Source organism: Cricetulus griseus, chromosome 3, assembly GCF_003668045.3.
Source record: "Cricetulus griseus strain 17A/GY chromosome 3, alternate assembly CriGri-PICRH-1.0, whole genome shotgun sequence".
NCBI lineage: Eukaryota > Metazoa > Chordata > Mammalia > Rodentia > Cricetidae > Cricetulus > Cricetulus griseus.
The window spans coordinates 114039066-114111154 of record NC_048596.1 but is presented as its reverse complement, the minus strand read 5'-3'; the positions used below and the strand labels follow the sequence as shown (position 1 = coordinate 114111154).

Sequence of the window (72089 nt, the reverse complement as noted above, 5' to 3'; positions counted from 1 at the left end):
TGTTTATGTCTCTCTTAATTTTTCCTTTTTAAAAAAATGTGGTATGTATTTTGTTGAAATAAAACATCACACTCCCCTCTCCTTTTGCTCCCTTCATCCTCTCCTGGGTACCCTCCTTACAACTGCTCTTATGCTCCCTCACTCTCAAGTTGATAGCCTCTTTTTCTTTTACTATTGTTGTTTCATATTATTGTTGTTTGTGTGTATATGTTTTCAGAACTTTCCACCCTGCATTTGACAACCAAAATGAAGGTTCATTCCTGGGAGAGGCTAATTCTCTTTCTCCTAGGAGCCATTAGTTGACTGTTACGGGATTCCCGCCTGGGTCCAGTCGCCTCTTCAGCCCCCAAATAACACATGGAGACTCTATTAGTTACAATACTGTTGGCCAATGCCTAGGGCTTCTTGTTGGCTAACTCAGTCTTAAGTATTAACCCATAATCCATATATATATGGATTGCCAGACTCATGTGTTCTCTCCTCCCAGGATCACATGGCAACTCCTACTACATTTCCCAGAATCCTCCTTATCTCCTAGTCCCAACTATCTTGCTTCCCTATTGGCCAACAGTGTTTTATTCATCAACCAATAAGAGAGACATATTTACAGAATGACATCTCCCGTCAGTTGTCTCTAGTTCTTTGTCTAGGGCTAGGATTCTAAGAAAATCTCCCTCTTCCGCATTAGCACATCTATAGCTGTTATCACTGTTCTTTCTTATATATGCAGCCATTTCTAGCTGGGCCCTGACTGCTGAAGATACCACACATTCAGGAATAAGAATCATATGATTGGAACTAGATCTAACCTTCCTGCAGTCGAGTTTCCACGGTACCAGAAAATCTTGTGCAAGCTATAAAGAGGAGGAGGCGACCAAGCAGTCTTACTCTTCTGCTTCATCAATGAACACGAACACAATTCCATTATATCCATGCCATCTTTCTTTCTCCATTCATCTGTTGATTGGCATCTAGGCTGAATCTATATCTTGGATATTGTGAATAGTGCAGCAATAAAGTAGATGTGTAAGCATCTCCACAGTAGGCTGACTTAGAGTCACTTGGGTATGTGCTCAGAGCTGTACAGTTGAGTCACGTTGTTAGTCATTTTTTTTTAATCCTTCATACTGATTTCCATAGTGGCTGACTCAGTTTACATACCCATCAGCAATGAATGATATTCTTCTCCCCACAGTCCCACTAGCTTTTGTTGTCATTTGTTTTCTTGATAAAAACCATTCTGACAGTGAGATGGAATTTCTTTGTGATTTCAGTTTTCATTTCCCAGATGGCTAAATATGCTCAAGATTTTTTTGAAATATTTAATAGATGCTTATACATTTTGTTTTTGAGAACAATCTGTTCAATTCGCTTGCCCACTTTTTGATCAAATTATTTGGGGGAGTTTAATCTATAGAGTTCTTTATGTATTTTAGATATTATCTTTTGTCAGATGAATTGCTTACAAAGGCTTCCTCTAATTTGATACATTCTTTGCTCTGCTGTTTCTTTTGCTGTGCAGAAGCTTTTTAATTTCATGCAATCCTACTTGTCAATCTTTAATATTATTTCCAGGACCATCTTGTATATATTTTCCTGTAGTCTCTAATTCATTTATTCATCAAGAAGCCCCAGTATTCTTTTGGAGAGTGGTATAATTAAAAACTGGGGTCTGGAGCTACAGAGATGGCTTAGAAGTAAGGGCTTTTTGGTGCTCTTTCAAAGGACCCAAGTTTGGATTTCAGCACCCATGTAGGAGGCTCACAACTGCCTATATGTCAGCTACAGTGGGTCCTCTCTGTCCTTCCTGGACACCCATACACAAGTGGCATACACACATGTATACAAATAAAAATTATACAGATAGGTATATATTATAGGAAATGTGTGAGAGTGAGAGAGAGATAAAGAGAGAGAGGGGAGGGAGATGATAAATAAAAGACCCAGATACAAATATTGGGGTTCAAGCTTCAAGCTGAAGATCAGAGAGGCAAAGCAGCCAAGCCAGTAGGTCTTACCTCTATCCAGCTGAAATGGCAATCCTGTCTGCATGAATCCTTCAGAGGTGAAGAGCTCTGAATTCCTATCTCCTCCTCTTTTTATTCTTTTTTCTGTCCAGCCATATTCTCCTGTCTCCACCTCCCTAGTGCTGAGATTAAAGTCAGGTGCTGAGATTGCCTTTGTGTGAATTGTTTCTTTTAGAACTGGATCAATTTTGTGTGGCTCTGAATTAACAGAGATCAGTCTACCTCCTAATCCTGAGTCCTGGGATTAAAGGTGTGTGACTGGCTTCTATGGCTAACTAATATGGCTGCTTTGTGATTTTGATCTCCAGTGGCTTTCATAAATCATAAACAATATATCACTGTGCATTTGGGGGGGCAGATATCTTTGAGACAGAATTTCTCTGTGTAGACCTGGCTGTCTTGGAAGTTGTTATTTAAACCAGGCTGGCCTGGAACTCAGAGATTCACTTGCCCCTCCCAAATGCTGGGATTAAAGGTGTATACCACCACCACCCAGCTAAAAATTAGGTATTTTTTAAAGCCAAAAGCTGAGTACTAAATGGTACTTGTAGCTCCTTGTCATTATTTCTACTTCTTTCTAGTTGACAATGCAAAAAGTACATGTCCACCAATTCCTGTGGAGGGTTGGTTGATTCCAGAGCCATGAGAATACAAAAGCCCACTGTCTTCAAATCCCTTCCATAAAATAGTATACTGTTTTTTGTGCTATGCACTTCCACCTTTATTCTGTCAATCATCTCTAAATTATAATGCAAATGCTATGCAAATATTATTCTCTATTGTTTGGGCATACTGAGAAAAAGTCTGTACATATTCAGTATAAACATGAGGTTTTCAATTTTTTTTTTTGATTTATGGTTGTCTGAAGTCATGGTTGTAAAAATCCCAAAATACATAGGTCAAATGTCTATGCGTATGCTAACTGGTATGTGTATGTCTGTGTGCATATCTATAAGCTACATATGAGTTCATACTGATATCTCGAATTCTAATTGCCCACAGATATTTCTCGTATCTTTTCTCTGCTCCTTAACTCACAATGGTATCCTGGTTCTCGTGTCCATCATACATTACTACTGCTTCATGGTTTTGTAATGAAGTACTCAATTTTACACTGAAAAATACTGTGGTTATTCAAAAAACCTTGTATGCCCCACTAAAGAGAAGTTATAATGTGTTCTAAAAAGTTCATAAACAATTTAAATACTTATCACTAGTAAAAGCTGCAATGGAACACAATGAAACTAGCTAATGAATTAAACAAGTCCAATTCTCATTCGCCCATTCTAGTCATTTTCTTCTCTCTGCTTGGATGAAATCATGACTCTCAAACCTCTTTTCTCCTAGCCTGTGAAGATTTTCCTTTTTTATTTTCATGGGTGTTTTGTTGTATCTGTTACAATTTTCAAAATCAGTGTTTTCATTTAATTTTTAATCATTTTAAAAATATTTTTAATTTCCTTTAAATTACTATAGTCCATCAAAATGTTACTGCTTTAAGATCATCTACTAAGACAGTATCTACACATGGCAGCATGTACCCATTTTAAGTGTGTAATTTAAAATTTTTGGTCAAATATTCACACACATGAAATTACCTCCACAGTCAAAATTAAGGACAATTCTTTCACCCCAAGGATGTCCCAGTGTCAAGGACCTCTTTGCTATCAAGAATTGCTCTTTCCTAACTACTGTCACCAAAAGTTGGTTTCAGCACAATAATTAAGAATGCAAATCATGGGCTGGAGAGATGGCTCTGTGGTTAAGAGCCCTGACTATTCTTCCAGGGAACCCAGGTTCTATTTCCAGCCTCCACATGGAGGTATCTGATTCCATCCAGCTGTCACATGCCTGTGTGCACACACTGGCACACATACCAACATGTACAACTGCATGATCACACACATGATTGCTTTAAATGTAAACTATAACAAATAAGAATGTCAAATAAACAACTAAGTAGTGATGTGGGAAAATACAAAACCTTTTTATGTGAGTGACAGCGGGTGTAAGCTTACTTGTGCCCTCTGGGGATGCTTCTGTAACACTGATGATTTCATCACTAGACTGCAACGCCATTTTAAAATTACAGCTTCTAAAAACACATGTCAGAGCATTATTTACGTATTTATTTCTAACCCATCCAAATTATACATGGGCAACTGACAAACGATGAGGACTTTTTATTTCACATTTTACTGTGAAATGGTGGTGCATGCCTTTAATCCCATTTAATCCCAACACTCAGGAGGCAGAGGCAAGTGGATCTCTATGAGTTCTAGGCTAGCGTGGTCTACAGAGTGAGTTCCAGGAGACCCAAGGCTACACACACACACACACACACACACACACACACACACACACACACACTGTCTCAAAAAAAAAAACTATTTATAAGAGGCTCTTGGCTTTAAACAGTTGGTGGAATTAAATACTCACTACTCTGTGTGGCATGACAGTCAACAGTGTAGGTCCAATGTGTGCTGTCTTTCCAAGAGAAAACACAGCATTCCCCACCTACATGCTGAGGCAGTTTGAGGACTGGACATGGCAGGCAGTTGAGTACAGTGATTCTCAAACTACAGTGTGGTCAAGCATCCTCTTCCAGGCATGTGTGTAAACGTTATCCCTGACAATGTGGCTACTGAAGGTATGGTCCAAAGAGCAGAATCCTAGAAACAGAGCAAAATGATTCTAAAACAAGTGGTCACTACCCTCACCTTGAGGAATAGAACCTGGAGTTCTTTTATTTATTTTACTTCTTAAATACATTACTAACACTTAGTTGTTTATTTATGCAAGTGTTTTACCTTCATGTGTGTGTGTGTGTGTGTGTGTGTGTGTGTGTGTGTGTGTGTGTGTGTGTGTGCATTACATATGTTTCTGGTGTCCACAGAGGTCAAAAGCTTCATCAGATGCCCTGGAACTGGAGTTTATAAACTGTTGTGGGCCACCATGTGGGTACTGGGAATCGAACCCAGGACATCTCCTGGAGCAACAATTGCTCTTAACAGCTGAGACACCTCTCCAGACCCAACCCCAAAGTGCGGTTAAAGACCTTTTTAAATCAGGGATCTCAGTCCTGGTTTTTCCTTAAACTGTAACTACTTTTTCTGATGCATTATGAAAGTAGGTCAAAGTGCTTTTAACAGGTGCTTCCTCTGTGGCCGAGACGATGAAGAATCACTGCCCAACTGTGAGTATCCCGTATCCCAGGCCACTAGTGTACCTGGAAAGAAAAAGTTGACACATAGAGATTGCTCAGTCCTCTCAATTCCATCATGCCAGAGTGAGAGGGACAATAGAGCAAAAACAGAGAGAGAAGCATTTTTTTTGCTCAGGGTACCAACTAAGACAGAGGAACCTCCTTTGGATTACCCTGCACAAAGTTCAAAGGGGAGGAAATGAACCCCAGCAGATGGTGAGCTAGCTGTTGTTTTGTATACTCATTCCCTTCAGGAGTGCCTGGCCTCCAGCCCAGGAAGTCATGGCCACTCCTGAATAACATGCTCAGAGAGGGTGTGCCCATTCTCATCTGTACTGAATAGAAGCCATTTCACATCTATTATTAGTGCCAGGAAATGACCCACAAAGAATATGTCACAAAGAACTACAGGAACTCTCTAACAGGAGGGATCCTTCAAAAGAGAAAGCAAATTGGTCGATTCAGCATTGTGAAGAGTTTGCTATTTGCCACAAGTGAAGCCTGGCAATTAAGATGTAGATGTTGTCTAGACATCTACAATAGACAGAAAGGATCAAGAATAACCACAATAATGATCTTTAGATAGCCCAGTGAAAAATTCTCCTTGGAGCCAATATGCTTGATGAACAATAAGAAGAAGATGAAGATGACACAAAATATTGTGAACAATAATCTCAGTACCCTGAAATTGCACTACTTTTATTAGTTCTGTCTTTTAAACCATATTATTTTTACTTTAATTTTAAAAAACCCCAAGTAATACAACCTCATATGTTGTGTATGCACCTATTCCTGTGTGGGAAGGTGTGGGTGTGTACTTTGGAGACCACAGATTAATCTCTGATGTTTCATCCACTGTCTCCCTTGTCTTTAAGACAGGGTCTGTTACTGACCTGGCACTCACCAAGTATACTAGGCTGGCTAGCTGACCTGCCAACCCAAGGTTCTGCTCATCTCTACCAACCCTGGTTACAAGAGCATACATAACCATGTCTGGCTTTTTAAACATAGGTTCTAGGGATCCAACTCAAATCCTCATGCTCTCTTAGCAAAGATTTCACTGATGAGGCCATCTCCCTAGCCCAACATGTATGTAATTTTATAAAAATCAAATAGAGGCTTACAAACAAAAGGCTACAGTCCTTTGACCTTCTTTACCATCCATCAGGATAGCTGACACAAAGACAAATTCTCTTTTTTTATGGAATGCTGTGAGTGTCCTGTCAGTGGCCTATCACGGCTGCAATCCAGTGGTGGCAGAGAAGAGTGGACTGTAAGAAGCCTCTGTATTCATAATTAACATCTCCCCAGCCCTTTTCTCTTCTTCTCTGTGGTAGACTGAACAATGGTCCACAAAATACTCAAGTCTTGCCCTAAAGCCCATACAAGTTTTCTAGGGTAAACATGGCTTTCTAGACCTGATTAAATAGATGAGCTTGTGATGAGGAAATGTTCCTGGATAATCTGGGTAGACTTTTACGAGAGTAGAGGGGAGAATAAGGAAAGCAAATGGAGACCTAAGCAAGTTGCTCCCTCACTGGCTTTGGAGACAGGAGAAGGGGGGTGGTGGATACAGTGGTACCGGTCAGCTTTCAAAACTGGACAGATAGAAGAAACAAATCTCTTGAGTGAAAGAATGAGTAAATAGCTTGCACAGTTACTTGTGGAAGTGATCCATGTCCAGTTGCTGGGGACAAACCCCATCCCTTCTGTATTTAAACTACAGAGATGCATTTCTGTTTCTCACAGATGTCCTTGACCTCTGCATGAACTTCCTGGCTGCTTTATACCGTCATAAGAGTGAGTGCAGATCTGAATGTAGCCACAAGATGGAGACTTTCTCCTGTTTAGCACTGTTAACAGCCCAGCTCCATGAATTTCTATGCTTACTAAATGCCTTAGTTAATCTCTAGTCCAGGCCCCTGACCCCACCCACAAGGAAGAGACTCTGGGGCCCACAGGATCAGTTTTTAAGGGGTTTGATCTAACACAATGTCTACTAATTCTCACTCTGGTGTTCAGAGGCAACATTCTTCCCTCTGCTATCGTCTCTGGCCACACGAACTTTCTGTTCTTGAACTCTGAAAACCACAATTCTTCGTATTAAAATTGCTATAGTTGGTTTCTACTTTCCACTTCTTTCCACTGCTATACATAAAACAGAGGACTAAAAATTATTTCACACTGCTACCTGCACTGGCCTATGAATCATTATCCTCATGAGACAAAGAGAAAACTTGGTCCAGACAAACTAATGCTCTCCTATTGCTTCCACTGACTGCTGAGCTAGGCTCTCAGGTTTCTGAATGCATCAGATGTGGGCAAGAGGCTCTGAGTTAAGGGAAAGATACAGACAAGCAAATGAGATGATTGGCATACGTAGGGAACACTATTCTTTCTATCACCAGAGAAACATATGATCAACATTGCCAAGTGGAGACTGAGGTGGGCAAAATATAACATGAAATAGACTATGCACGACACATAAAATTTTATAAACCAGAAAAGAAGGCAAATGGCTCCGTAAGCAGACAGATGGCTTGAGCAAATTATGCAGCCAGGAAAGGAAGCAGAAATTGGGAGAGCGGAAGGTATGCTAGGTCAGTTACACAGTGGAAGCAGATGACTCCAAATGATGAGTGGCTTATGGCACAGTCTTATTTCTCACTTGTTGCCTGTGCAAATGTCAGCAGAGCTTTGCTCCACTCAGGGACCCAGGCGGAGGCCAGCACCATCTTCCTGTATCCCCATCACCTGGTTCACCTTCTCCTAACTACAAGCATCTAGACTACTGAGAGCCTATCAATTTTTCTGCCACAGCAGAATCCCCAAATCGACCTACCTGAGTCATAAGATAGAAGACTTTAGTGAAAGACAACTGACTTCTTTCAATTCAGAGAAAATCAGAATTCCATTTTAATTGCAAACAATATACATGTTTACCAATGAGCCAGGCTTTGCCAAAACTCAAACATAAAAAGCAAGGTTTTTCTGGTCCTGTATGTGAGGTTTGTAATTAATTCAGCAGAAGGACCGCTAGCAAGAACGGCTTCCAAGGACCTCACATAGATCCAGGATTTGCCATTGTCAGTCTGTTATAGATTCCCAAAGTCAGTGTTAACAAAGAAAACCACTCCCCCAAATTCCAGGTTATAGCCTCAGAGGGTGGAGCCACAGATCTAGAGGTAGCTTCAAGCATTCTGTGTCTACAAACTTTCCAAAAACATTGTCTGTGGTGGTTAGAATAAGAATGTTCCCAACCCCATAGGCTCATATGTTAAAATACTTGGTCTCTATTCGTAGCTGTTTGGGAAGACTTAAGAGATGTGTGGCCTTGCTGGAGGAAGTAAGTCACTGGGGTGGATTTTGAGGTTTCAAAAGGCCATTTTGAGTTAGCACTCTCTCTGCCTCATGCTTGAGGATCAAGATGTGATCTCAGCTGTTCTTCCACCATGCCTTCCCTCCGCCATCATGGATTCTCAAAGCTCTGAAACTGTAAGCACAATTAAATGCTTTCTTATAGAGTTGCCTTGGTCAAAGTGTTTTGTCATAGCAATGGAAACCCTAAGACACTGCTTCTCCTTTCTTGACATGCCAAGAAAGCACTTGGGACCACAGCACTGCAAGAGTCACCTTAATACAGAAAGGATCAAGAGAGGGAGAGAGGACTCAGAGGGGAAGACAAAAAGGAGAGCATAGCTGTAACCAGACATTTCTATCACTGTAACTGGATGTTTCTATCCCACCTTCCAGTTTCCAAATAACCACTCAGAGGCTTAATGTTAACTATAAATTGTTTGGCCTATTAGTTCAGGCTTATTACTAGCTAGCTCCTACATTTAAAATTAAACCATTTCTGTTAGTTTATATTTTACCATGAGGCTCGTGGTATATTATCTCAGATCTTGCTTCACTGGTAGCTGTTAGTGTCTCTCTGACTCTGTCTGCTTTTTCTCTGTATCTCTGTTTGGACTTCCCACTTGGCTATGTTCTGCTTAGCTATTGGTCAAATCAGCTTCTTTATTAACCAATGGTAATAAAACACATTCACAGCATACAGAAGGGCATGCCACATCACCTCCCCTTTTCTAACTAATTAAAAAGGAAGGTTTAACTTTAACATAGTAAAATTGCATTTAAGAAAACAGGTATCAAGCAAGAATTACAGTTACAATATTTAGACTGTATTTGACAAAATTAAAGAAAATATTCTATCATCTTATTTTTGTGAGTTTAAAGTTTCATATCTAATTTATCTTTATCATAATTAAGAAAAACTATAATTATAACTATCTAGTCTTCAACTCCACCAGAGATCCAACAAGGATATATTACCTGAGTAAACAGGAAATGCTTTGCAAACAACTACCAAAACTCTAGAAATGACAGAGATATTTGGTTGCCTGGACAGTCATCCAAAGTTCTTCTGCAACATCGGGGTATCCATCTGTAGCTGACAGGCCTGGAGTGTCTAGAAGACTTCTCAGTGAAGCAGGAAATTTGAAACTGTTCACCTATATTGACAGTTTGTCAGGCATTTTTCCTCTATGTCCTGAAGAATATCTGGCAGACACTTCTATGAAGCAGGAATCCCTAAGGACTGTCGCATCTTGTTTTGGTAAGTACAGAAGTCACTTTCCTGTGGGTCCTGCATGTCCAGTTTATAAAGCATACAGTCAAGCAGTTCCAGGCAACAGCAGTTTCTAGCCCAAATGGCTAGGCTCTCCACATTGAAGGCAAAATCCATAAGGGGCTTCTTCCTTACCCATCATCCTTTTGAAGTAATTGGTGCTGCCAGAAGCAGATGTGTCTCACTGACAAAAGTCTTAAATTCTTAAAACATTTTAAAAGCCATATTCTGTAGGTCATTGAAGTGTTTGGAGATTACATATCCATCTGAAATATATCTGTGCATATCTAGAAAACCTAACTAACATGACTATAAGCTTGACAATTATAGATGATTATTAATATGTATTTTTATTTTTTCTTGTTTTTTCCTTTTTTATTTAAATTAGAAACAAGTTTGTTTTACATGCCAATCCCAGTTTCCTCTCCCTCCCCTCCTACCCTGCCCCCCACCAACCCCCTATCCCATCCCCTTTCTGCTCCCCAGGGAGGGTGAGGCCTTCCATGGGTAATCTTCAAAGTCTGTCATATCACTTAGAGCAGGACTTAGGCCCTCCCTCAAAGTGTCTTGACTGAGAGAGTATCCCTCTCTGTGGAATGGGTTCCCAAAGTTATGTATTCTAGGGATAAAAACTGATCCACTGCCAGAGGTCCCATAGACTGCCCAGGCTTCCTAACTGAAACCCATGTCCAGGGGGTCTGGGAAGGTGCTATGCTGGTTTCCCAACTATCAGGCTGTGGTCCATGAGCTCCCGCTTGTTCAGGTCAGCTGTTTCTGTGGGTTTCTCCAGCCTGGTCTTTACCCCTGTGCTTATCACTCCTCCCTCACTGTAACTGGATTCCATGAGTGCAGTTCAGTGTTGAGCTGTGGGTGTCTGCTTCTGCTTCCATCAGCTACTGGATGAAGGCTCTAGGATGGCATATAAGGTGGTCATCAATCTCATTGTATGAGAAGGGCATTTAAGGTAGCCTCTCCACTATTGCTTAGATTGTTAGTTGAGGTCTTCCTTGTAGATCTCTGGACATTTCCCTAATGCTAGATTTCTCTTTAAACCTTATAATGGCTCCCTCGATTATGGTATTTATTTTCTTCCTCTTCTCTATTCTTCCCCCAACTCAATCTTCTTGCTCCCTCATGTCCTCCTCTCCCTTCTTCTTCTTCCCTTGTCTTTCTCCTAACTCGCTCTCCCCTCCCACAATGCTCCCAATTTGCTCAGGAGGTCTTGTTCCTTTCACCTTCTGTGGGGGACCATGTATGCATGTATATCTCTCTTAGGGTCCTCCTTATTTCCTAGCTTCTCTAGCAGTGTGGATTATAGGTTGGTAATCCTTTGCTCTATGTATAAAATTCATAGATGAGTGAGCACATACCATTTTTGTCATTTTGTAACTTGGTTACCTCACTGAGGATGGTTTCTTCAAGTTCTATCCATTCGTCTGCGAATGTCAAGATTCCATTGTTTTTTCGCCCACTGAGTAGTACTCCATTGTGTAAATGTATCACATTTTCTTTATCCATTGTTCAGATGAGGGGCATCTAGGTTGCTTCCAGGTTCTAGATATTACAAATAATGCTGCTATTCATCCTTGTTGTATGAATGTGCATCTTTTGGGTATATGCCTAAGAGTGGAACTGCTGAATCTTGTGGTAGACTGATTCCCAGTTTCCTGCGGAAATGCCATACTGATTTCCAAAGTGGCTGTACGAGTTTACACTCCCACCAGCAGTGGAGGAGTGTTCCCCTTTCTCCACATCCTCTCCAACATAAACTGTCATTGGTGATTTTGATTTGTCATTCTAACAGGAGTAAGATGGTATCTCAGAGTTGTTTTGTTTTGCATTTCTCTGATGGTTAAGGATATTGAGCACTTTCTTAAGTGTATTTCAGCCATTTTAGATTCCTCTATTGAGAATTCTCTGTTTAGTTCTATACCTCACTTTTTAATTGAATTATGTGGTGTTTTGGTGACTAGCTTCTTGAGTCTTTTCTATATTTTTTTAAATCATCCTTCTGTCAGATGTGGGGTTAGAGAAGATCTTTCCCCATTCTGTGGGCTGCCATTTTGTCTTTTTGACTGTGTCCTTTTGCCTTACAGAAGCTTCTTAGTTTCAGGAGATCCCATTTATTAATTGTCAATCTCAGTGTCTGTGCTACTGGTGTTATGTTCAGGAATCAGTCTCCTGTACCAATTCGTTCAAGGATACTTCCCACTTTCTCTTCTAAGAGGTTCAGTGTGGCTGGATTTATGTTGAGGTCTTTGATCCATCTGGACTTGAGTTTTGTGCATGGCGATAGATATGGATCTATCTGCAGTCTTCTACATGCCTGCATCCAGTTATGCCAGCACCATTTGTTGAAGATGATTTCTTTTTTCTATTGTATAATTTTAACTTGTTTGTCAAAAATCAGCTGTTCATAGGTGTGGGGGTTAATATCAGGGTTTTCAATTTGATTCCATTGGTCAACCTGTCTATTTTTGTGCCAATACCAAGCTGTTTTCAGGACTATAGCTCTATAATAGAGTTTGAAGTTAGGGATGGTGATGCCTCTGGAAGTTCCTTTATTGTACAGAGGTATTTTGGCTATTCTGGGTCATTTGTTTTTCCATATAAAGTTGAGTATTATTCTTTCGAGGTCTGTGAAGAATTATGCCAGTGTTTTGATGGAGATTGCATTGAATCTGTGGACTGCTTTTGGCAAGATTGCCATTTTTACTATGTTGATCCTACCTATACAAGAGCATGGGAGATCTTTCCATTTTCTAGTATCTTCTTTAATTTCTTTCTTTAAAGACTCAAAGTTTTTGCTATACAGGTCTTTCACTTGTTTGGTTAGCGTTACCCTCAAGATATTTTATGTTGCCTGTGGCTATTACAAAGGGTGATGTTTCTCTGATTTCTTTCTCAGCCCATTTATCATCTGTATATAGTAGGGCTACTTATTTTTTTTTAGTTAATCTTGTATCCTGCCACTTTACTGAAGGTGTTTATCAACTATAGGAGTTCCCTGGTAGAGTTTTTTTGGGTCACTTATGTAGACTATCTTATCATCTGCAAATAATGAAAGTTTGACTTCTTCTTTTCCAATTTGTATCCCCCTTGATCTCCTTTTCTTGTCTTATTGCTCTAGCAACAACTTCAAGTACTTTATTGAAGAGATATGGAGAGAGTGGACAGCCTTGCCTTCTTCCTGATTTTAGAAGAATCCCATTGAGTTTCTCTCCATTTAGTTTGATGTTGGCTGTTGGTTTACTGTCTATTGGTTTTATTATGTTTAGGTATGTTCCTGTTATCCCTGATCCCTTCAAGACCTTTATCATGAACAGGTGTTGGATTTTGTCAAAGGCTTTTTCAGCATCTAGTGAGATCATTATGCAGTTTTTCTTTTTCAGTTTGTTTATATGGTGGATTACATTGATAGATTTTCATATGTTGTACTATCCCTGCACCCCTGGGATGAAGCCTGCTTGTTCGTGGTGGATGATTTCTCTGATGTGTTCCTGGATTTGATTAGCCAGTATTTTATTGTGTATGTTTGCATCAATGTTCATGAGGGATATGGGTCTGTAGTTCTCTTTCTTAGTTGTGTCTTGTGTGGCTTCCATACCAACGCAATTGTAGCCACCTAAAAGGAGTTTGGCAATGAACCTTTTGATTCTTTTGTGTGAAACAATTTAAGGAGTATTGGTATTAGCTCTTGTTTGAATTTCTGGTAGAATTCTGCACTGAAACCATCTGGCCCTTGGCTTTATTTGGTTGGGAGACTTTTGATGACTGCTTCTGTTTCATGAGGGGTTATAGGTGGATTTAAATTGCTTATCTGTTCTTGATTTAATTTTGACAAGTGGTATCTATCCAGAAAATTGTCCGTTTCCTTTAAACTTTTGAATTTTGTGGAGTACAGGCTTTCAAAGTATGACCTGAAGATTCTCTGGATTTCCCCAGTGTCTGTTGTTGTGTCCCCTTTTCATTTCTGATTTTGTTAATTTTTCATGTTCTCTCTCTGTCTTTTGGTTAGGCTGGATAAAGGTTTGTCTATCTTGTTGATTTTCTCAAAGAACCAACTCTTTGTTACATTGATTCTTTGTATTGTTTTCTTTGTTTCTACTTTATTGATTTCAGCCCTCTATTTGTTTATTTCCTGACATCTATTCCTCAAGGGTGAGTTTGCTTCTTTTTGTTCTATAGATTTCATTTGCTCTGTTAATTCTCTAGTGTGACTATTCTCCAGTTTCTTCATGTGGGCACTTAGTGCTATGAATTATCCTCTTAGCACTGCTTTAAAAGTGTCCCATAAGTTTGGGTATGGTGTGCCATCATTTTCATTGAATTCTAGAAAGTCTTTAATTTCTTTCTTTATTTCTTCCTTTCCCCAGGAATGGTACAATTGTGCATTGTTCAATTTCCATGAGTTTGTAGTTTTTCTACAATTTGTGTTGTCATTGAATTCTAATTTTAAAGCATGGTGGTCTGATAAGAGACAGGGGGTTATTCCAATTTTTTTTGTATACGTTGAAGTGTGCTGTGTTGCCAAGTATGTGGTCAATTTTAGAGAAGGTTCAATGTGGTGCTGAAAAGAAGGTATGTTCTTTTGTGTTTGGATGGAACGTTCTATAGATGTCTGTTAATCCCAATTGGGTCATAGTTTCTGATATTTCCTTTGTCTCTTTGTTAAGTTTCTGTCTGGTGGTACTGTCTAGTGGTGAGAGTGGGGTGTTGAATTCTCCTACTATAAGTATGTGAATTATTATGTGTGATTTGAGTTTTAGTTATGTTTCTTTTACAAACGTGAATGCCTTTGTATTTGGGGCATAGATGTTCATAATTGAGACTTCATTCTGATGGATTTTTCCCTGTGATGAATATGAAATGGCCTTCTTCATCTCTTTTGATTAGTTTTCATTTGAAGTCTAATTTGATAGATATCAGGATTGCTACACCAGCTTGTTTCTTGGGTCCATTTGATTGGAAAATCTTATCCTAACCCTTTACTCTGAGGTAATGTCTAATTTTCAAGTTGAGATTGTTTCTTATATGCAGCAGAAGGATGGATTCTGTCTTTGTATCCATTCTGTTAGCCTTCATCTTTTTATAGGCAAATTAAGACCATTGACATTGAGAGATATTAATGACCACTGATTGTTGATTCTTGTTTGTTTTGGATTTGTTGGTGGTGGTATTATTGTGTGTGGATTTCCCCACTTTTTTTGGTGTTTGGTAAAGTGGGATTATCTATTGCCTATGGTTTTTTGAGCATAGTTATCTTCATTGCATTGGAATGTTCCTTCCAGTAATTTTTGTAGGGCTGGATTAGTACCTTCATATTGCTTAAATCTGGTTTTGTCATGGAATATCTTGTTTTCCCCATTTATAGTGATTGGATGCTTTTCTGGGTATTGTAATCTGGGCTGGAATCTGTGTTGTCTTAGAGTTAGTAGAATATCTATCCAGGTCCTTCTGGCTTTCAGAGTTTCCATGGAGAAGTCCAGTGCAATTCTGATAGGTTTGCCTTTATATGTTACTTGGCCTTTTTTCTTTGCTGCTCTTAATATTCTTTCTTTATTCTGTATGTTTGGTGTTTTAATTATTATGTGATGAGAGGACTTTCTTTTGTGGTCCACTCTATTTGGTACTCTGTAGGCTTCTTGTACTTTCATTGGTATGTCTTTCTTTAGGTTGGGAAAGTTTTCTTCTATGATTTTGTTGAATATGTTTTTTGCACCTTTGAGTTGGGTTTTGTCACCTTCTTCTATACCTATTATCCTTAGGTTTGGTCTTTCACGGTGTCCCAAATTTCCTGGATATTTTGTGTTAAGGATTTGTTGGACTTAAGATTTTCTTTACTTGATGAACTTATTTCCTCTAGTCTATCTTTAGCATCTGAGATTCTATCTTCCATTTCTTGTATTCTATTGGTTATGCTTGCATCTGTGGTTCCTGGTTGTTTACTCAACTTTTTTACTTCGAGCATTCCCTCAGTTTATGTTTTCTTTATTGTCTCCATTTCAGTTTTCAGGTCTTGAACTGTTTCCTTCAGCTGTTTAATTGTATTTCCTTGGCTTTCCTTGATTTCTTGCATCTTTTGGTTTGTCTTTTCTTCCATTTCTCTGAAGGATTTTCTCATTTCCTCTCTTAGGGTCTCTATCATCTGCATGAAGTTGTTTTTAAGGTTGCTCTCTTTTGCTTCATCTGTGTTGGGATGTTCAGGTCTTGCTGGTGTAGAGTCTCTAGACTCTGGTGTCATATTGGTTTTTCTGTTGTTGGATGTGTTCTTATATTGTCATCTTCCCATCTCTTCTTCCAGTGGGTGCAGGTGGTGTCTCTTTCTTTCCTGGTGTGTATGGGTCCAAGGTCCAGTGGGTGCAAGAGGGTCTGATACTCTGATGGGTTTCAAGTTGGGTGCAGGCAGTTCTGAGGCACTCGCTCTCCAGGTGGGTGAGAGCTGGACTAGCACAGAGATGTCAGCAGACTCAGGGTTTCTTGGTCCTCAGGGGCCGATTTGATCTGCCAGCAGGCCCCAGGACAGGAGTTCCCAGAGTGGACAGGCAGAAGTTGGGCCCAAGGCAGGGGCCGAAGCAGCTTCCAGAAATGTTTTCTTATGTGGTTGTGTACATATTTTCTAAACAATGACTTATCATTTCATTTTATCAATGAGGATCCTCAAAGAATAAATATCTTATTTTTTGTGACTTGAATTTAGTAATTCTTAAACTTTACAAATGATACTAGAATTTGTAAAGTTTATATTTCTGCATTTAAAATGTATTGGAGGTTTACTTAGTCCCTAGTCCATGGTGCTGGTAGAAAGTGGTAGAAACTTTGAAGAGTAGGGCCTCATTGGAAGAAGCTAGGTCACTGGGGTGATCCCTCGAAGGGGATATTTGAACTCTGGCCCTTTTCATCTCTCTGCTTCCTGCCCACTAGAAAGAGAGCCCTTTCCTCTGCTAGTTGTTTCCTGACATGATCTGCCTTGCCACAGGCCAAAAGATAATGGAGCTAGCAGACAATGAACAAAACCTCCAAATCGTGAGCTCATAGTAACCTTTCCACCTTGTAAGTTGTTTGTCTCTGGGTATTTTGTCACAGCAATAGAAAGATGGCTAAGACAGTGAGGAGTAAGACAGTGAGGAAGAAAGCCACTCTGCAGAGGAAGGCTTGAAAATGGAAGTGGAGGTTTCTTGTATTGAAGATGGCAACAGAAAAGTTATTTCCTTAGAAGAGGTGTAATGAGATAAAACAACAAGGGGGATCCCAGTTGGCCAGAGCCATGACCCAAGATTCTCAGAAGATCTCAGTAATAGGTGCCTGTGCTATGGCTTAAACACAGCCCTTGATGTTTATATGATAGAAACAATCCCCAAATTCATATGTCACTAAGAACTTTAGAAGGTATGTGGGAGTAGATTCAGTCTTGAGACTGGGGAAGGGTCAGATGATGGCATTGTTGACTTTACAAGAACAGAAAGAAAAACACACACTGCCAAATTCTCCTCATTGTCTCATTCAGCCTCTTGTGTTCTGCCAAGGGAGCTACAAAGAGGATGGCCATCACTAGATGCACACTCCTTGGTCTTGACTTCTAGAATTGTGAGACATAAATCTGTGCTCCTTATAAGTCACCCTGTCTTAGATAGCCTGTTATAGCAGCACCAAATAGGACAAGACACCTGCAATGATGTCCCTAGAGATTAGCTAACAGGTTGGCATATTCTAAGTACCAATCACTGTTAGTCAATGAATTACTGAATGAATGATACTGCACTTAATGAATGAGCAGGTACACTCCAGATTGTCTATGAACCCTCATTTGGTTGTATCCAAGTCTTAGGGACTTGCTGAGCCATAAACTCCCACAGTCCAGGTTCCCTGAATAGCCATAAGCTAAGCTGTGGGTTCTGGGTCATTTGATATGTGGCTTCTCTGGTCTTCCAAGGGTCCAGACCCTGTGACCTCTGGTGTATCATTGGAAACTCTGCCCTGGGAATGAATAAGTAGGCTGACTAGGTCCTGAGGTGTGATCTTAACAGCTGAAGAAGTATAAGAGATCTCATCTGCCTCCCACAGACCTTTGTAGATTTCTGTCTTGACTGGCCAGCCTATGTCCTCACCTGCTCACCACTATGCCTTCAGAACATGAATTTACCCCTCCATACTGAAGCTAGGCAGCCCTCCACGCCTCTTTCCCTCTTCTCCTCCTCATCCCCAAGCATCCATCCAGCACAGCTGTTAGCTCACTTTTATTTGTCTTTGTCTGTCTGTCTGTCTGTCTGTCATGTAATAGGCTAGATACCTATCTGCTTCTAAGGGAAGGGAGGCAGGGAGTGGTTTCATATTCCCATCTCATTTCCTAAGGAAGTATCCTGGCTCAGATACAGGTCATGAAATGAGTGTTCAAGTATGAACACTTTCCAGTAGATGAACCATGATTCACCCAGACAGGGTGTCAATGGGAGGAACAAAGAAGTGATTCCTTCTATTTTGGTGAGTCAGTGAATGCAATCTGAATTACAGGAGTATGCATAAGGGGCTGCTTACAGAAGCAAAGGCAAGTGTACATCTGAATGAAAAAATAATTCTTTCCCCACCAATAGTTAGTAGCTAATAGGTAAATCCTGGGGCTGGAGTTCTCATAATTAGCTCTCTCCTATTAGCTTCTTTAAAAATAATTATGTGTATGAATGCTTTGCCTGCATGGATGTCTGTGCACTGCATTGGTGGTTGATGAAAAAGGCCAGAAGGGGGCGTCAGATCTCTTAGAACTGGAGTTACAGGTGCTTGTGAGCCACTGTTAGATGCTGGGAATTGAACCTGTGTCTCTATGGAAGAGCAGCAAGATCTCTCAACCACTGAGCCATCTCACCATCCCCCTACTCAGCTTCTTACATATCTTTGGGGAGGAGTGGGGCTTGTAAGCCTCTCCCATCCTTCATAACAGAAAGCCTAATCTTGTGCAGGCCTCCATAGGGAAATCTCAGCTGTTGGGTTCAAAAGTGCAGTATCTGTGTCATGCCTGGAGGACGTCATTCTACAGCTTGTGGGAGGACTGATGAGTGAATATTCTAATTCACTTTGTATTATACAGAAAGATCTTCTCATTCTCCTCGCCCAGGCCTTGCCATCTCCACTCAGAATAAGCCACATTAAATAATTGTACTTTAACCTTGGGATGGAGTGGGCTTGTAAGACACAGAGCAGAGAGGTCATAGACATTAGGAGATAGAAATTCTAGAGCAGAGCATACAAAAGAACTCAACTAGAAGTTTCTGGAATCACAGGTTTTAGCAAATGGAATCTCATCAGTTTTTCTCTGCTGACTGCCATGTCTGTTTTATGGCCATTTGGGGATCATTTGAAGTCCATCCCGTAATTGTTTTCTTGCTAAGTTTTCTTTACACAGAAAAATGATAATGTGGTTAGGATGCTTTCAAAAGCCGCTAGGGAAATTAGTTTACAGGGTTGTGTATCACATAGTGAAAACAACAACAGGGCAGATGTTCCCCTCGGTCCTGCTGTAACTCCTTCCTCATGAAGTCAATACACAGAGAATGTGTGCAAGGTCCTGTGAGTGTCAGTGAGGCCTGCAGTCCTGACCCGTGGCACTAGTTCCAGACCACACTGTTTCCAGTTACAGTGATCTACCCTTCGCTCATTCCGAACAGGGCTGATGTGGGAGGCTGGATCCTCTGTTCTTACAGGGCTGGTGTGTTTATCACATGTCAGCATTTCTTCAAAGTCTATCCCTGATGCCTTCCCAGGAGGGGTCTAGAAAGTCAGCCCTCATGAACCTTCCTCTCCATCTTCCACCACCCAAGTGCTCTGATGGCACCTTCTTCCCTCACTCTTTCACTGGAAGAGAACCCAGACCACACTGAGGCAGACGACACTCGGGGTGATAAATAGGCACATGGAACTGAGATACAATAATTAAATGAATGTAAGGCCTCCATCTAGCAGCACAGCATAATGAGAAATTTCCAAATGGTAGCACTTAACTCTTTATTTTTATCCTCTGTTATGTATGCCAAGTCCAAATCCTCAGTTTCCAAATTAGCAAAGTAGGGTTGCAATAATATCCCTTTTTAACTTCATCAAAGATACAGTTAGTGGAGTTATTGAGGTCAGATCCTGGGCCCTGGTCTCTCTAACAGGCTAGGCTTGCCCATTTTTCCTCAGATAGATCGTCAAAGAAACATATAATAGTGAAAAGTAGAAAAGAGAATTATAATCAATGCAGCCATGGTTGAAAGAGAAACAAAGAGGTCCAGTGAACCTACTACCCAAGTCTGTCTCCAGGGTCCTAAGGGAGGTTTAGGTTTAAACAGAAGGAGGAGGGATGTATCACTAAGCAGTCCTGGTTGAGGTGTGGTCCCACCCATCACTAACCCATCCTCTCATCTCCAGTCTCTCCTGAAGATCAGAACAATGTGGGAACTCTTTCCAGAGACAAGAGCCTCCTATGGCTGACACCAGGCTTCAGCCTTTTCCTTCTCCCAGGGTGAGACACCTGAGGACATCTCAGTTCCTTAGGGACCACTGTTTCAGTAGTCTGAGAACCAAAGAGAAGGGCACAGAACACCTGAATTCCTGCCAGGATGATTACACCACACTTAATGAACATTTTCTTGCAGTTGGGCTGGAACCACATGCTCGGTTACCCAGTCCAGCGTCACTGGCTGGCCAGTGGGCCTCCACCAGCTCTGGCAAGGAGACTCTGTGTCCTCAGTTTTGAGAGCTGCTTCCTTAGTCCATGACCAGATGCTGTAAACCCAGACCTGAGTTAATATCTACCCACTGAATTGGATAGTGTTCTATCTGATTTCTCCAGAGGGGGAAGGAATTTTTAGCATTCTGCCTGTCTGTGGAATAGGCTAAAAGAAAACATGTAATATGTTCACCCAAGAGTAAAGCCATGTTGTAGTTAAGAAACTCACTTGCAGCATTTCCTTTGTAAATTCCCTATGTGAATTTACATAGGGAATAATCAGGTTGGTTATCACAAATGCAACCAATCCAAATCTCTCTAGCCAAACTTCTGTGCTAATGTTGAGATGATTTTAAGAGTCATGATAATCTTCACTATAACAACAGTTCATATGAAATTAATTAACCCAAAGCATCCTGGCCAGAGTTTCATAGCAAGGCTTAAGTGATAAATAATGCTGTTGCTACAGACATAGCAAAACATGGCCGCCAATTTGGGGACTCCACTATGTCCAGGCACTGTGCTGTGCCTATGACATAATATTGCTAACAGCTATAAACTTACCAGATTTCAATATGACAACCCTGAAGGATAATCTCTACATTGTACATAAAGGAAAGTCTCAAAGACAATCACTACTGGCCCCAGGCTTAGATTATTTAGCCAAAGGCCGTGTTCATAGTTGCACATCAAGCATGTTATTTTTGGTTGAAAAATTAGATTTTTAGGAGAAACTGAATAAGTCACATACTCAGTTGTTGTTCTTTTTAATTCACCCAAATACAGTCTTTTAAAAAATAAAGATGGAATATGGAAATTGGCTGTTCTGTTATTTTTTTACTGTCATGTAAAGGTATCATGCCATAAAAAGCAAACAATCAAGAAGTGTGTGTGTGTGTGTGTGTGTGTGTGTGTGTGTGTGTGTGTTGTATGTGTATTTAACACATAGAAAGGACAACTGCATTAAATAAAAGTGTAACTTGCTATCAATAGAGGGTATATGTTTACTATGATAACAACTGGGGTGCAGAAGAGACTGCATGGAATAGAACCCTTAGTGAGCTGTGCTAGCAGAGTAAAGAGGACAATGTGGTCAGAATAGCCAAGAGCCAAATTGGTGTCAACTTATCATACACCTTAGTGCATTCAATCTGTGTTGGAGTTTTAAGTACCTTAGAACCAAAATAAATAAACAAAAAGGGTTGTCAACAAATCTTAAAGGAAACAATGATAATTTTCCTGAAAGAATTTTCAAATTTCACCCTAAGGCCAAAGCAGAAACCTGGAAGTGCCACTGCTTTAGCAACAGATCAACACAGAAAAACTGTTTTATCTGGTACCTGCTCTGTTCTGTTCCCTTGGTAACTCCAGATACTCTGGCTTCCCTTCTTCTGTTGATGTACACACAGCAACTGTGCAAGAGACCTGAGGAGATGCTGTCAGAGGTCACACCCTGTACTGGCTAGTTTTTTTTTTGTTGTTTTATTTGACACAAGCTAGAGTCATCAGAGAGGAAGGAGCCTCAGTTAAGGAAATGCTTCCGTGAGATCCAGCTGTAAGACATTTTCTCAATTAATGATCAATGGGGACAGGTCCAGCCCATTGTGGGTGTGGCCATCCTGGATTGGTGAGCTGGGTTCTATAAGAAAGCAGGCTAAGCAAGCCATGAGGAGAAAGCTAGTAAGCAGCACTCCTCCATGGCCGCTGCTTCAGCTCCTGCCTCCAGATTACTGCCCAGTTTGAGTTTCTGTCCTGACTTCCTTCAGCGAATATGGATATGTAAGCCAATTAAACCCTTTCCTCCTCAACTTGCTTTTCAGTCATGGTGTTTCATTGCAGCAATAGAAACCCTAACTAAGACACACCCCTAGCTAACAGCATCCACTGTGCCAACTCAGAGTCCCTGAGCAAAAGGGATGAAACAAAACCACCCAAAAATCATTATGGAAAATCTCAGTCAACTCCTAAACAGTTATTTGAGAAGGAATTCAACTGCTTTTTTTTTTTTACTTCAATTTTAAAGAGGTTCCATTTTTCCCCTTTCCCGAAGACAGTGTATGCTTGATCAGACTTAAGAAGAATTTTCTTCTGTGACAAGATTTGACAGCAGGCAGGGTGTCTAAAGCTCACACATGCCAGCCCAATCTCATCTTCAGATCAGTTCTTCTTCATCCTTTTAAAGGCTACATTATAGGAATTATTTTTTTTCAAGTTAAACATAAAAATTGTATATATTTGTCAACTACCATGTGTCGTTTTTGTTTTAGCCCATATATGCATACAGGGCTAAACATGTATGTCCCTAGATTCTTCATGGTAAAAACTGTCTCTCTCTTTTTCAGGGGGTTGGGGAGAGATGGACTCACACTGTGACCCAAGCTGGCCTTAAACTCACAGTGATTCTCTTGCCTTGCCCTCCCAGGCTCTTGTATTACTGGGGTGAGCCACCACATCCAGCTAAAAGGGTTGTGTGGTGCTTACAACCTGTCCTCACTTATTTTGAGGAACAGCTGTGGTAAAGGCCAGCCGCTCCTCAGCCCACCTGTCACTGCTCTAAATGAACAGAGTTTCACAGTCCCCAGGGACTCTCAGCATGGATGCTGGGTTTCCTGATGATTTGTAGCTGAAAACAGCTAGAAACTGTTCTCCTGTCTCAACCAATTCAGCTTAGATCGCTGAAAACTGTTTTGACCATCTTTCCTAAATTACAAGCCCTAAGCGTTTCCCAAATCCAAACCAAAGCTTTCAGAGTTGCTAAAACAATGTAACTGGCATTCAGCTAAATCCCCAGAGGCAGAAAGACTACCTTCTTACAAAATCCCAAGGCTAGAAACTGTTACCTGAGAAGCAGGCTCTTGACAGATGGAGACAACAGTCTACAGGTCAAGATGCTCTCGGGGATATTAGTGCCTCAGAATAGAATTCACTTAGCAGGATAAAGAAACTTAATCGGCAATGTAGGAAATGAAAATTTTTGTTCCTGTAAGCTAAGCCACCCGGTGACTTCTACTCAAGTCTTCTGGGATTTATAACTAAATATTAACCTGTTTTCTTTCTGGAAATGACAGGATCCACATGCTCTAAAGGTCCTGTCTTTGCTCTTCCTCTGCTTTCATTACCTTTTTTCTCCCACCATGTGGACCCTGTAAGTATGTACAGTGTGTAAAAATAATAGTGTAAGTCATTTTGACATTGTTTGGATCCCTTTTAATAAAAATGTTTGACTTGTAAGTATTCAGGGGCTTTTTGGTAGTATCGTTATGCCAATGCTTAGCCTACTTCAAATTATCCAGTAGCTCTCAGCTTCTGATCACACTCTAGAGGGGATGAAGGTATACAATGTCACACATGCCTGCATTCAGGGAGATGCAGCTACATTTGCACTTTCTGCCCAGATCTCTGGATTCTCAAGGGGCAGAACCCTGTAGGACAGGGGACAGTCAGTCTGAGTTCATCCACAGGTCAGTGAGGACCAGCTTCAGGGCCTCGTTCCATTTTCCTGAAAGAACATTGAGGGACTTTGAACCAAAGAAACCATGAGGAGACCCTTACAAATGTCATCATGTGAAAAACTTTTACTTAAATTGATTGTAGCCAGAAAACAGATTTTGAATGTTCCCAGCACAATGGAAAGCAAACACTCCAGACCATGGTTTTGCTCACTATCCTGATTTGACCCTATTTATATGTTATTGTATGTAAATATAATACCCAATACCCCTTAAATATGTACAACCATGTTTGAATTAAAAATAATTTCAAGTTGAATGCAAATAGATCCATATCTATCGACAGGCACAAAACTCAAGTCCAAGTGGATCAAAGACCTCTACATAAACCCACCCACACTGAACCTCACAGAAGAAGTGGGAAGTACCCTTGAATGCATTGGCACAAGAGACCATTTCCTAAATATAACACCAATAGCACAGGCACTGCGAGTAACAATAAATAAATGGAACCTCCTGAAACTGAGAAGCTTCTGTAAAGCAAAGGACATGGTCAACAGGACAAAACAGCAGCCTGTGGGAAAAGATCTTTACCAATCCCACATCTGACAGAGGGCTGATCTCTAAAATATACAAAGAACTCAAGAAACTAGACACCAAACTACCAAATAATCCAATTTAAACAATGAGGTACAGATCTAAACAAAGACCTCTCAATAGAAGAATCGAAAATGGCAGAAAGACACTTACATCATTAGTCATCAGGGAAATGCAAATCAAAACAACTCTGAGATTCCATCTTACACCAATCAGAATGGCTAAGTTAAAAAACACCAATTGACAGCTTATGCTGGAGAGGATGTGAGGAAAGGGGAACATTCCTCCATTACTTGTAGGAATGAAAACTTGTGCAGCCTCTGTGAGAATCAGTATGGCGATTTCTCAGAAAAGTAGGAATCAATCTACCCTAAGTCCCTGCAATGCCACTTTTGAGCATACACCCAAAGGAGGCACACTCAAACCACAAAGACATTTAAAAGCTCCACTATGTTCATAGCAGCACTATTTATAATACCCAGGACTTAGAAACAGCCTAGATGCCTCTCAATAGAATAATGGATAAGGAAAATGTGGTACATACACAATGGAGTACTATTCAGTGGCGGTGGGTGGGGGGAGACATCTTTAAATTTGCAGGCAAATGGATACCAGACATAAAGCAAAGTATAACCAGCCTACAATCCACAACCCCAGAGAAGTTAGATCTCTCCTCCAGAAACAGATGGAAGCAGATGCAGAAATCCAAAACTAATGATTGGGCTAAGCTCCTGGAGTACAACTTAAGTGAGGGAGGAGCCATAATATGAAAAAAGGAGTCAAGACCATGACAAGGAAACCCACAGAATCAGCTGACCTGAGCTAGTGAGAGGTCACTGACTCCACACTGTCAACTGGGGGAATCAGCGTAGGACTGAACTAGGACACCTGAATACAAGTGACAATGGTGAGGCTTGGGCAGTGTATAAAGCCACTGGCAGTGAGACCAAGATCTAACTCTAATGCACAAACTGACTTTGTGGAACCCATTCTATATGGAGAGATACCTTGCTCAGCCTAGACATGCCTTGATCCTGCCTCAACGAGGTGATAGGAAGATAGAGAGAGAGAGGGAGAGAGAGAGAGAGAGAGAGAGAGAGAGAGAGAGAGAGAGCCATGTAGGTGCAAGTGTCCACAAAGGACAGAATAGGTCATCAGGTTCCCAGGAGCTGGAGTTACAGTTGATTAGTGAGCTGAACTCAGGTCCTCTGGAAGAACAGCGAATTCTTTTAACTTCCAGCCATCTCTCTAGGCCTTAAAAAAAATCTTAATTTTTCTCAAACCCAGTTATATGGGATCATTGCGAATATTGATATGTCCACACTTAATACATATAAAACTATAACTAAAGTAATTCAGTTTTTATTACTAGAACACAGAAATCTTTAAGGTTGAGGTGCCATTATTTCTAGAGTTTACTTGCAAATGGTAGGAAATGGTGGTAGGAAAACATGAGTTTTCCTTGCCACCTACAGGCAACTGTGGCAAAATGTAAGTGGTAAATCTCCATGGGACGTAGCAAGATGTCTGAGATGTTTATGGTACTGTGGTGACGTCATTCAAAGTACAAAATAAAAAACAAAGATGTAAATGGAGGGAAAAAAAGAATAGAAGGCTATTGTTTGTGCCTGGGTAGCAGTGCTCTTCGGGAGAGACAAGAATGGCAACACCACGCCCTGCCTTCTATGTTCCCTAAGCACTAAGTGACTGTCAGTCATGCTAAGTTACAAAGGACTTTGCAAGTCTTTGAGTCCTGTCTGGGCAAGGAGATTGCAGATAGATTTTGGGAAGAACCAACTCATCCCTAGCCACTGGGCCACGCCTCCTACTGTTCAGATCCCAGCCAATCAATGTGGGCACGCCCACCTCACTGTTACATATGTATGACCCTGGCTGGCCTTCTGGCTTCTTTTCTGCCCCAGTACCAGATGCAAGCCGGCATTTGCTCCTGCTTCTGACAGGGGAGAGCGAATCAACTCTGCAGGCCCCCTTTCTGAAAGCTCATTTGGAACAGACCCCTGCCTACAGGCTCCCAGCCTCCCAACTCCCTTGCTGTCCCTGGGAACCACTGGCAGCAGACCAGGTCTCATGAAAACCTCAAAGGCATCCCAGCGCTACAGGAGCATCCGAAGAAATGCCAGCCAGTGCTACCTCTACCAGGACTCCCTGCTGCTTGGGTGAGTGCCCTGCTGACTTCTCCAAAATGAATGCATAAACTTATTTCTCCGGAGTCACATGAAACTGGGGTGTCGACCACATCAGTGCTCTGGGAGGGAGAAGCTGCAAGCTGCTGCTTCTTGACCACAGCTGTATCCCACTCACTTTATTGCCGGCCAGTGGACACACACACAAAGCCCATACTTGGGCTTTTTCTGCATGTCCCTGTTTTCTCTATTGCTAGTGTAGTGTCAAAAGAGAGCTGACATGACACCTGTCTCCTCAGATTAATCAGGTGATTGTTGGAAAAGGCTTCTGATAACTTAGAAGTGGGCAAGAGTAGGAACCGAATGTGTTAGGTTTTTTAATCAGGAATTTTTTTGTTGTTCTTGTTAAATACTGAAACCTTGGCTAACTCTGAAGGAATTTTTTTTTCCTTCAAGGAAATAAAAGACATTTCAATTAGAATGAAAGGAAACGTTTTCATATCATCTACACTTAAAAATGTATTGGGTTACATATTAGATATTACAAGAGAGAAAGGCCCTGTTATGTGTTCAAAAAGTGTTCTTCCACACAGTAGCTATGCCCTGAAGGGAGGAGTCTTCCCTAGAATTCACTTAACTCATTTTTTTTCTTTGCAAAAACCACTGCCTACTTCTAAGTCTCTTGTCTTGGGTTTAAAATGAACACAAATGAACAGAGAAGCATCTCTAAGTGATATAGGTTTGGGTTTATCTCTTTTACCTTCAGTGTGGGTGAAGGAGGCATTGTGCCTCTAAACTTACCTGGTCACTTTGGTGAGCCTGTAAATGAGACTGTGTCTCCTATCAAAACTGCTGCTCCTCAAGAGTGGATTCCAATGAAGGAAACCCTCTTCTCCTCTCTCCTTTGGTGTCTCTTGCCTTAACAAGTCATTCTTTTTCACTAACAACTGAAATAATAGAATCCCACAAATGAGTTTCTATGGGCTGCTCTCAGTCTATGGACACACACACACACACACACACACACACACACACACACACACACCATACAGCTGACCCTAGGACAGTGAGATGCAGAAATTACCCAGGAAAGATGCTCTTTGCTGGAAGCAATTCTCTAATCAGATTTCCTCCATGATGCCCGTTTCCATTCAGTAACTCGGATGACAGCTTTAATGCTGATGAAACGGGGGACAGCAATGATCCGGAACAAATCTTCCAGAATATACAGTTCCAGAAAGATCTCATGGCAAACATCCGCTGCAGACCCTGGACCATGGGACAGAAGCTGCGGGCCCTGAGGTAAGGGCCTCCTCAGCAATCATTAGTAAGAGTGAATATGCTTTATGATTAAACAACCATATCCTGCCCAGGAAAGCTGGGGTGAAGAGGGATGTGAGAGGCATGACCACCTTGCATATGACTCAGAGAAGTCCCAAAGATGCCTAAAGGGATCATCTAGTCACATGGCTGTTCCTGTGCCTGTGCGTGTGCGTGTGTGTGTGTGTGTGTGTGTGTGTGTGTGTGTGTGTGTGTGTGTGTATGTGTGTGTGTTTCAACGCATGGTGTTTTGAATTGGTAGACAGTTTGGGGTTTCTAATCTCCTTTCTAAACACTAGATTTTTCTCATTGTCCCCCAACTCACAGGAGACAGGGTAAGGGCCAGAATCAAAGAAACATCCCCTTTAACTTCCTGCTTTTATCTCTCCTGGGAAGAAAGTCTCTTCAGTGGCCAGGTTATTGGGTTATTTTGAGTCCATTAGAAAATCTGTCTCACTCATGGTTTAGTGCTTAGACTTTTAAGACAGATTCTGTCATAATTTTAAAAAGTGGCCCAAGAGAGAAAGACGCCATGCAATGGAGTACAAGTAGAGGGGTATTTTATTAAGGGAAAAGGGGAGGGAGCAGACCAGCCTCTGGAGACAGGAGCAGCAGGAGAGAGGAAAGAGAGGCAGAGAGAGAGACAGAGACAGACAGAGAGAGAAGGAGAAAAAGAGGGGGTGGGAGGTAGGAAAGCCCCTTTTAAAAGGGAACACCACCTGAATGTGCACAGGTGGTGCTCTTAGTGGCAGCAGCTGAAGGCGAATCCTGTCAGAACCCCAAGAACAGGCCAGTACAGATGTTTAAATACTAACAACCTCCCTTCTTGAATTCCATTACCTCTTTGGATCTCTAGCTGTTCGACACTGGGCAGGTCTCCTAATTTCTCTAAACATAGGGTCCTCTCTTTAAAGCTGAAGTGATGACAAACAATGACTCCCACCTCCTGCAACAAAAGAATCCCACAAATGAGTTTCTATGGGCTGCTCTCAGTCTATGGACACACACACACACACACACACACACACACACACACACACACACACCATACAGCTGACCCTAGGACAGTGAGATGCAGAAATTACCCAGGAAAGATGCTCTTTGCTGGAAGCAATTCTCTAATCAGATTTCCTCCATGATGCCCGTTGGTAAAAATGTCAACAGCTAAGCACTTAGCGTGCTGTCAAAAACACTGCCTGTGACACCTCAGAATCAGAGCTAGGCACTATGGAAGATGCAGCCAGTCTCTCTCCTCTCATCTCTGTGATGTTGCAGATGGAACATAAGACTTCATGCATAATAGACCATACTCGACCTCTGGACTACATCCTAGGTCTCCAGAATTTTTAATATTGATTCAGCTTGATCCTTTTGTCCTCTGAAATTTGAGCTTATTAACATTAGATGTGCTAAGCACTGTGGGTGTGAGCTTTGTGTTCAGTATGTAACATGCAAGCCTAAGAAGAGGGTGATTGCCACAATCCCATAAGGGGAGTTGGCTGCATGGTCCTTGTGACAGATGTTACTGAGCTGTGGTGGTGAGCATTATGTTTAGAGGATAAACTGACTGTGTAGCAGTCCCCATACCTGCTGTTCAGGGACCTCCTGTGTACAGAGAACTACTGTCACATCACCACATCATGCTCTTTGGGGTGGCTTCCTAGTTGCCAGTGTGCATTCCTGTCCCTTCAGACCTCCCATCTCTCGGGATGGTCTGTCTTCCTGTCAAATCTCCCACTCCTGAGATTTGAATCCCAGTCTCACTAACTGGCTGAAAACAGTCGGAAGGCTACAGTGGGTTCTCCTCTGCTCACTTCTCGTGTCTGTTTCTGGATCTCATCATTGCCATCCTTTAAGGGTGAGCAGCACCATGCCTACTTGAAAGATGAGAAAGACAGATTGAGACGTTAAGAAAGCAGCCTGAGCAAACAGCCCACGATTGCTGAGATCAGCTTTAAACTGGACACTCTAGGCAAATAGAAGAGATTCCCAGAGAGGACTGAAGGGGGTGGGATGAGAACATAAGCAATCAGGTTGTGGGTGGGGAGGGCAATGGATGGGGAGAGTAGTAAAAGAGACTACTGGAAAGGGAGGGCTTTGGAGGTCAGGTTAAAACCTGATGCAAGGGAATCTCCCAGGAAGATCCCAGATTAGACCCCTAGCAGTAGAGAATACATAGCCTGAACTGGCCATCTCCTGTGACCAGACTGGTACTAACCAATAGTCATCAGAGAGGCTACATCCAGGAACTGGTGGAAACAGATGCAGACAAAACAGTATTCAGGGAATACTGTAGAAGAAGGTGAGAAAGAATTGTAGGAGTTGCAGGGGGTGTCAAACACAGCACAAGAAAACTCATAGAATCAACTAACTTGGGCTCACAGGGGTTCACAGAGACTGAACGGACAACCAGTGAGCCTTCATGGGACTGTCCTAGGCACTCTGTGTATATGTCACAGTTGTGTAGCTTGGTCCCCTTGTGGGACTCCTAACAATGGGAATAGGAGCTGTCTCTGACTCTTTCACAGGCTTTTGGGACCCTATTCCTCATACTGGGTCACCTTGACAACCCTTAATGTATGGGGCGGTGCTTAGTCTTACTGCAACTTGATATGCCATGTTTTATTGATACTCATGGGTGACCTGCCTTCCCTAAACAGAAGCAGAGGAGGAGTGGATTGGGGAATTCTGGAAGGAGAGGAGAAAGGGGAAACTGTGGCCAGGATATTAAGTAGATAGATAGATAGATAGATAGATAGATAGATAGATAGATAGATAGATAGATAGATTTAAAAAAAATCTATATGCTCTGACCCTAAGTCCAGGTCTCTTGTGTTGAACCATAGAGATTTTATGTACTCTCTGGAGCAATTAATTTAAAACTAAAGAAGAATGCATTCTACCAGAACTTTCAAGCACCATTCAGAAATGACAGTTTTTAGCTGAGTATTGGGAAGTTAAACTGTGTGTGTGTGTGAGAGAGAGACAGAGACAGAGACAGAGACAGAGACAGAGAGAACTGACCTGTGTGCACACTAGTAATACCCAGGGGTAAACAGCAGCGGCTTTCCTCTGTCACTCTCCACCTTATTCTTTGAGACAGAGTCTCTCACTGAATCTTGGAGCTCACTATTCCTGCTAGACTAGCAGGTCAGTCCGTTTTCCATACCATGTCTCCTCTCCCACCCAACTGGTGCTAGACTTACAAAAGTATACTTTTGTTTCCAGCTTTCACCTGGGTTGGGTATCCAACCTCAGTTTCTCATGCTGCCACAGTAAGCAATTGTGGTGCTTAAAAAACAAACAAACAAACAAACAAGAAAAAAATGCCCCCCAAAGGGAGTGGCACTATTAGGAGGTGTGGCCTTTTCAGAGGAAGTGTGTCACTGTGGTGGCAGGCTTTGAGGTCTCCTTTGCTTAAGCTCCCCTCGATGTGACTGTCAGTTGATCTCCTGTTGCCTGCAAGATACAGCACTCTAAGCCCCAGCCCCACATCTGCCTGCATGCCTCCATGCTTGTCCCCATGATGATAATAGACTGAACCTCTGAAACTGTAAGCTATCCAACCCCAATTAAATGTGTAAGAATTGCCGTGGTCATGGCAGCAATGTCTCTTCGCAGCAATAAAAACCCTAAGACAGCAATTCACTCCCTTGAGCCATCTCCCCAGCCCAGATTAAACTGTTTTTAACATTGAGACCAGAGCAGAGTAGATGCTTACCACTCTTTCAGATAACTTCAGGAATTAAATACAAACCTGGGTGGCTGGTGAATTCAATCATGCTGCCTGCCTCATCAGAGCTCCAACAACGTCAGACACCGGACACATCTCAGGCTGGCAGCAAGGATCCTTTGTCATCTTCCTGTGTCCCACATCTCTTATCCTTTACCTTGAAAAGCTACTGGAGCACCATTTCACTAATGGAACCCACTGAGGCTTATCCTAGTGTATGTGGAGGGTGCAGAAGGCACTGAACCCTGACTGCTTAGAAGTGAAGGAGGCACTCCAACACCAGTAAAAGCTACCCTTCTGCAAAGACACAGCTCATATTTTGCTTCCTGTTACTGGACCTGTGTTGTGTGTTTCTCTCCCTCATCTCTCCACACCTGTCAATCTCCACCACAGAGCTGCTGTGCCCCCTCTTCATCACTGTATCTAGCCAGCTAGGTCATCTTTACTAAGCAGGGAGCCCTTCCAGGACAACTCTTTTATGCATGCCTGTATGCCACTGTCCTTAACCCAAAACAAGACTGCAAAAAATACATGCAGGGAACAAAGCTACAAGTCCGATGATGAAATTATTTGCTATTTTGACTTTTGCAGTATTTTAATTTTTACATGCATACTGTATGTATGTTTGAAAGATGTCATGGTATGGGCTAGGGCATCAACTTTCATCCTTTCTGTACCTGTGGTTTTGATCAAAGTAGAGCCAGTGTGAGTGGTAGGCTACAATAATAAGGGCATTAAAACACAGAAGATGGAGCCAGGAGGATGAGGAAGTTCAAGGTCACCCTTGACCATATAGCAAGTTTAAGGCAAGCCTGGGCCACACACGAGACCCAGATTCACCAAAAAACAAAACATAATGAAGGTATTGCAATTAGTGGGATGAAAGTCTAAAATCCAGAATTTGGTGGAGTAATGATTTGGGGAGGTCACCTTGTCTTTAGAAACAGGAATTGACTTGTCCCTTGTGCCCCTAAAGGAGCACATCTAGAGGGTGTTATTAGGATGGCTAGGAGAGCACATACAAGAATGTCCTATTAAATAAACCCATCAAATCCAGAAATGGACTGACTGAGAGGAACTGAGCTCTTTAACACTGAGTGTAACCCCATAGACAGCTTAATCATGAGGTGTGCATGAGTATCTCTGCCTTGGGTTTGTGCATCATTAGGTTATTTGAACAGGGTGCATCTCTAAGAGCCACTGACATCAGCCCAGATCATGGTGCTAACCCTCATATTGCAAACCTGTTACTCATTCAGTTATTATCTTAACCATAACTATCCCAATGAATTCAGTCCATTGTGTGTATGTAAGTGTGCATATTTGCATGTGTGTGTGTGAGAGAGAGAGAGGGGGGGCAGGTACATATCTGTGTACATACTGTAGAAACTAGAGGATGGCCTCTGGTGCCATGCCTGTTAGCAGTGTTGAAATTCCAACCTGTCACCATCACACCTGCATGTGGATTTGGGAGATTAAACTCTTGTTTTCATGCGTGGAACAAGAGTATTTTATTGACTACAATCATTTGTCAAGTCTGGGTCAGGTTCAAGGCCATGTAAATACAACTTTGTTACACTTATTAACTTGACAGTGCCCCTTTCTTGAAGCAAGCTCCTTGAAGAAAGGTAGGGCTTTCACTACTAAAGAAGTAACTAAAAGGGGCTGGAGAGACGGTGATCTTCCAGAGGACTCGGATCAATTCCCAGGGCATAAACAGAAGCTTGCAATGATCTGTAACTCCAGTCCCAGGGATCTAACTCCCCAACTTCCACTGGTTCTTTATTCATGTGGTACACAAACATATATGCAAACACTCATACACATAAAATAAAAATAAAATCTCAAGAAATGTAGTATAAAGAAATGCCTGGAAAAAGCAAGTGTCAAGTAGAGGTTTATTGGCTGCTCTGGGGATACCCAAGGCTTGTGATCCCCAGCCAGCCATCAGCCTAAGAAGCACGTGAAGGAATCCAGTCATAACTAATTGGTGTGGATCCACTATTTCCAGTTAGTTCATCCACATAAATGTTATGACAATTGTAAGATTTGTGTGTGCACGCACCTGCATGATTTTATGTGCACCATGTGTGCACAGGTGTCTGTGGAAGTCAGAAGAGGGCATCCAGTACCCTGGAATTGGAATTAGAAGTGGCTGTAAGTCACCATGTAGGTGCTGGGAACAGAACTCCAGTCCCCAGAAAGAGCAGTGAGCAGTCTTAACCGCCCTACCAAACCATATCTCCAGCCCCTTAAAATAGTTTTAAAGGCATTTTCTTGTTAACAACCATCGGGGAATGAAATATTTTAATTGTACTCCTGCATCAGTTGGTGCTATTTTCCTGCTACGTCTTCACATATTTGAAAAATGGTGAACGTGGTAAAGTTGTGGTAACTTGTATTTTTCTTCTCTCAGACGAGCAAAGGAGATTGTACTGAAGTTTGAAGGGAGGTTGACTAGGACCCGAGGCTACCAAGCAGCAGGAGCAGAGGTAAAGAGCACATGTGAGGCACAAGTGGCCCCCCTTCCTGCTGTCTCTGGAACCCAGAAGCCACCATAGTCCCAGTCATCAGATGTAGGTTAGGAGCATCCAGCATTAATAACTGCAGAATAGCACAACATTCTAACAATAACTGTGAGAATGCACAACATGTAAGCTGCACTTGCTTCATCCCTGTATTTGGCTATATAATCATAGCTCTCACATTGAAAGCCTCAGACAATTAAAAATGGGAAAAGGACTAGGTGCCACTCCCTGAGATGTGCTGCTTCTTCTACAGATGAACCAATGGCTGCCAAGGAAGGAAAAGAACTTCCTGGGGCCTCATGATGAGAGAGATGTATAGTTAGAACTAGAGCTCAGGGCTCTGACTCCGGACCTGTGCTTCTTTGATTTATGACTTTAAAACAGTGTAGAGACCTGATGTTCACTAATCCCAGGCCTTTGCTGAAGGATGCTTGAGCTGCCCTTCCTCTGAGGACCATAGTGATGGGAGGGGTCAGAAAGTTTCATGTATTTCTGGGCTCCAGATATGAGGAAGTGTGTAAAGTGAAGAAGATGCAAAATAGACATAAGAAAATTGCAAGAAAGACCAGTGACCCTAACAAGGAGAATTTAGAGACAGATATCTGTTCCTGGCTACTTACATACAGTCTGTGTAATCACTCATGGAGTAGCGCCTGTCTTTGACTTGGCTCTCAAATCATGAGCTAGACAATTCCAACTTCTGATAAAACTCAGATTTCCATGCGCAAGCAGCCGTCTGGCCTTAGCAGACGCACCATGAATGACATTATCCTGTGGGCCTGTGTCAGGACCGTGTGCTGTCTTACAGTTGGGAATGCAGTAATTACATTTGTGGCTCTTCCTTGTGCAATGTTATCATTTGCTTCCAACACAAACCCGGACTGTGTGTGTGTTAGAATGCACAACCTGTCAAGTTTTCTGGAGAGCAGAGCCAGTATAGACCACATTCTGCTTTGTTTTCCTTTGAGAGAGAGAGAGAGAGAGAGAGAGAGAGAGAGAGAGAGAGAGAGAGAGGAATGACTTCATACTCTTGGCAAATATATGCTAAGTTCACAAGACAAAATTCCCAAGCTTATTTTTGGAAGCTTCGGCCAGGACAAAGGCCAGGAACTAGCTTGTAGAATGCAAAATGAATATGGGGTAGAGATCATTTTCAGGGAAGATTCTAGACTTTTGGTCTGTAAACAAGGGTGCAGATGGAATCATCTGGGGGGGCTGGTGATTCAAACAGATCTATAGGCTCCACTCAGAGAGCTACTCGGGGTCTACAGCTGGGTCAAATGGGTATCTTGAGATGCCATTCTTCATGTGATTTCTACTTTCCTAGTTCTCAACCCATAAATAAGGCAGACTGTGACTCAAAAGAATCTAGATCTCAGGGTTGGGGTGTAGCTCAGTTGGAAGGTTGGTTGCAAAGCCCTGATCTCAATTAACATCACATTATTATATTAACTTGATGTGGTGGGGTTCCCATACTTGGGAGACAGACAGGAGGATCAGAAGTTCAAGGTTATACTTAGGTACATAGTGCATTTGAAGTCAGCCTGGCATGAGTCTCTCTCCAAAAAGGAATTCATACCGCATAGCACAAAGTACAAACTGATATATACTGCCTTGTCAGGACAATGGGAAGATAAGGGTCTACTTTGGTCATAGACGTGTTTAATGGCCTGCAAAGACATAAGTAAAGGCTCTGAGGATGTGTCTATGAGGCTCTCCTATATCTAGGACCCCAGAGCCCTAGCCATTACCAAGGTTATGAATGATAAGTTTTCTAATCATGGCCTCTCCTGTCTAGCTCTGGCGGAAATTCGCCCGTTTGGCCTGTAACTTTGTGGTCATCTTCATCCCCTGGGAAATGAGGATAAAGAAAATTGAGAGTAAGTATCCACTAGAGGAGTGGAAGGAGGGTGTGCAGATGTGGCCAGCACACAGCCTAAGACATCTGGCAGGCCATGGCCATTATGGCATAGAGTCAGCCAGGGCAATTGTACAGCTAGAGGCTCTGCTCATGTGAGACTGAGATGCAAAACATGGCACCCTCACCTATAGAAGACTTTTCTCCAGCTCATCTTGTCCCATCGGACCAGTTTTTCTCTGCTCACTGGGTCCCCACAGCCACTATCAAATAGGCCCCCTGAGGTTTAATATCAGTTATAATTGTTGGGCCAATGACATAGGCTTCTTATTGGCTAGCTCTCTCTCTTAAAAATTAACTCATTTTTATTAATCTATGCATCACCACATGTCTGTGGCTTACCTAGGTGATGCCTCCCAGCAGCTACATGGTGTCCCTTGACTCTGTCTTCCCTCTCAGTATCTTGGTTTGGATTGCCTGCCTAGCTAAATTCTGCCTGTCCATTGGCTGAAACAGCTTTATTCATCAACCAATAAGAGAAACACATAGTTAAAACATACAGAATGACATTCTGCATCACTCACCACCTCCCAGAATGGGACAAGTCTCCATGCTGCATTTCTACATTCAGACATGGTTGAGTGTTCATTCCTAGTTCAATAATTCGTTCAGACAGCAAAGTCTGAAGGATTAGTGAAAAACTGTAAGAAGTAATATGATAGATAGCTTCCAGATATAAGCATGAAAATATATGTTTTTACAGAAGACCATAAGAATTTAGAAAATCTACACTAAAAATAAATAAATCATGCCCCAAATCTCTTTCTCCTCCCAGCTCCCATGCACAGAGAAATAAACAAACTTTAAAATGTCCCAAACTGAAGAAAAGCAGGAAGCTGGAGCCAAGATGATGAATGTTCTTTTGAAGAGACAGGGGAACATTTATTCAAAGTTGTAGACTTTCCCAAAAATCAGTTCCCAAGTTTAATGCAATTCCACAAATATGTGCAGTGCATTGCATAGAGTCCTTGATCACTTGAATCACAAAATACAAGAACAAAAACATTCAAGGGATAAATTGGGAGATAGGAGTAAGAAAATATTCCTAAGAAATTACATTTAACAAAAGGCTAAAATGAAATATATTATTAAAAGTTAAACAACTGAACAGCACAGAGCACCACAGTGTGGGGACTGACCAATATTCAAAGAAATGGGCAAACATTTAAGAAACAGATAGGAATGCAAACCGTTCCTTTGGCATCCAACTGTTTCTGGAGTCAATAGAAGTCACTCTGTAAATATTGCTGGGACCTGTTTCAAAGAGCAAAACTAGTCCTTTCATTTTAATATCCCATTAAATAATATTAATCTACAGTCAGAAATCATGAAAATCATTAAAGCAAATATAAGAAATGAGATCTTAGCACGAGACCTGTTTAGTCATGAAAGCAAAGGGGGGAAATTATCTAGAAAACTGCTTTTTAATTCAATTGTTGGAAAACACTCTTTAAAGATTTGTTTATTTCCAAGTGTGGGTGCATTGCCTGCATGTATGTGTCTGTGCACCACATGTGTGCATTGCCCACAGAGGCCAAAAGAGGGTATCTGGAAGTGGAGATGGTTGTGAGCCACTATGTGGGTACTGGGAATCACACCCAAGTCCTCTGGAAGAGCAGCTGATGATCTTAGCTGCTGAGCTGTCTCTCCAGCCTCAGAAAATAGATTTCATGTACATAAAAAATCAAAAGCTAGATGGAAAGTTAGAAAACGCATGTCCAATATTTCAGTGGAATTAAATGTTCTCTTACCTTTAAATTTAGTATGTATATAGAACGTTATAGACTTTTTAACACACCCTTTTATCTAGCTTCCCCAGTCATTAATGGTATTTTTACAGTTCAAATTAAGACCTTAGAGAAACCTTGGAATGTACAAAGTTATTCAAAATAGGACAGGAGTATCTGAAAGTCTCAAACGTTGCTACCTTCCCAAAGCATACATGAGTTAGTTCGTTTGGCTTGGCGTGTTAGCTGGGTACAGCACTGGGTACATTGTCAGACAGTGTAAACTAGAGTTAGTCTTTCTGTACATTGGAGTGGAGGCCAGGCTCAGGATGCTGACCCAGCCAGTCACATCACTCTTCCTGTGTGTGCTGCTGGTGAGGGTGGATAGCAATGCTGCTGGATGCAGGCTTTCTGCACTGTGACAGTTGAGCAGAGTCACTCTGGTGTTGTCTTCCCATAGGTCACTTCGGATCTGGTGTGGCCTCCTACTTCATCTTCCTGAGGTGGTTATTCGGAATTAACATAGTGCTCACAATGATGACAGGTGCTTTTGTTGTAATTCCTGAGGTAAGAGTTGTCCCAGGAGCTGGGAGGTGCAAGGCATGAAAGAGAGACAACCTGTACAACCTGCTGCCCTCATTGTCATCATACGGAGGTTAGGAAAGACGTGACAAGCACAGTGAATGTGTTCTTTTGCAGTGACTTAGTCACCACTGCTTAGATTTCTCGTGTGTCGCAATAGAAGGTTTGAGCATGGCAGAGACCAGTGAGGATGGCTGAAATCTGAATTTCATATCACGTTGTTTTTCTTTTTATTATTTTCCCCAACCACTTAATGATATAAAACCATTCATATCCATATCAGGGCATAAAAGAAAAGATGACACCCTACAGTTGGCCTAGATGCTGGCCTAGATGCCCAGTATTCCAACTAAACCCCTTTCTTATAAAGAGAACTCTTCATTTCCTCCGGACCTCAGTGATCTAGCTAGAGAAGCCACTTCCAGCTCTTTCATGTGGGTTTACACAGTAACAGCATAGGCAAGCAAACCCTAATCACAGCATCTTCACAGACTCATGGGGATCCACCATTCCGCTTATCTAGTCCCCTAGCCTAAGGAACATGTCAACCCTTCCTCTCTTACCAGCTGATCGCAGGCCAGCCCTTTGGAAGTACAGCCAGCAAGACCATCCCCCAGGAGCAGGTCATGTCTGCACAGGATCTGGACACTGTCTGGTCCCTGGGGGTAAGGCTAATGTTTGCTACACCCAGGCATTGCATGAGGGCTGAAAGGGCCACAGTTTTGGGATCTGGGAGACAACTCTTTGCTCTCTTTGCAGGGCTACCTTCAGTACTCTGTCCTGTTCTATGGGTACTATGGGAGAGAGAGGAGGATTGGGAGAGCCGGCTACCGCCTGCCCTTGGCTTATTTCCTGGTGGGGATGGCAGTGTTTGCTTACAGCTTCATCATTCTCTTAAAAAAGTATGACTGTCGATTTCTCAAAACCGTGTTTGGAATTCCGATAGAACATGTGTGATCTCACTTTATCCTGTCAATAGCCCTGTGAAGTTATGAGTCACTGTAACCATTTTATAGAGGAAGAGACCAAGGCTCCAGAGTTATACTAATTTTAACCAGCAGTTACTGTACACTGACTACTTTGTGCAAGCCTCTGCAAGGGGATTGGAGAGACAAGATTAGCGATTAATGTGTAGTCTGTGATTTTAGAAAATGCCATGGCTGCACTAAGATATGAACAGTGGCATGTAGATGACTAGAAAGAAAGCAAAGAGCTCTCTTTGATTCTTTCTATGTTTATCTATGACCAGGTGATAAATCATGCCATTTGATGCCTCCTGCTCATCACTGAGAGGAGGTCTCAATATAAAGGAAAGCAAATTGGCTTAAGAGTCCTGCAGCACCCAACCGTGAGCTCCACCAACTTAACCCAGTGCCCTATGGCAACTCACTTTTCCTCTTTGCAAACATTGGCTCAGAAAAGCACCAGGCTACCAGTCTCCCTTCCAGGTTAACATCCTTTGCTTTGGTGTGGAGCTAGGGCAGAGAGAGAGGGAGAGAGAGAGAGAGAGAGAGAGAGAGAGAGAGAGAGAGAGAGAGAGAGATGTGAGTTGATAAAGGAACTCTAGGGAGAGCCTGGCCCCCATTACCTCATCTCATATCATCTTTAGTCTACTCTGTGCTCTCTCCCAATTTTCACCTTGCCCCCACCCCCACATCCAATGTTCTGGCAGCAAAGTGCACAGAGAGGTGTTTGTGTAGTCAGAAACTACACAGCAAATAAAATAAGCAAACCCACAAAACTTGAAGAGGTATACAGTGACTTGCAAGGGCTCTTCAGATAACTAAAGGCTCTCCAGCTTAGTTCCTGGTGGCCTTTCGACCCCACGAGAGCAATTTCAATCCTTTACTAGGTGTTGCTCTTTAAAAGCAACTCAGAGCAGATTTGAGAGCAAGAAATGTAGCTGGAGAAGGAAGCCAATGCTTGTTACTGAAGGAACAACAGCCTAAAAAGCAGAGAGGGATCGCCTGCCTTCGAATATCTAAGGAATGCCCTGGGCAGGAGGGACCCGGCAGTTTTGAGGGATCCCATGGGAGGAGTTACCATAGGCAGAAGCTACAGGAACACAGCTGATCTCAGAGGGATGGTGACAATTTTACCATCACAGCTGCAGACATGAGATATCCTAGGACAAACATACCTCAATGGCTGCTGGCCACCACAGTGCTGGTGGGACTCATGAGAGAATTACCATGGCCATTTTCATACTGCTGAAAGATGGGCTGAGGGTCCAGGTGTGGTTAAAGTGCAGCCAATGTTCTGCTCTCCAAGCAGGGACTGAAGAGCTGTGTCAGAGGACAACTTTGTCCCAGGTCTCACAAAGTTTCCATGTCAGGTTGTGGCACCTTGGAAAGAGTGATCCCATCACTGAGACGCGTTCCTGTGATCTGACTGGGGCCTCTCTTGCAGAATGGCTAAGAACTCCCGAACCAGCCTGGCCAGTGCCTCCAATGAAAACTACACCTTCTGCTGGCGGGTGTTTTGTGCCTGGGATTACCTCATTGGGAACCCAGAGGCAGCAGAGAGCAAAACAGCTGCCATTGTGAACAGCATTAGGGTAAGTGAAGGCAGCACCATGGAATCCAGACTGTCAAGACTGCAAAACAGTCTATATCTCCTGCTGACTGAGCCAGCACTCCCCCTTTCCTCAGGGCCAGGGCAACAGACCCAATGAGGTCAACGTGACCCAGAAATGCACGGCAAGAACGTGTGAGAGCAAAAGATCAAAATGACCCTTTTATTTGCATATATTGTTTCCTCTTAAAACTTTTGATCCATGTATTTTTATAAATTACACAATGGATTCTTAAAGCCTACAAATGAATAAATACTTCTACATGATGTATACCAGCTTTTATCTTTAACTTAGGAGTCAATGTGATCAAAATCAGAGACTTGGGACAGCTAAGTGTCATAGGCAACTGAAGGGAACCTTATTCTGAGGGGAAAATGTTTCCATGATCCAAATTGTTACAGCCTTTTCTCTCCATTCTTTTGCTTAACTGATTATTGGATAATTGATATCTAATTCATGGCTGTCAATAGAAACTTATAGCAGGAAGTCACAGATGTTGATGATAAGAATTAAGATAATAGGTTAGTGTTTTGGGGGCAGGGCTGGTTTTATTGATGTTCATGTTTTTCATTTTGCTTTTAGACCCATGCTGGCCTCACACTTAACATGTGGCCAAGCACCCAAAGGGCTTAGGATTACAGGGTATGCCTCCATGCCCAATTGTATATATTATTCCTAATAATTATAATTGGTTATGAGGTTGTGCTTCTAATGCTGCATGTATTTTTCCTTCCAGGAGGCCATACTGGAAGAGCAAGAAAAGAAAAAAAACAAGAACATGTAAGTATTAATATGCCCATTCATTAACTTTTGCCTTATTTGGTACAAAGAGTTATCAGGGTATCTATGTCTTATTTTCATAATTGTTAGGCAGCTCCTCCTTCCTCTTTTCGTCAGTCGCCTGAGTAACGTGACCTGTGGGAGCCTCATTCCTTTTCCATAGCAGTCTTTAAGAGTGGTTTCTCCTTCTGTACATGCTGCACCTAGACCGGTGTCTGAAACCAACCAGTTTCCTGTTCTTTAACTTATGTAATAAAATGGCTATTTTTAGTACCAATTAGACATGTGAGTATCATTAGGATTTATTTTATTTAGAAACAAATCTCTGAGTTCCTAAGATACAAGGAGCATCCCATCCACAACCATAGCTGAGATAGCCTCCTGGGGGACAGGTTTGTCATTTTGTCATGACATCTTTAAACAGAGATCCAAGGGAATGGGAAGGCACTGCCATGAAGGAAAAATGGCCCTGTCCTCATCAGGACAGATGTGTCCACCTGCCTCATGTCCTTGCTGATATCATAGTCCAGTTCAGTTAAATGTGTGGCTACTGGCTACTGATGAGAGCAGGGTGGTACCGGAAAGAGCTGTACATAAGCAGCTGAGAGGGGTGTGTTCTAGCCCTCCCCAGTGACCCAAAGAGCTGGCCCACAACCTTTTTGACCTACACTTTCTCTCCAGTGATTGGCAGGATGGGCCCATCAGGCCTCTCAGAGGCCAGAGAACAAGCCCACCACAGTCACTACAGTCTCTGAAAACACAGACCTCAGTTTGGATTAGCATCCCTGGCAATAGGATTCGGAGTCTATGTCTTTATCATATCTAGTCAAGTGATTTAAAGGACACCTGGAATTTGAAAATGATAGCCACCTTCAAGTTCACTCTAGATCCAAGAGGTCTTACTCAACAATTCATTACTGGTGAGCCGAGGAGGAGTCAGTTTTCTCATTCTTCTTCCATGAGTCCTTGTCCTCATCCTTTTGCTCAGAGGATGACAGAGATGCACCAGGTACTTGAGACCAGAGGAGAAGCAGAGAAAGAGGGAATCACCATGTGTGCATTTGGCCCCAGGCCCAGCATTCCTTGACTGGTATGGTCATCAGGAAGGATGCCAGGTACATGGCCAAGGGGAGACAGCTATTTTATCCTCATCACATTCCTCCTAATGGTGCCTTGTGAGTAGTATGATCCTGGCAATGATGCCACTCTACCTTGCCTGGCATATTTTAAATGTGGGCTCTCAGAACCCAAACTCAGGTCCTCATGCTTGTGTGACAGGCACTTCACAGCAGAGTCACCTCCCGACCCCCTGTATGACTCCAATTATAAGTGACAAGCCTAGAACTGAAACCCACATACCTGGATCCTAAAACAAATGTTTGATGGTTTCTTAAAAGTTGCCAGCTGCTGGCTAGCTGAATATAAAACTCCGTTTGTCTTTCAGAAAGTGAGAAATAGGAAGTGGAGGAAGCAGAAAGGACTCCAAGCAGGGAAAAGGCCCCTATCCTAAAGTCCCATCCTCAGCATCCTTGTGTTGCTTTTATTTTCAGGGCAGTAACTGTCTGCCTGAGAATCATTGCCAACATCCTGGTGCTCCTGTCACTGGCTGGGAGCATCTATCTCATCTACTTTGTGGTGGACCGGTCCCAGAAGCTGGAGCAGTCGAAGAAGGAGCTGACACTTTGGGAAAAGAATGAGGTACCCAGTGACCAGCAATTATATTAGCAGATCACTCTTTAAGGGGGATGACAACATTACCTTGTCTCTGCTTCTTTAGTGAATTAGACAGAAATATCTCTAAAAATGAGCATAGCCTGCTAGTTCTAGAGTAAGAACCAGGACCTTCGGCTGGTTCGACATAGCATTATGTCCTGGTTAAATAACTAGGAAGACCTTCATTTTAAGAACTCCTCCATGTGCTCACGATAACCCTATGGTTCAGCTTTGCCCTGTGAGCAGGAACTTCAGTTCTTTTGCAGCCACACTCTCAGGCATGGGCTCCACCCACAGACCCGCAGCAGGGACCACACTGACCCCACAGTGTGTGCCTCAAATCCCACTAGCTGCCTCATCTGACACTTAGTTTCCAGAACCAGCCACACCAACTGTTTGAACAACCCACACCCCCACTTGTGTGAATATCTCCAAAAATAGAAAACTACCAAAGAGGAGGCTAGGGAGAACTTCCAAATGTCTAATATTTCTTGTGACTGTTGTCCTGAACGTTTGGCCAATTTACCTGCCAAGATTTGAAAGACAAAAATAACTCCAAACCACCTTTTGGATTATTCTGATAAAAATAACTAGCATCCACTTTAAAAACAATTAGGTGGGCATCCATCTGTCTCACATGCATTTGTTTCTTAGAAGCTGATATTACGCCACATAGCCTTTCCCGTGCCTCCTTGTATTTTATACCAGTTATGTGGGTTAAGTAAAGTTTTTACCTCCTTGTACATTTATAAAGTGGCAAGTTTTAAAACATCTGTTCAGAAATGACTTCTCTAATTATAGCTCTAACATCTTTTGTACCAGCTTAAATTCTCCTTTCTTTTGCCATAAGTCCAGACAAACAAGAGCCAGGCATGGTTCTCCAGATAATTAATCCCCCGTGTACAGAGGGATATTCAATTACATCTCTGCCTTCCCCTTTCTGATCATAATAATCGCAATTATTTCCATCCTCCATCCAAGGTCAGGAAGGTATAAATACAGTGAATTAGTGACTGGCGAACGTGACAGAAATGCTACAGAAGCCCAGATAGCATGTATAAGCATCCTCATGATGGAATAGTGGTAGTCTTCAGAAAAAGGATGACTCTCAGAAACTTAGGGAGGTTTCTTAACAGGACCTCAGTGTCCCTGTGAAGGTTTGGTGGCCATATTAAAAAAAATGTTGTTGAGGGAATTGAGACTTGAGAAACATATACTGTCTCCATAGGTGAGTGTGGTGGTCTCCCTCGTCACCATGCTAGCACCATCTGCCTTTGACCTCATCGCTGCTCTGGAGATGTACCACCCACGGACGACACTGCGTTTCCAGTTAGCAAGGTATAGCATCTTAGCTAGAAGAACCCCAAGGTGGCTCAGCTGTCATCCACCCACAATGGGTCTGGATCCCTGCAGAGCTAAGGCATGTTCCTTCTCCTCCACACTTAACATAAAGTTTTCTAGGGGCATAGCTCAAGAAAAGCTGGGGGCAATTGGAAAGAAAGGAGTCGAGTCAGAGAAGGAGAGAATAGAGTGATGCAGGTAGCACAGCTGGAATTATGGTTAATAAAGAAGAGGAAGCAGAGAAAGAAGAGGAGGGAACAAAGAGGAAGAGGGGGGAAGTGGGCAGGAAAAGCAGACACAAAAGAGCAGCAAGATGATGGAATGTGTGTCTGGGTTTCCTCATTATTGAATTCCCTCTGTGGTTGGACTCTGAGTGGCAAAATAGACCCTCATTGTTTGCCAGACATAAGAGAAAGACAGCCTGTTCTCTGCTAATAACTACCCAAGCACAAAGTTGTATAATGCTATGAGCTGTACCAAGACAGCCAGTGGCTGCTACAGCAGATGTCAAAAGCAGATGTGGCCTGAGCCACAGCAGACTGTGTGTGCAAGAGAATATCCCAAGACTGCCTCCTCAAGAGTTAGAGTCACATTCCTGTCTAGCAAAGGCTGGCTTTCTGAAAGCCTGCTTTTTATCCCCTGGAGTTCTTTCTCCTCCAGTTAAGTGGTGTATTGGTAAGCAGAGAACATGGTATAGGAGGTACCACAGCCCTGGCAACTTGCTCCTGATCCTATCCACACTGGCTTCTCCACGTCATCTCCTGCGACGCTTCATGACACTCCCCAAACCTCAGACCACGCTGAGAAGGATCCCTTCCACTCCGGAGTCAGTAAATATCTTCTGTTAAAGACATGACAATCAATATTTTATACTCTACCATCTATATCTACATCCCTGTCCCAACTACAAGCTCTAAGGAAGAAGCATGAAAATAGCCACTGCTGATAGTGCAAACAAAGGGCTGGGCTGTCCAAAGCACTTTGTTTACTAAAATAGGTGAAAGTGTTATTTCACTTGAAGACTCCAATTCCATGACTCCTGGAATCCCACTGCCATAAAGACAGAAGTCATCACTAGAAAGAAAGCCCACAGCACAGGATAGACCTGGGGCAAAGCTTAGGGACCCACTCACCCTGCTATTTTCTGTTCCACTCTGCACCTCTCCTGCCTGGATAAGAAAGACCTTCCCCAGTTCCTTCCTTGCCCACAGGCACTGGGAAGAATCAATTCTATTATTGCATTTGGTGTAACAACAATCCTATTACACAGATCGGCCTTATTATTTATACTCAAAACTAGAGAAACAGAGCCACAAAGAGACATAACCTCAGACAAATGAGATATAATTTTGGTAATAAAAGCAAGACATATTATTTCAGTTCCATTCACTCACCAACAAACCATGATACCTTTCATCTGAGATGCAGTGAGAGCCCTAGCAAAAGCCCCGGCTCTACCAAGAACTCATTGGGCCCTTCTTCCATCAGCACTCACCATGTACCACTGAAGGGGCTGTTGGCCCACAAAGGCTAAGGCAAATGCTGAAGTTATCCTGGGATGACACATAAAGGAGCCCCTCCATGGTTTCAGAGGCAAAACAAGTGACAAAGGTGTCTCCTTGAGAAACTGTCTACCTACACGTGATGTTACCTGAACCCCATAGAGATGAAAGAGGCCTGTGGGGATGTGTGGGTCATTGTTTCCATGTGGAAGTAGTCTCCTTAAGATAAGGCTGTTTCCCTATCACTGGATTTGATTCCACATTTTCACATCACTGACCCAGGGAAGGATCTACAGAGGCTGCTTTCCTTGCCCATCTTATTTCTTAAACAGATTTCCCATAAGACCCAAGGTTCTGTTGTGGGCAATACCAGGATGTGTTTCCCAGATATTTTACTCTGGGAGAACAGACATGATGTCTATAGTGATTGACACAGACTTCGTTTGGCAGCTACTTGCATGGTGTGACTGTAATACTGCCCCTCTGTGCTGCTGTGGAGCCCAGCCTATTTTTCTAAGGGTGGTGCTGAGATCTACCAGTGGCATGCTGGTCCTTCCAGCCTCATGGACTGAACAACTCTCAGCGCTCCATCTTTCTGTTCTCTCATCCCTTGAATGGATAGTGTAACATAGACCTGCTGAGAACTTAGCAGAATGACGCCAGGTAATAAACTTACAGACCAGAAAGCATGGGTCAGATGTTAAACCACCCCACAGGACCCATGTTCTTTCTGCTGCACTAGTGGTCCAGGGATGGCTACTGTGGGATCACCTGGGAAAGATGTAGACTCCAAACCTAATCCTCACCTGCTGAAGTTAGATGATTTGAGTAGTCTGTGTGTGTGTGTGTGTGTGTGTGTGTGTGTGTGTGTGTGTGTGTGTGTGTTAATGTTCACTCACCCACACATAGGTGCGTGTGTGATTCATGTGATGTGTGTGGAGATCAGAGGACAATTTGCAAGAGTCAGTTTTCTCTTTCTACTATGTGGCTCCTGGAGATCAAAGTCAGAGGTCAGCCATGGCCACAAATGCCTGTACCCACTGAGTCATCTTGCCTGCCTGCCCTATAATCTATGGCTTTTTCAGTGACACCCAGGTAGCTCAAAGAAAGCCACATGCAGCAACTACTGTCTTATTATCATGTCCATGATGGCCTAGAACTCTCTGGAATCTCCAGACTGCTGGTCCTGTGTGTGGTCATCTTGTTTCTCAAGATGTCTTGTGCTTTTCAGGGTCCTGGTACTATATCTAGGAAATCTCTACAGCTTGATCATTGCTCTTCTGGACAAAGTGAACAGCATGAACATTGAGGTGAGTGTCTAGATGGGACAACACCTACTGTCACTACTGTCATAGCTATCTAGACTATGCTGTACGCAGGTATGCTGAGCATCACTGCTCAGACTGGATAGTCTTCCTCCTCCTACTGTCCAGATTGGACAGTCACCTGCTACCATTGCCTAGATAAAATGTTCACTCAACAGCAAGGCCTAGATTGAACAGTCTCCCTCCCATCACGGTCCAAACTGGACAGTGTCTTGCCATTGTTCCACATACAGCACTCCCATGTCAGTATCTTCATCATCTATGTCCTCTTTTCTGCTTATATGCTTTTGTCTCATATGGCACATCTCAAGCCATTCCACTGTGGTCCTTTTAAGGTGTAGAAAGAAATTTAATTCCCATTTCCCAGATTAAAAAATTAGCAGTTCTGTTATGAGAGCTTGGGCTATTGCCATCATGTCTCCCTGGGCCATGCTATCTTATTTTCATGCCTCCATCAGGAAAGACTATCAATGGCTCTTTCAAACAACCCCAGGAAGATGAACAGGTCATAGGCCTATCCAGAGAGTGGAAAGAGAATAGTCTTTCCATAACCAGATAGTTCAGAGTGTGCTCCATCCAGTCCCAGACCCACGGGACAGCTTTAATGTTCATTTCAACCCCCTCAGCCCTCCAGGATACCCTGAGTGAGAGAGGATGGAAGACATGAGGAGGAGCTTTCTGAGAGTCATTTACTCAAAGTACATCATAAATTTCAGGGCATATGGACCAAAGAGGCCATGGAAAGCCAGGGATTTGAAGTCACATAGACCTTGGTCCTTACCTGCCACTTACTGGCATTCTGTCTGGAGCTCACTGAATCCTTATGAACTTGATCCCTTGAGGTTGAGAAGAGGGGAATTTGTCACCAAGAACCATAGAACTATTTCTGAGATTCGCTGGGGAGCAGTGAACACTATTTCAGCTGGTGTCTTGTGAGTGTGGTCACCTCTAGTCAAATGGTAAGAGGGAAGGAAAGAGAGGAGAGAGGACAAGGAGTGAAAAAAAGGAGAATAGATATGGAGAAAGAGACAGGGGACAGGGGAGAGGGAGGAGGAGACAGATGGAGAGGAAGAGAATATTACTCCAAAGCAATGTTGTGGTCCCCTTCATTTGTCCAAGCTAGATTCTTGCTCACCAACGTGTGAACAGCCTTTCTTCCTTCCTTCTCCTTCCCCTCTCAACAGGAGGCTGCTACCAAAAACATCACAAGCCATTGGGCAGATCCTTCCACCTCCTATGCCACCAGAACAGTGACTGAAGAAGGGCAATGGCCCACACCTGGGGTGGGAGTGGAGCTCAGGAGAAACACCAGCACCTGGGTCTTGGAAGACACAAGCATTCTAACTACGGCTATGCCACACACCAAGGTCAACAAGACAGTGCCCTACGTGCAGGCCCCACAAGGACAGTGCTGGGAGACCTATGTTGGCCAGGTGCCTCCCTCTGCCCCTGGAGAAGTCCCTTCAACACCTCATCCTGGCAACTCTGTGGGCATCACTGTTCCTTTTTCATAGAAAAGGATCATGGAATCCAGTGATGTTTTATTTTCTTATGTTCCCCATCTCAGAGTTAATCATAGTAATCAGAGCAAAGTTACTGTGGAGTAGTAACTAAGCAAGGTCCTTGTAAGGTGCTGGCCTCAACCTCCTAGGCACAAATGAGGAAACTGAGGCACACATGGTTAAGAACTTGTATTTCAAACTGGGGAGTGGTGGCGCATACCTTTAGTCACAGCACTCAGGAGGCAGAGGTTGGTGGATCTCTGTGAGTTCAAAGCCAGCCTGGCCTACAAAGCTAGTTCCAGGACAGAGAAACCCTGTCTTGAAAAAAAAAAAAAAAAAAAAAAACAACCTTGTATTCAGAACCCAAACTCAAATGAACAGATACCCTCCAAACAGCCATTATGTAGTAGAAGCCCCTCCCTCAGCCACTGTGCTGTATAAAAATGTGAAGGGAAGACATTATATAGCTCCTGGCTCTGGCTCCAGGGAAGGAACAGAGACAGGGTGGACCCTAGAGGATTGTGAAGAAGACAGAGATGGGGAGGACTAGGGAGGCAGGGCATGGTGGCAGCAGGACCCATGTGTTGCAGGAGATGCTGAAGCTATCTGTCATTGACATGCTCTTCACGGTGGCCAGCATCCTCCTCATAGACTTCTTCCGAGGACTTTTTGTTCGCTACCTAAGTGACTATTGGTGTTGGGACCTTGAAAGCAAGTTTGTAAGTGAAATACTGTGTGCTTGGGGAGGGTGCTAGAACTAAATCCACCTTTGGCTGTTCGCTTGTCCAAGAATCAGTCAGGCATGTGTTGTATGGCTTTTTCTGGGGAGTTTATTTCTGTTCATCTCAAATAGAGGGAAACAGACCCAAGAAGTGATTCCATTTTAAGTCTACCTTAGGGAACCTATGAGCCTCTTGGGGTAGTGACACAAAGCTTGCTGCACAATTTGCAGGCATCTGCATTGAAGAGTCTTTTGTCTCCTTGTTAACTGCTTGTACTGCATGGGGAGGGCATCCTGAGCCTTGGACACTTCCTGAGCCTCTGAGTCTTGACTTTCCTAAGTCTCCTGACCTTCCTCTTCCAGGAGGGAATGCTTCAGTCCAAGGAAACAGCTACTTATGAGCATGGCCCAGGTGGGGCAGAGATACCTCAGAGGTGGTTCGTGAGGAAAACATGCATGCAAGGCTAGCTCTTTCCTCAGCTTCATATTTCCCCACTTGCTGGTGAACAGCAAAGCAGTGATCTCTGACTGTCTGTAAGAGCAAAGAATTCTGTTCAAGTTGCCACAGTGAGCCACTGTGTACAAAGAACCTCGTGACTTTGTTTTTAATGCAAATGCTTTTCTCTAACAGCCTGAATATGGGGAATTCAAGATCGCTGAGAATGTGCTGCACCTAGTCTACAATCAAGGCATGATTTGGTAGGTCTCAAAGCTGCTTCCCAGCTTTGCTTGTGCCATCTGGGCTAACTAAGGCTTTGATGAGCCCAGGTGGACCTATGAATGCACAAAGCCACAAGCACCACCAGGAAAGGATATTGACAAGGGAAATTTCTCAGGTGAGGTGATTTTATAGAAAAGAATAACAGAGGGTGGTGGTTCTTTTTTAAATCACTTCTGGTCACAGCTCCCAAAAATGTCTGCATAGGAAGTGTGGAGTCCCTCAGCTGGGAGAGGGGCAATCCAGGAAGAGGGACATCTTGCCAGGAAGGTGTCAGGAACTGTGTGATTACACTTGAACACTTAGAGTCAAACCCATCTTGAGCATTTCCCATCATTTCTTTCATGTAGACATGGGGGCCAGATGGGGGACTATTCTTTCTTCTATATGGAGAGCTATTCTTCTGGATAGTTGGCACTTCCTAGGGGGTGACTAGGCAAGCCTCTAGCCAAGTAGATCCTGTTGCTTGGAGCACCAGGACACAAGCAAGGGTCATCTTGTCATCCTTTCCTCAGTAGTGTGTCTATGTGTGTGGGGCCTCCAGTCTTACCTATGAGACTATAAATGGCACTGTTGGTCCAAATACTATCAGACAAAAAAAAAGAAGCTTGGCTATTCTAATCATTCAGAAAATACAGCCTCTACCATCAGTCACAGAATGCATATGGAACCCAGTAGTGCAAATCTGGTGTTTGAAATATTTATTTAACATGTGCATGCTGAGTTAATTTTTACTGCAACACTATCAACTCACTGTAATCACTGGATGCAGTAGAAAATGAGGCAACAGAGGCACAAGGAGGAATGCCTGACATTTTTGTTTTTAAACACTTCATTTTCTGGCCACTGAATCTGAATTCCATGGGGATCAGTTCAATAACATATCCAATACAAATTGATTTTGAACTAAAGTGGAGGTCATGGGTTTTATCGTGCATTTGACATTTGTACCTTGGCTAGATGCCCCAGTTACTCCCAGTTTACTTATTTCACTCTTAAAACTAGACAACGTTGGGGGGTTGGTGGTGTTTGACCTGTGTTGATTCAGACTCAGTAACTTATTAACTGAGTTCTTGCCCCAGAATTACAAAGTATAGAGTTTAGCCCAGGGCCTAGTTCTCCAATGCCTGCTTCTCCCCAGAGGAGGCTTTCCCCATTGCTAAACTAGGAGATGAGAGACAAACACATCACTATTGCCCACCTGCAGGGACTCATCATACCTCTGGAATGTGGAGACTGTGTCTCAGATCTTTAGAGGTTCTACAGTTCTTGACCTATAGAGTGTAAATGTCACAGCTCAGACCCTTGCTCCACCATCAGTGGGGCCTCTGTTATGCAGCCCTGAATGTGGACACACACAGACTACCTTCTGCCATTTCAGGATGGGGGCCTTCTTCTCTCCATGTCTACCAGCCTTCAATGTTCTCAAGCTCATTGGGCTGATGTACCTGAGGAGCTGGGCAGTGCTGACCTGCAATGTACCCCACCAGCAAGTGTTTCGAGCCTCCAGGTTGGTAGCAGTTGTGTCTGCCTTAGGCTGTGACCATAAATCCTCTGAACAGACTAGGGCCTCCTAGCACAGTGCCCTTCAAACCCTGTGGTTTCTCTACTCAGCTCCTGCCATGAAGTCTCTGCCTATGCCTCCACCTTGGAACCAGTTGTCATCCCTTTGAAGCTCTTGACACATATTTTTTAAGTTTGTACTGATGTCTAACAATCATTTGGAAAAAGTGCACAAGTTAGAAATGTCAGGCTTGAACTTTTGCAGATTGAACACAAAGGTAGGAGCAGCATCCACTTGAAAGTAGAACATGAGTGATTCCCAGAGCACATCCCTTTCTCCCATCACCCCTGATTGCTACAGAACTAGTTGGGCTTGCCTGGTTTTGTGGTCTATGTAAAATGTGACATACAGAGAATGTGCTCCTTTGTGTTCAGGGTTCTCCTCCTCCTCTTACTTCTCCTCCTCCTCCTCCTCCTTCCCTTCTTCCTCCTCCTCCTCCTCCTTCCTCTTCTTCTTTGCCCCCCCCACCCCGACTTCTTCACTCAACATTGTATTTCTCCACTTCATGTCACCGACCAAACACACAAAACTGACTTCTGGGGTTTTTTTGTCTGTTTTGTAGCTGCTTCCAGCTGCTGACTTAATGGCCAACACCCTGAACAAAGTGTAATTCTGAGTATTAGGGAAGGTACACATTAGTTTTCATAGTTACTTAAAAGTTTGAATTGTTCTACAATCCTGACTACATTTATTCTTTCCTGAATTTCATTTTAGCCACATGAGTGAATTCATGACACATTTTGAATCTCATGATTAGACCTCAGTTACAGTCCTTTGTCACAGTAATTATCTGTATATCTGTCTTTTCTATCAGTGGCTATCAAGCTTTTTTAATATGACCTGGATAGCAATCTATTTCTATTTTATCTGGTGACCAGTATACATTTATGCTTATGCTTGGATATATGTGGTTTTATATATTTGCATGTAATCTCTATTTCCCAAAGACCCCACAAAGGCAACCACATGTCAGCATGAGCTATGGAGGTTACAAGCATTAGCACCTGGTTACTACATTCCATGCAGGACTTTTGGTTAAGTCTTTTTCATCAGAGAAGGAGAAAGATGGGGAAACTGACAGGGTAGTTGACTATCACTAAACTGATAAACTATATACAGGGCCTCACATACCAAATTGGTGTGAGCCACCATTGGGGAATCCTGGCCACTGAAGGCCCTGATACCAGCCTGGGACTATTCACTCTGAGCAGTAAGAGGCAGAGAGATAAATAGAAAGCAAATGTGATCCAGGTCAGATGGTTGAGGGTCACAAGCAAGAGAGCCCTTCTCCTGAGACCCAAGAGGCAAGCTCCAGGCTGGCAGCAGGAGAGGAAGGCACTAGGTATCAGTGCTCTGAGTTACATGGGTCAGTCGATGAAAGAGAGCAACTGCAGATGAATTTAGGCTTAGCAAAGGCAGCAGGGGAAATCAGTCTCCATGGACTGACTGACTGCAGAAGCTCTTTTTATTGACACACAAAAGGCCATTGAGCAAGTGAGTTCTCAAATACCAAAATCTTTTATCTGAACGAGGAGTTGTCTTAAGAAACCATTATCTATGCAAATGCAGGCATTATAAAAAATTCCAGGTGTGTCAGGAAGGTCTTGTGACTGAGGTTATGCTAAGGATCTGAAATTTCCAAGACACAGCAATCCCATAAATCTCAGATAGCAATTTCTGATATTTAGAAGAGATAATTCCAAGGCTTAAGTGGCCATCACTCCAGAGTAAATTCCAGGTGCAATGGAATATCCTGTTAATATTCCACTACATTTAGGCAAGCTCCTAGGTGAGTGGAGGGCAGTTCTAAGATTGCCTATGTGGAGCTAACTGGATAGAAGCCAGGCACACAGGGGTGGAGCCACTGCTTTCTCCATTTACAGCTTAAAAGTGCCCAGCCAGTGTTTGTAAAGTGAATTTGCTGGGTTGGAAGCCTTTTTCTGAAAGCCAGGTTCTAAGCTGTGCAAGCCCCTCACAGGTGTGTGTGTGTGTGTGTGTGTGTGTGTGTGTGTGTGTGTGTGTGTGCATAGACCAGCATGTGCCCATACTCAAGCACATGCTGGTCTATGTATGTACACAAGTACATGTGCATGTGTGTATGCATAGCAGTGGTGGCCAGAGTTTGATATCAGGCATCTTTCTCAATTACTTTCCACCTTATGTTTTGCCAGTCTGGCCAGCCTGACTGGATAGTAAATCCCAGGCACTTCCCATCTCTGCCTCGCCAGTGCTGGGATTTCAAGCCTCCAGACTTTTTACAGAGGTACTGGGGATCAAACTCAAGTCCTCATGCTTGTGAAGTAAGCACTATACCAACTGGGCCATCCAGGCCCCTGCTAAGAGACCAGTTCCATCTCCAGAGGCGCTGGCTGCTTCTGGTTGGGTTGTTAGGCTGCGCTCACTCAGACTCTGGGATGAACACTGTATGGTGTTTGTCTTTCTGCAGATCCAACAACTTCTACCTGGCAATGCTCCTATTCATGCTCTTCCTCTGCATGCTGCCAACCATTTTTGCTATTGTCCACTACAAGCCATCTCTGAACTGTGGCCCCTTCAGGTAACACACACAGAAAAAAAGTAAATAAGTAAATAGATAAATGAAAATAATATAATATTTTTAAGTAAGAGAAAAAGAAGCCTAGTATGGTCTGTCACATCTCTAAATCCTAGTATTTGGGAGGCTGAGGCTAGAGGATTGTCAATAGCTTAAGGCCAGCCTGAGATACAAAGTAAGACTCTGTCTCAAAACTGAAAACATACAAGCAAGTAATACACAGAATAGAAAGGTTATATTTATGTATTTAGGAATATATGTATATACATGTATACAATTAATGCAATAAAGCACCATGTGTTTTAAAGAGAGTAAGGAAGGGGTTTATAATAGGGTTTTAATGGAAAAAAGAAAAAGAGGAAATGAGGCAATTATACCATAATCTCAAAAATAAAAGAAGAGAGAGGAAGGAAAGAAAGAAGGGAGGGAAGAAGGGAAGAAGGAAGGAAGGAAGGAAGGAAGGAAGGAAGGAAGGAAGGAAGGAAAAGCTAGCTCTATAGAAATCTATATGGCTGAAGCCAGGAGCTTTATTTGAAGACAGTCCATGTCAATTTTCATTCTACAGTATATCTCTGTAACCATACAGAAATCTCAACTGCAGTCTCCACCAATGCCTCAGCCAATTTTGACACGAAAACCCTTGGAGGCATCTTCATTTACTTGTTAAAAAGCCAGTGCATTTGCATTGTGATCAATGGCCCCATCTCCAGTCCTGCCAGATAACTAGATGACTAACTACTTCACAGAACTTCTGGGGACATTAGGCATCTTGGCCATTTGAAGATTTGCCTCCAGCTTTTGTTGCTAGTTTTGGAGATCTGTCTCTAGACATCCAAACATTTTTGATAGGTCTTGAATCATTCCATAGCCAAAAGCAGTCAAATCTGCAGTTACCTTTTCCTTTCTCACAGTGGGCAAGAGAAGATCTATGACATCGTGTCAGAGACAATAGAGAATGACTTTCCTGCATGGTTTCACGTTGTGGTTGGACATATCAGCAGCCCTGTGGTGATACTTCCCGCTGTACTGCTTCTGTTGTGAGTGCTACATCTCCCAGCCTCCAGGAGGTGCCACTCCTCCCACCCTCCAGAGGGCATCACTCCTCCCAACCTTCAGGGGACACTACACTTCCCAGCCTGTAGAGGCTGTCATACCTCCCAGCCTTAAAGGGGCATTACTCCTCCCAGCCTCCAAAGGATGCCACACCCCTCACCCCTCAAGGACCCCTGTGTGTGTAGCCACACAATCACACTGCTGCCTAATAATTAAATAAAATTAGTCCATTCAGAAGTCACAGGAGTTGATGATCTAAGCATGCACACTGAGCCACACTTCAGAGTAGCACAAGCCACCAAGCCACAGAGAGACAGCTGCATAGCTACTATAATCCACAGCATCTGGTAGATTACTGTGGCCACTAAAATGTGGCCAGATACTATTAGAACCAGGATAGTATTCTGCAGAAATGTAGATAATTTTGGAATGTCATAATTCAGCTTAGTAGCTTATGCTTATTAGTGCTTCCAGGGAGAAGTGAAACCAGTACTTGATTGGCTACAAAGTGCCTGCTGATCTTGGTGCCTTGTTTTTATTGTCAGGGTGCAGAATTTGAAGGCAACAGGGGTCAGCTATGGACAGCAAAAGAAAAAAGGGGGGAAGTTGCACTTTCCCAGTGGTCACACGCTGTAAGAAGGCAGATGCATTTTTGTTCAGGGCTCAGGGGTCAGCGGGTAACCCACATCTGACCTGGGAACCCTCAATTCCACTGCTACCTGAGCAGGACCTGAAAGCTAAAGAGCCAGTTGAAATCCACTCACTATTCAATATCCTTCCATCCCAGCATGCTCATCTACTACCTTCAGAGCATCGCAAGATCACTGAAGCTCAGCAGCCAGCAACTCAGGATGCAGATTCAAAACGCAAGTATCATCTGAACTCAGCTCTCATCTGTGACAATGTCAACCCCGGCCGTGTGCCTGCACCCTCTTTAGCAGGAGAGTGCAATGGAGCTCAAATCGTCAGGTTATAGTGACACTTGCCGTACTGTGGTACAAAGTGGCTACCCCCAAATCCCCTCATATTACTTCTAACAATATCCAGTGGTTGCTTGCATTTGCTGGGAAAGAGCCTGCTCTTCCCAGCATTCTTTGCATGTCCATGCCAGGCTCCCAGTGTGCCAGGCACATCTGCAGACTTCAATAAACTAGTGAGGAGCCACCCTTATGCTAACCTGGGTCAACTTTGACCCTTGATCACCTAGAGCTGTTTGTACCCAAAGTACCCTTCTTCCTCTTTCTTATCCTTTAGATTTTGGCTGGCATGGACTCCTTCCCACCTGGAGTACACATCCTCTCCTGAGGCAGACACTCCCAACCCTTCCACAACTGTTCCTCTACATCCCCTCCCTTAGGTCAGGAGGAAGCCAGGGAAGCACCCAGGGTACCAAATTCAAGGATGCTTTGTCTGGGTCCTGTCTACCCTGCCTTTCATAACACCGAGAGTCATCCTTTGTTAAGTGTGGCATCCTGGTCACCTTCTTTGCCTTTCCCATTGTTGAAAACCGATTCCCTGTACCCTTTTCACTAAGGAAAGTAAAACAACTGCTCCCATAAATTTGCAAACTTATGTAAAGGGATAACCAGACTAGCTTTGTGAATGTCAACTTAGAAATCCATTTCCAGTTAGTTGCAGGGTATTTTGCCCATGGATATCTCCCTAGTGGCTGATCTGTGTTTTCTTTGTGACTTAAGCCATTTCATGTGGGGCCTCCCTAACCTAAGATCTGAACTGCTTTAAGACCTGAAAGTATCTGCTTGTCAACATGAGGCCATGAGTGGAAAATTCTACACCATGAAAATGTTTTGTGCTCAAAATTATCAAAAATAATATTCTATAAAATCACCTCTGGGCCACATGTACTCAGTTCAGGTGAAGCAAATGAATCACATTTGAGACTTGGATCTTATCCCTAAGATAACCAGAATAGGTCCTAACTCCTTCAGCTCCTCTGCCTGCCTGTGCAGAATATAACCCCCTTGAGTTAGTTGTCCTTATAGGAACCCCATCAGGTGCTAAACCTTGGCTCCTCTATATTTGCATTTACTCACTCAAATAACAGGTCTAGTCTCTATGACCTGAGCATCCTGTCCACATAGGTACTATCATGCCCAAGGTCTGAATAATAGCATATAAGTCTTCTTCTTTCTTCCCCAAATAAAATGTTAACTGCCTCCTCTCAAACCAGAAGCATACTGATTATCATTCCCATTTCAGGCAAGATCTGAAGATAAGAAAAAGGTTGCCCAAATGGTAGAGGGTAAGTGAATCTTAAAATACAAAATGTCTATTCTCTAAGTGGATGGGCATTTTAAGAAAGGGCAGAAGGCCCACCGCTTGTGAAGATTCCTCATAACTAGCACTGAGTTCTCACAAGTCGCTGGGCACACTAAAGTCAGACCAGGCCATCTACACCTCTAGGCCCTTGATTTAATCATACCCAGGTCTTTAACCAACCCCCAAACCTCTGTCATCAGAAAGGGGCTTTAAAACAGGAAAGAAAACTCACTGTGATAAGGGGGGAAATGCTCAAGAACCTGCTTGTCTGACCATGGAGTGTAGTCCTCTCAGTTACCCATCTGTTCCCATGGAGGCCGATATCCCAGGCCTCTGCCCCAGGCACCCACGTTCCTAAGTTTTGTCTTCTCTGTCTTAGCCTCATCTAGAGATGCCAGCCAGGCAGGCCCAGCCACTGAAGCAGATTCCAGAGTAGACCCAAAGCCAAAGACTCTCCAAAGCCATCCATACCTTCTTTCCCCCAGTTCTCCAAACTCAGACCCATCATGAAGAAGAGAAAGCTATGGCCTGGAAAGAAGGAAGGAAATTGTGGGGAACAAGATTTGGCTTGGCTAGGCCAGATTCAGGGGATGGGGGGTGGGGCGAGGACAGGTGCAGCTCAAAACAGAGGCAGTGCCTCTGCCCCTTAAGGCCATTAGTAAAGTTCACTGAGAGCCAGGATGCTCAGTTGGTACCACTGGGCTGGCACAGCCCCCATTACCTGCCAGAGCATGGAAGAGAACGGGACTCAAATGCTGTCATGATCCAGTCTCTGTGACTATTTTAAGGTGAGCTATCTGGAGGAGAACCACTTCTCCTCCAGGAGATTCAAGCCTAAGGGTAACATTCCATGCAGAGGAGTCACCAGGTGACAATTTCACACACACAAGGTGACTGTGGCTTGTGCTGTAAAACCTATAGTAACGGTGAGGGATGACTTGCCAATTAAGAATATTATTTAATCTAGTCAGAGCCTCACAAAGCAGGGTTTACAGAGACTTTCTCAAACAGCCTACCTTGCCTGAGGAGTATAAGACTGTACACTGCAGTTTCTGGCTTCCCTGGGTTCCTCCATTGCTTGCTTAAGCTCCCAGGATACCATGTTTCCAATAACTGAATGTGTGTTGCCATGGCTCCACCATGTTCGTGGGTGCAGCTGATGACTGTAGACTTAGTTGTTATAAAAGTCCTGCAGCTGAGTCAGCTTTGTGTCAGCCAGCTTTCCATCGTGATAACAAACACCTGGCATCACTTTCTTATAAAGACAGAAAAGTCTATTTTGGCTCCCAGTTCAAGGTTCCAATCTGTGCTCCCTTGGCCCTATTGCTTAGGAAGGGAGCACACCACTGTGCCAGACAACCAAACCTCACAGTCAGAAGCAGAACAGGTTCCCACAATCCCCTTAGAGCACATGCCCCCCATGACCAGAGTACTGACCACCAGGCCCTAGTCTCATAGGCTCCCCCTCCCCAAGAGGACCAGCTTAGGGACCAGGTCTTAGCATGAGGGTCTTGAGGGGGATTTAAGGCTCAAAGCATAGCAAACCTGGACCTGTCACCTGCTCTTTCCTCTGTCTGCAGCTCGAATCCAGACTCATGAAGAAAGCACCAAGAGGCTTCTAAAGGATGGTGACCTCATCAGCCAGCTGTCCTCAGCATACATGGCAACACCCCAAAACAATGGCACCATGGTCAACTTTGACTCTCTGAGTACCAAGAGCCTCAGGATGGAGCCAGTCACAAGGTCCCTGCCCCAGAGTCCTGGGCAAGGGTCCAGGGGCCCCTGCTCTCCTCTTCCAGGTGGATCTAGATCAAGGCCAGAGCAGGATACCAGTAGGTGAGGGTGAACGCTGGTCCAGAAGGAAGAAAGCAGGTTTCTTGAATGTGATACCAGTGGCAGACCAAAAGAACTAACAGGAGGCTGGGGCGGTTGAATTCCCAGTCTAACAGAAGGAGTCAGAAGACAGGGACTGCTGGGACCCAGAGGATGTGGGGAATGGGGGAGGGGATGTCAAGATTTTTCAAACCTTACATTATCACATAATCTGTAAGAAAATCTTTCTCACAGCCTAGCATATATATTTCTGTAGCCTATGAAAATAAGATGTCTTTTTAACAGTTCATGTCCCAAGTCAGGATTTGGGTGTGTGGAAGCAGAAAGCACAACTCAGCACCATCACCCTCAGTAGCCTGAGGAGGTCTCCAGGAGTTTTGATGACCCAATTCAGGTCAAATTGAGATGAGTGACTTCCACCCAGGGAAGAATTTCAGGACTAGCCCATTTATGAAGCAGAGTTGAGGCTAATAAAGGCATTAAACTCAGGCTTAAGCAGGAGGGTTAAGTGAAAAAAAGGTACACTCTGAAGGAAAACTAAGACACAGGGGAGTGAGTTCCTCAAGGAGAGTCAGGGCTTATTGTTTTAGCTTTATTGTTGTCGTCATTGCTGTTTGTTGCAGTAGGGGTTGAAGTTACTCTATGTAGAGGGTCATTATGAAATTTCAATGAGATTCCTAAGGAGCACCAGGCAGGATTGTAATTGATAAGGTTAAAATTTGTAGTTCTTGGGGACACCAGAAGTCATGATATCATAGCTGGAAACAAGAGGGCAGTCTTGTTTGAGGTTCTCAGGTCTTGTCTGGGGAAAGGAATGATTCTTCTCAAAGTCATGTACATTCAGGCCTTAATCCTGTCTCCTTACCACACATAAAATATATCTGTATGAGAGGAATATGAACCCCATGTCCCAACCTTCACAGCCAGTGTTGAGTGTGCTAGATCCCAGCTTCTAGGCACCCTGGGGTCATGAGCTCCTTCCTCTCTCCCCAAGTTCCATAGCTTCCCCATCTTTCTATCCAGCCTCATTACATCTTCAGTCCTGGAATGGCTGTATTAATGGTAAAGGGTCTCTGCTTTGCATGAGACTGATCAAGTTATTGCAAGATCTTCAGTGCATCATTATATGGGTCAACTGTGAAGAACCCAGCTTCCTTTAGCCTTTGTACAGCACCCAGAAGAATGAGGGGGACAGAGCTATGCTGGCCCAAAGTCATAGTCAAAATTATATTCATCATTTGTAGCACAGTGGATACCATAGAAATAAATACAATTTTTCTTTTTCCTTTCTGCAAGTTATCATAGAACTTGATGTCTTGTTTTAAGCAAGTTGTCTTCATATTATTGTAGTACCTTAACAAGTAGTAGGGGTACCTAAGTCCTAGGGAGGTCACTGGGGTGGGGGTGGGGTATCAAACCACAGTCACTAGTCCTTGGAGCAGGTATAGCTCCCCCAAGTGGACACTTAAGGAAGTGCCTGGGAAGCTGGAGTGGCAGTTTAGCCACCAGAGCAATATTCCTAATGTGCACTCCACAAACACTAGTCCCATGAACTGCTCCTAACACAACCAGTGCTCCGTGATAGGATATATTAATGAGGCATGCCTTGCCATGCGCCCCCACGGAGACTGGCATCCCTTATTGTATCAGTGTTCTAAGATGTCCAATGTGGTCCCATTCCCTGATTGTACCCACAGATCACCAACAGATGCTTTGGAATTCCTAGAGACGTGGAGGGAGACAGAGGCCATAGCTACCTAACCACTTCTGTCTTACAGGTATCCACATGGGCCATGTGCCAGCACAGGCAACCTCCACAGGAACAGATCCTGCACATCCGTGACACAGACACAGCCCCTCAAGGATGTTCTCTCAGAGCCTCTTTCCCGAAAACACTTTCAGCCAATCAGACCTCATTTCTGTGGACCTGGGGTCTCTGCCCTGATGTCACATGGCCACAGACCCCGTGCTCCCAGACACTATGTTATAAATGAACGTGACTGTCACAAAAAGACCCACCCAACTTTCTGGCCAGAAAGACATTTCAAGATAGATGCTTTAGGTGACATTGTGGAGCTGTACCCCAGGAATGTGCAGCAGTACATGTCCTGGGCCCCTCAACAGCCTTGCTCACCACAGCTGAGTGAAGAAGAGGAGGAGACACTGAGGACAAATTTGGTCCAATGGGCGATCCCCCCTGGCTCCCTGACAGACCTCCCTCGGGCTTCTCGTTTTTACACTGGTAACAGACCAGAAAGTGACACCAGAGACCCTGAGTACCAGCGAAGGATGTACTGCAGATCTGGGGATAACAGTTTTGAGGGCCAGCTTGAGAGGCCCACATTTGTACATAAAAAGCCACGATCCAGGAATGTCCAATACCCACAGCATCCTCTGAAGCCCAGAGTCAAAGCCAAGTTCGAGCCATCCTTCACAGAATCTGATTCTGTGTCAGCAGCATCCAGCAGTGACCAGCAGAACAGCAACAATGACCAATACCTGCAGGTCATGTCCAGCCAGGGCAGATTCCCGAGGTCTGCCAGCCAATTGGGCAGGAGGAAGGCCAAGCCCAGGCAGGCACTGCCCATGGATCTAAATGACCTAATTTGTTCAAATGTCTAGACTTCTTTCAATGTCTGTTCCTAAAGACTGGACCTCTTTGGAAGTATTGGGAGCACACAGTCCTACCCTTTCTGGAAGAGAGACCCACTCTGGGTGTTTTAGAGATCTGTGGAACTTCTTTGGGTGCCTCTACTGTCTGAGGTTTGGAGACTGTGGGACTGTACCTTCCTATTCACAGCAGTGGTGTGTGAGTGGCCATTCCTGGTATTTCCTTATATCTAGCACACATCACCACATTAGGCTGTCCTTTCAAGGAAACATCCAGCCTTGATTCCATTCAGGGTAGCTTGCCATGCTCATCAGCAAGCTAGACATCTCACCAGGATTGCACAGATCAACCTTGACACTCGTTTATCTTCGGTGATATGAGGAAGTGCTTTGCACTATGTTCTTCCAACATACAAGTAGCAACACTATGTAGTGAGCACCTGAACTCAGATGGCCACCCTTGACATGTCCACTATTTTTAGTTTATGAGGACAATCAGTTTAGTGGTGACCAGTACAGCACACTGCAAGCTTATCTAACTCTGTATTAGTTAATCAGGACACAGAGTAGACAGGATTGCAAATTTACACCTGAGCTTGCTTGATTCTCTTCTCTGAGAAGGATGGGGACTGAGACTCAGTACCATGTTCATCTGGAACCAAGGCTCAAACTCCCCTAAGAACCCTTGTCATCTTACCTCTCAGTTCTGTTTCTGTGTTTGCTGACTTGTTTTCTCCCACTGCCAATAGACTTCCTTCAGGTAAGAGGTGAAGATTTCACAGCCACAGAGATGCCGGGCTTACAGCCTCCACAAGCCCAAGGAAAGAGCAGATCTAGTATTTCCTACTTCCCCTTGTTGTTCTTTGGAGCCTCTGACTGGCCTTGTGCAGGGCTTGGCAGCTATGTGTGCTCCATCCTACAGTAACCAGCTGGGTGCCCTGACTCCTATTTCCATATCACATTTTAGAAGCTCTGACTTTTTAACATTTCTGTCTCCTCTATTATACTCTGAGTAACTTTGGAACAAAAATAGCACCATGGTTCTACATCCCCAATAACTGACACACAATAGATACCACGTGTATTTTCTAGCACAGCTCTCCATCAGAGTAACAATGGGGACTCTTCACAAATGGGATTTCTCTGAAAACAGAGAGCATTGCATTGATAATCCAATAGCACTGTAAGCCATGGGCATATACAAAGTCTGGAGCAAAGGAAAGGTTTCACAAGCAAATGGAGCTTGCATGAGCTGTTTCAATCAATTCTCCTTGCCAATAAGATCAACAGCAAGGGTGGCACCAGCCCAAGGTCAGAGGGATGTTCTTGCAGATGTACAGTCTGTACAAAATTGTGGTGACCTTATGTGCCAGGTTGTTGTGGTCTGGCCAAATTTTGTGATCATTTTCTGTTATGGGGTGCATGTGCAATCTCCCTACTTGACAACCTCCATGCTTCGTTTACTTACATGTCCATGCTCAACACAAGCACCTCCTTTCACCCCCACAACAACAAACTGAGTGGCTTATTAGGATGCACACTAAACATCACACAGTTTCCATGGCTTAGGAGCACAGGCACAACTGTCTGGGTCCTCGTCTCTAAGCAGTAGCTGAAGCATCAGCAAGTATTGACATCTCATCAAAGGTCCCAGGCCATCTTCCAGGATCACAGTGTTCTTGATCAAATGTCCAGTCCTTGAGGTCCTAGAGGCTTCCTGCATGTCCCTGCTGTACAACACCCTACAGAGCATGGCTGGTAGATCTTCACTGGCAGTTTAGTATGGCTATTTGGCTTCCAGTCCCTTTTGGCAGGGATACATGAGCCCTCTTTTAATAAGTGGCTTGAGTAGGCCAGGGCCACCCAGAAAACCTTCTCTTCTGATTCCTAGAAGTTGACTTATCGGGAATATTAATCAGCATTAACATCACTTCACCCTTACTGCTTATTGTAACCCAGTGAAAGTTTGTACTGTTCAGGACATCCCACAAGCCATCCATCCCATGGAGGCAGGGATCTTGGAGATCTGTACATATGCTTAATACTTGGCCAGATGTGAATGGATGGATGAATGAATGAATAGACTGTATTGATGACTGAGTCACATATGGCAAGGCAACTGGATTAGAGACCAAGATAACTCCCAATTCTAATCAGGAAAGTTTGTATCAATATTGCTTCATTTGCAAAGTCCACACTGATAATCCCCTCACTGAACTCATGATGAGTGCACAGGTTTTCAAATGCTATACCATGTTAGCTCTAGGAGGCAATGGTCTAGACTTAGTGTTCTGCAGTGCCTGGGTTGTTCTTTAGTGACAGAGGTACCCACATCAGTGCCATAGTGAGGAGACCTCCTACCCCAGGTTCTGGGGTTAGGGCTGAAGCCTAGAGTTTCCTGGGACATGGAATTTGGTTAGGAAAGCCAGTCCCTACCTCCAGACATCTGCAGGAGCAGCAACCTGTGTGACGAGGGGAGGAGAAAATGTGAGCAGACCCTGGAGCTTTCCAAGAAAACAGAGTCACCTAGCCCATACCCAGGGCTGCAGTGTGAGTTTGGAGCATGTGTATATGGCACATTGTTTCCGGTGATTCTCACTTGGAGAAATTTAGGACACCAACAATATAAAACAGAGGGTGATGAGCATCCATATTTCCTTGTGAGGGTCAACAATGGTTTGTATTTTGTTTCCATGGAGCCATTTAGCTTTTTGTTGTTGTTGTTATGAAACTGTTGGCCATTGGCTATGGTTTCTTATTAGCTAGCTCTGACTTAATTATTAACCCATTTCTATAAACCTAAGTATTTCCACGAGGTCTTCTCTTACCAGAGGAAAGGTCTGGGCCTCTTACTCCATCACCTCTGCTCTGTGTTCCGCAGAGAAGAGAAGAGCAAGAGAGTGATTACCTGTTTGTCCCTGCTTATATTCTGATTCTACCCAGATAAGTCACATCCTGCCTGGCCAATCAGCCAGTCAGTGTTTTATTCATTAACCAATAAGAGAAACATACACACAGAAGGACTTCCCCATCATCTCCTCTTTTCTGTCTAAATAAAAAGGACTTTAACTTTAACATGCAAAATTATGTATAACAAAGCAGTTATCAAATAAGAACTATAGTTACAATATTTAGTTCATTAACATTTAGCAAAATTCAAAGAAAATATCATCTATCCTATCTTTGTGAGTCTAAAGTCTTACACGTAACGTATCTTTTGCCCTAACTAAGGAAAACTATAACCATAACTATATGTCTTCAACTCCATCAAAGACCACAGAAGGATAGTATATAAACTCTAGAATTGACAGAGGCATCTCACTATCTAGACAGTCACCCAAAGTTCCTCTGTAATGTTGGGCATCCATCTTTAGCCTATGGGCCACAGTGTGTCTGGCAGACTTCTCTGTGAAGCAGGAAATTTGAAACTGTCTGCCTGTACTGGCAGTTTGCCAGTCAATTTCCTATGTGTCCTGCAGAATGTCTGGCAGATTCTTCCATGAAGTAGGAACTCTTCAGGACTGTCCATCTTGTTTTGCAAGTTCAGCAGTTACTTTCCTGTGGGTCCTGCATGTCCAGTTTATACAGCAACAGTCAAACAGTCCAGGCAAGAGCAGTTTCTTGCCCAAATGACTAGCTTCACCATATTTTTGAAAGTAAACTCCATAATGAGTTTCTTCTGATTCCCATCATCTTCTCTGATGTATATTGGTGCTGCCAGGAGCAGACATTTCTCATTGTCAAGAAAAAGCCTAAACCATTTTAAATGCCATATTCTGTAGGTCTTTGAAAGGTTTGAAGAATATCTATCCATTTGAAATATCTCTTTATAGCTAGAAAATCTAACATAACTGTAAGTTTGACTATTTCAGGTGATTACCATCTTATTTAATTATACATTACATTTTTAAAAGAGCTGTATAAACACAATAGCTAAAGAAGAAGAGACATATACATATAACAAAATTGACCTTAAATTTGTGTCAACAAATGAAAATCCATTCCAATACAAAGTATTCATTTCTATATCATATTCCCTTTTTTTCCTTTAAAATGAGATTGACTGTGATCATTACCATTTATACCCAACCCCAATTAAATGAAAACAAACATTTATAAACAATATTTGGGAATGGGCGTTGTTCTTTCCAACTGCTTCCTGCTGTTCGGGGGTGCTGTTATGGGGATCCTAAGAAAACCCAGAAATCCTGACTATAGTGTTCTGCAAGGCTGTTTTGTCCCAGCTGTTTGGAATGTTGGATCACCTGGGCCACTGCTTCAGGGGCTCTTGCTTCATTATTGGTCAGAGGAAAAGTCTGGGCCTTTTTTTACTCTACATTATGTCTGCTCAGTATCTCCACAGAGAAGAGAAGAGCAAGAACCATTTAGCTCATAATAATAAAGAAAACACTATAGAGCTGGATTTGAAAGACTGAGACTGATACAGGAGGACTGGACTACAATTTCAAGGTCAACCTGAGCTGCATAGTGTTAGGCTAGTTTGAGGTGCACAAAAATATTAAGGAGAGAGAGAGAGAGAGAGAGGAAGAGTGAAAGAGAGAGAGAGAGAGAGGAAGGGAACAAGAGAGATAATCAAATTATTCTCTAGCCCCCATAATAGAAGTCCTTCCTTTCATACTGTCATGAGCTCAGTGTATATGCATTCAATAGATGGACATATTTACAGATATTGTATTGTGAATATATGTATATATATGTATATCACAGAAGCAATACCCATGTCTTAATTCAATGCCATTATCTTCAATCTATCACTGAATTTATTTGTATTTTGAAATCTATCACAGAAAAATGCACAAATGAAACTCCCTATGACAGCTGTTTAGTATTTCATTATTAGGATGAACTACATAATGTCTCTTCCTTTTCTGCTCAAAGGGTATTAAAATAATTTCTGTATCTTCCCTATTAAAAAAGAGGACTATATTTATATTTCTTTTGTATGTTTTCTTTGAAGTTATTAGTCCTATAAAGAAAATTCTGAGCTTGCTGGAGACAATCATATCAGGCTTTCTCAGTTCCCTCTTTATTATTCTTTGCAAGTCCAGATGTTGCATCCTCCTGCCTTGGCAGATGACTGGAATAGCTTTCCTTACAGTCTCACCAAGAACTTAATCTTGCCACAGTATGTAATTTCTGTCTATCTGATGAAGGTATAATAAATCACGTGGTTTTAATTACTCTGCTGTTTTTTTCTTTGTCCTGACTCTCCTCAGGCTGATAGGTGATCGCTTTTCAGCACGTTTTACTCACTCTCTTGCTACATTACCATCATCATTGTGAATGGGCTTCCATGAAGCTCCTCACAAACGCATGGCTTGCTGATCACTTGTCGTCGTCATCTCCTTCCTCTTTGGGATTACCAGCTCTTATCTATGATTTGGAACAGAAAGCTACCAGGCTGCCTTATCAAGCTTAGTTACGCAACTGTGGTTTCACAAGATGCCTGTGTAATTTAGTAATGGTCCACGGCAAGGGAAATTGTCTGCCGACTTGCCCTGTCATCAAACTATTACTGGTAGCATGATCCGCTGTGTTATTACAAGTCCGGGGCCTGGAGGAATAACTTAGTGGTTAAAAGCACATACACTCTAATAGACATCTGAGCTGAGTTCAATTCCCAGCACCCATGTTGGGAGGCTTCCAATTGCCTGTAACTCTAGTTTCATGTGATCCAATGCCTCTTCAGACTTCCTTGAACACTGTGTTCATGTGTATATGCACACATGCACGCACACACAAAATAAAATAAAATAAATCTTTAAAAAATTTTAGGATAGCCTAAAAATCACTACTTTCCCTTTTTCATTTGTTTGCAAGTGATTGGTTTCTTTTATCTTTTCCAAGCTCCTGGAACCACTGGTTTCTACTTCCCCAAGCTGTGACTAATTGACTGGATGCTAAATGACTCAATCCAGGTAAAATGCATGTGTTGGACAGCAGCTGCAAAACAGTAAACTTGAGCAAACCGAAAGTGTTGCTAAGGGAACAATAAATGGGCACTTCCATACTTATTTACTAGATTCATGGTATCCTGAGCTAATGACATACATAGTTTGTGGCACCCCTGCCCTGAATACCTATCTCAAAGTTAGCTAGGGGTCCTGTGAGGTCTGCCAAGGGGTCCTAGTGGCCTGAGAGGCTAGGACTTTGTGGGAGGGCACTGACCATTGAATGTGCAAAGCACCCTTCTTCCTCTTGCCCTTCAGCTCTCATCTACAGCCTCAAGCAGACTTCAAATGCCTGCCTGTCTGTGCCCCTAAGAGTGGTTAATGGGTACCGCCTACCTCCTCTCTGCTCCAGACAGTTGCTTTCCCTCCCCTGGGCCTGCCTGCAGCCATAAAATAAACAGAGCAGCTCCAGGCTACCTCAGATCTCTCCTGCCTAGTACAGGAGTTTGTCACAGGCCTTGGATATAAAATTTGCTTCTTTAAATATTTTGCCTACCCAGGACCTCCAATTGCAATTAACTTTGCTTTTGTTTTTGTAGGGTCTGGAGAAATGGCTTAGCAGTTAAGGGTATATTCTACCGTTGCAGAGGACCCAGGTTCAGTTCCTGTCACCTGTCTATGTTGGCTGGCTCACAACCAGCTGTAACTCCAACCCTGCAGTATCTTATACCTTCTTCTGGCCTCTTTGGGCATCAATACACACATGAACATATACACACATATAAATAAAAGCAACACTCTTATAGGGAAAAAAAAGGCTACCCACTACACTCTGTGAGTGTAATCATCTCTTGGATACTGATAGTTACTAAAAGTCATTTTCTAGAGCAGGGTTGGCTTTCCTGGACTGGTATATAGCTCAGTGGTAGAGCATTTGTCTCACATGCCTGAATTCATACCCAGAATAAAGACAATACAAGTCAAGACTTAACTTTCCTTCATTTTTGTTTTCATATTGTTTAGGCTCACACACACACAAAAATTCTAATAGGCCCCAGCCTGACTCTCAAGTTAAAGTCACAGAAATTTATAGAACTACATTGTATTGAATTCTAATTAGGCACTGTGGTGATTTTGTGGAAAAATGGCCCGCAAAGGGAGTGGCACTATTAGAAGGTGTGACCTAGCTTGAGGAAGTGTGTCACTGTGAGGGCTTTGAGGTCTCTTTTGCTCTAGCTTCCCTCAGTTGACTTCCTGTTGCCTGCAAGATGGAGGACCCTCATCTCTAGCACCATGTCTGCCTACATGCTGCCATTTCCCCTTAATGATCAGAATGGACTGAACCTCTGAAACTGTAAGTGATTCACCCTTAACTAAATGTTTTCTTTACCAGAATTGCCGTGTTCATGGTGTCTCTTCACAGCAGTAAAAACCCTAAGACAGACATTTAAAATTAAAACCATCATTTAGTAAATGAACTAATGAGGCAGCATATGATAATATAAAACCTAAAGGAAGTGTCTGGTTGACTCTGCACTGTTCTAAGATCACACCTTACTAGACTGGAACATTCTGAGCCCTGAAACATATAAACACCCTTAGTATGCAGTGTTTCATGGAAGATAACTGTCCTGAGAGAAGTGTCATGAAGTGATTTTGTCATTGTGTGCATTCATATGAAGAGAAAGAGGTCTACAATGTCACTGGGTGAACCACTGTTGTATGTACTGCCTATGATTAACCTAGGCATCCTCATGTGGTACACAGATATATATATATATATATATATATATATATATATATATATTGCAAACTCAAACACATGTGCATGTATATACACACATATACACGTGCACACATACTTCTTTTTTACTCAAGACATAAATATGCTTAGTTGAACATAGATATGGTATAGTGTACAAATGTTTACTGCACATCAAATACCATTCTCATTACTATTCACTGTTAAGCCATTTGACCTTTGCTTCAACTACTAGTACTATTACTTATTTTACTTTTCAAATGAAAAAAAGAGAAAATTTTAAGGTCTGGAATGGCTACTCATTTGCTAATAATGCTTTACGCTTGCCAACACTATGTGTGAATTGAGCGATCTGATGAGTACTGGCTTTAACTTTTTTATTACTTTCATGTTTTTTGGGGTTTTTTTGTTTGTTTGTTTTTTTAGCACTGAAAATGCAATTCAAGATCTTGATCATGGTATGCAAATATTGCATGGCTGAGTTGTACTCACCTGTCCAAAAGCTTGCTAGCTAGCTTGTTTGCTTGCTTGCTTGCTTGCTTTCTGTAGGGTCACACTCTGCAGCTCTGCCTAGCCTAGAACTCTATATGTATTCCAAGCTAGCATCAGAATTGGGTAATCCTCCTTCCTCTGCCTCCTGAGCATTGAGAATACAGGCATGTGCTACATGTTTGGTTCTAAGCACAGGCCTTTGTATTTATAACACTGTTACCATTCAACTTGTTACCATTTTGACTTGTTTATGTGATGTAATGTGAGACCATCTTTCCCTATAGGTTCTTAAACAGAGATCACATTTGGAGAAAGATAAAAATTTACGTTATATTCAGTTAAACTTTAAACTTTAAACTTTATCCATATCCTCCAAACAGCAAATGGCTGTTGATGAGAAGGGCTGCGTCCTGTCAAACCATGTTGTTACACTCACTCTTGAGCAATCCGGCATGGCACCAGGCAGTTCCATCAGCTGTGTTATATGAGTTTAATGGTTACACAATACCCCACATAATGGGTCTCTTGTAACTTTGCCTAATGCATTGACAAATAGGTTTGTTTCCATTACAAGAGCAATCTTCCATGCCTCTGTGCAGGTGAGGTTGTTGGGCTAAAGAGGAAGTACAGACAACTGTTAATATGTGTCATTGCTTTGTTTGCAAAATGTTGTACACTTGCACTTTATAGTGAGGAAAAACACTCTTTCCCTTACTGTTACTAACACAGGGTACTAACAAATCTTGTCCTTGTTTGTCCACTAGATGGGTCTCCTTATTTAGTTTATAAACCAGGGTTCCGTATCTTTTGTGTCTTGGTCATCTATTTTGTCACAAAGCATCTTTCCATGTATGATGATTTCTTTTTGTGTTAAGTTTGCTTGACATTTCTCAGTGGGTTAAAGCCATTTTTTAACAGCCAAACAACTTACTTTTAGTTCAAATGTATCTCAATTTTATCTCCCATTATTCTCTTTTATGATTTTATATGTTTCATTTTCAAAGCACAACAAAGGGAGCCATCTATTTTATAACTCCTAGAATAATGCACATGTGTTCTACCATGTGTTCTTCACGGTAGCATGGGGAGAGATTCTCATTATTATAATATCTCACCTCACAGTAAATTGCTGTTTAAAGATGTTAAGGGACCTACCTGCCCAAACCCACACATTCAGTACTGGATCTGGCCCTCAAGGACCCTGGATTCCTCATCCAGAAAAACAGTCCCTCACACCTTCCAAAAGGGACTTTCAAGGCACGCAACTACCTATACTAACTAGCCTTTGAA

At 42.9% G+C, this 72089-nt stretch overlaps 1 protein-coding gene across 1 annotated transcript; it reads left to right on the top strand.

Annotated features, from left to right (window-relative positions):
- Nucleotides 1–26698: 26698 nt before the first annotated feature.
- Tmc3 (transmembrane channel like 3) lies at nt 26699–62645 on the top strand. The gene is made up of 22 exons (XM_027407557.2): nt 26699–26787; nt 27910–28056; nt 34224–34299; nt 36134–36215; nt 38441–38547; nt 39129–39227; nt 39322–39464; nt 40972–41119; nt 41874–41917; nt 43468–43615; nt 44859–44968; nt 47705–47783; nt 48983–49231; nt 49891–50019; nt 50653–50720; nt 52121–52249; nt 54750–54860; nt 55769–55894; nt 56698–56776; nt 58131–58173; nt 59771–60026; nt 61802–62645. Exons 1-22 carry the CDS (start codon nt 26699–26701, stop codon nt 62643–62645), a joined length of 3306 nt encoding a protein of 1101 aa, XP_027263358.1.
- Nucleotides 62646–72089: the final 9444 nt, after the last annotated feature.

Coding starts and splice junctions, on each gene's coding strand:
- Tmc3 (XM_027407557.2), top strand. CDS start 26,699: ATGAAAACCTCAAAGGCATCCCAGCGCTACAGGAGCATCCGAAGAAAT. Junction 28,057..34,223: donor CAGAAGCTGCGGGCCCTGAG/GTAAGGGCCTCC, acceptor TTCTTCTCTCAG/ACGAGCAAAGGAGATTGTAC. Junction 55,895..56,697: donor CCCGCTGTACTGCTTCTGTT/GTGAGTGCTACA, acceptor CTTCCATCCCAG/CATGCTCATCTACTACCTTC.